At 51.7% G+C, this 67624-nt stretch overlaps 3 protein-coding genes across 3 annotated transcripts; 1 reads left to right on the top strand and 2 right to left on the bottom strand.

Moving 5' to 3' along the window:
• The first annotated feature begins 26183 nt into the window (after positions 1–26183).
• Positions 26184–38009, top strand: LOC135533497 (rho guanine nucleotide exchange factor 18-like). Its single transcript, XM_064960796.1, has 7 exons — positions 26184–26254; positions 29195–29323; positions 29433–29469; positions 29598–29959; positions 31821–32022; positions 32550–32648; positions 33091–38009. The coding sequence occupies exons 2-7, from the start codon at positions 29219–29221 to the stop codon at positions 33222–33224; spliced, it is 939 nt and encodes a 312-aa protein (XP_064816868.1). The 5' UTR covers positions 26184–26254; positions 29195–29218; the 3' UTR covers positions 33225–38009.
• Positions 38010–43995: 5986 nt separating this feature from the next.
• Positions 43996–48585, bottom strand: LOC135533495 (signal peptide peptidase-like 2B). Its single transcript, XM_064960795.1, has 3 exons — positions 47771–48585; positions 46463–46623; positions 43996–45536 (listed from the first exon to the last, which is right to left on the bottom strand). Exons 1-3 carry the CDS (start codon positions 47808–47810, stop codon positions 45384–45386), a joined length of 354 nt encoding a protein of 117 aa, XP_064816867.1. The 5' UTR covers positions 47811–48585; the 3' UTR covers positions 43996–45383.
• A 4505-nt stretch (positions 48586–53090) lies between these two features.
• On the bottom strand, positions 53091–57085 carry LOC135533494 (signal peptide peptidase-like 2B). The gene is made up of 3 exons (XM_064960794.1): positions 56975–57085; positions 55593–55753; positions 53091–54666 (listed from the first exon to the last, which is right to left on the bottom strand). The coding sequence occupies exons 1-3, from the start codon at positions 57012–57014 to the stop codon at positions 54514–54516; spliced, it is 354 nt and encodes a 117-aa protein (XP_064816866.1). The 5' UTR covers positions 57015–57085; the 3' UTR covers positions 53091–54513.
• Positions 57086–67624: the final 10539 nt, after the last annotated feature.

The raw sequence follows: 67624 nt of genomic DNA, 5'->3' as shown, positions 1-67624 counted from the left end.
CCGCTGTCGCTCAGTCGGTCTGCCTGTCTCAGTCGGTCTGCCTGTCTGCCGCTCAGTCGGTCTGCCTGTCTGCCGTCTGCCGCTCAGTCGGTCTGCCTGTCTGCCGCTCAGTCGGTCTGCCGCTCAGTCGGTCTGCCGCTCAGTCGGTCTGCCGCTCAGTCGGTCTGTCGGTCTGCCGCTCATACAGATGGACTATTATGTCCATATCTGGTCCTGTCGTTCCTCTACCACTGTCCATATCTGGCCCTGTCGTTCCTCTATCACTGTCCATATCTGGCCCTGTCGTTCCTCTACCACTGTCCATATCTGGCCCTGTCGTTCCTCTACCACTGTCCATATCTGGCCCTGTCGTTCCTCTACCACTGTCCATATCTGGTCCTGTCGTTCCTCTACCACTGTCCATATCTGGTCCTGTCGTTCCTCTACCACTGTCCATATCTGGTCCTGTCGTTCCTCTACCACTGTCCATATCTGGTCCTGTCGTTCCTCTACCACTGTCCATATCTGGTCCTGTCGTTCCTCTACCACTGTCCATATCTGGTCCTGTCGTTCCTCTACCACTGTCCATATCTGGTCCTATCGTTCCTCTACCACTGTCCATATCTGGTCCTGTCGTTCCTCTACCACTGTCCATATCTGGTCCTGTCGTTCCTCTACCACTGTCCATATCTGGTCCTGTCGTTCCTCTACCACTGTCCATATCTGGTCCTATCGTTCCTCTACCACTGTCCATATCTGGTCCTGTCGTTCCTCTACCACTGTCCATATCTGGTCCTGTCGTTCCTCTACCACTGTCCATATCTGGTCCTGTCGTTCCTCTACCACTGTCCATATCTGGTCCTGTCGTTCCTCTACCACTGTCCATATCTGGTCCTGTCGTTCCTCTACCACTGTCCATATCTGGCCCTGTCGTTCCTCTACCACTGTCCATATCTGGCCCTGTCGTTCCTCTACCACTGTCCATATCTGGTCCTGTCGTTCCTCTACCACTGTCCATATCTGGTCCTGTCGTTCCTCTACCACTGTCCATATCTGGTCCTATCTTTTGAACACAGTTTAACATAATGTTTTCCAGGTGTGGAGGGACGACCTCAACGTTCAAAATCTGACCCCCAGCTACAGGACCTTGACCAATCAGAGAGCCTGGAACTGTCGGTGAGTGACCGGCTATCCCAATCTCCTCGCAAGTGTGCTCTTGTTTTCTCCTCAGAGAGGAAGGGAGGTGTGGACTAGTTTTTAGATTGTCTGATTCATGGTTTAGTGATTACAAGCTGATGAGGCAACAGAATCATACTGTAGTTCTCCATCCCCAAATCCATCCTTCCCTGAAGCCAAGTTAGGTGTTACTCGATTACTCTCAACCTGAACATACAATATCTTGATGTGAATATCTGAAGTCAATTGGTTTTCTTGTCTCAACCTTATTTCTCGATCTCCCCAGTTCTTTTACGCCGTGCTGACGCTCTCACATAGGCTCTACGGTCTGCAGGTAAGACATACACCGACTGTACAAAACATTAAGAACACCTGATCATTCCTTGACATAGACGGACCAGGTGAATCCAGGTGAAATCTATGCTCCCTTATTGATGTCACCTGTTAAATACACTTCAAATCAGTGTAGATGAAGGGGAGGAGACGGGTTAAAGAAGGATTTTGAAGCCTTGAGGAAATGTTGACATAGATTATGTATGTGTGCCATTCAGAGGATGAATAGGCAAGACAAAATATTAGTGTCTTTGAACAGGGTATGGTATTAGCTGCCAGGCGCACCAGTTTGTGTCAAGAACTGCAATGCTGCTGTGTTTTTCCACGAGCAACAGTTTCCAGTGTGTATCAAGAATGGTCCACCACCCAAAGGACATCCAGCCAACTTGCCTCAACATGGGCCAGCATCCCTGTGGAATGCTTTCGACACCCTTGTAGAGGCCATAACCCTGACGAATTGAGGCTGTTCTGAGGGCAAAGGGGATGGGCGGGTGCGCAACTCAATATTAGGAAGGTGTTTCAAATGTTTGGTATACTCAGTGCATATATTCTTTACATGCTACAGACACAGTTGTAGGTTCATCCTGTCTTATCTTACCATTCGATTCAGTCTGAAGTGTGTCTCCCTGCCTCTCCCTAGTCTGAAGTGTGTCTCCCTGCCTCTCCCTATGTCTCACTGCCTCTCCCTATGTCTCCCTGCCTCTCCCTATGTCTCCCTGCCTCTCCCTATGTCTCCCTAGTCTGAAGTGTGTCTCCCTGCCTCTCTCTATGTCTTACTGCCTCTCCCTATGTCTCCCTGCCTCTCCCTATGTCTCCCTGCCTCTCCCTATGTCTCCCTGCCTCTCCCTAGTCTGAAGTGTGTCCCCCTGCCTCTCCCTAGTCTGAAGTGTGTCTCCCTGCCTCTCCCTATGTCTCCCTGCCTCTCCCTATGTCTCCCTGCCTCTCTCTCTGTCTCCCTGCCTCTCTCTATGTCTCCCTGCCTCTCTCTGTCTCCCTGCCTCTCTCTGTCTCCCTGCCTCTCTCTGTCTCCCTGCCTCTCTCTATGTCTCCCTGCCTCTCTCTGTCTCCCTGCCTCTCCCTAGTCTGAAGTGTCTCCCTGCCTCTCCCTAGTCTGAAATGTGTCCCCTGCCTCTCCCTATGTCTCCCTGCCTCTCCCTATGTCTCCCTGCCTCTCCCTATGTCTCCCTGCCTCTCCCTATGTCTCCCTGCCTCTCCCTAGTCTGAAATGTGTCCCCTGCCTCTCCCTATGTCTCCCTGCCTCTCCCTATGTCTCCCTGCCTCTCCCTAGTCTGAAGTGTGTCCCCTGCCTCTCCCTAGTCTGAAGTATGTCTCCCTGCCTCTACCTAGTCTGAAGTATGTCTCCCTGCCTCTACCTAGTCTGAAGTATGTCTCCCTGCCTCTCCCTAGTCTGAAGTGTGTCTCCCTGCCTCTCCCTATGTCTCCCTGCCTCTCCCTAGTCTGAAGTGTGTCTCCCTGCCTCTCCCTAGTCTGAAGTGTGTCTCCCTGCCTCTCCCTATGTCTCCCTGCCTCTCCCTAGTCTGAAGTGTGTCTCCCTGCCTCTCCCTAGTCTGAAGTATGTCTCCCTGCCTCTACCTAGTCTGAAGTATGTCTCCCTGCCTCTCCCTAGTCTGAAGTGTGTCTCCCTGCCTCTCCCTAGTCTGAAGTGTGTCTCCCTGCCTCTCCCTATGTCTCCCTGTCTCTCCCTATGTCTCCCTGCCTCTCCCTATGTCTCCCTGCCTCTTCCTGTCTCTCCCTACGTCTCCCTGCCTCTCCCTACGTCTCCCTGCCTCTCCCTACGTCTCCCTGCCTCTCCCTACGTCTCCCTGCCTCTCCCTACGTCTCCCTGCCTCTCCCTACGTCTCCCTGCCTCTCCCTATGTCTCCCTGCCTCTCCCTATGTCTCCCTGCCTCTCCCTATGTCTCCCTGCCTCTCCCTATGTCTCCCTGCCTCTTCCTGTCTCTCCCTACGTCTCCCTGCCTCTCCCTACGTCTCCCTGCCTCTCCCTACGTCTCCCTGCCTCTCCCTACGTCTCCCTGCCTCTCCCTACGTCTCCCTGCCTCTCCCTATGTCTCCCTGCCTCTCCCTATGTCTCCCTGCCTCTCCCTAGTCTGAAGTGTCTCCCTGCCTCTCCCTAGTCTGAAGTGTGTCCCTGCCTCTCCCTAGTCTGAAGTGTGTCCCTGCCTCTCCCTAGTCTGAAGTGTGTCCCTGCCTCTCCCTAGTCTGAAGTGTGTCCCTGCCTCTCCCTAGTCTGAAGTATGTCTCCCTGCCTCTCCCTATGTCTCCCTGCCTCTCCCTAGTCTGAAGTGTGTCTCCCTGCCTCTCCCTAGTCTGAAGTGTGTCTCCCTGCCTCTCCCTAGTCTGAAGTGTGTCTCCCTGCCTCTCCCTATGTCTCCCTGCCTCTCCCTAGTCTGAAGTGTGTCTCCCTGCCTCTCCCTAGTCTGAAGTATGTCTCCCTGCCTCTACCTAGTCTGAAGTATGTCTCCCTGCCTCTCCCTAGTCTGAAGTGTGTCTCCTGCCTCTCCCTAGTCTGAAGTGTGTCTCCTGCCTCTCCCTATGTCTCCCTGTCTCTCCCTCTGTCTCCCTGCCTCTCCCTATGTCTCCCTGCCTCTTCCTGTCTCTCCCTACGTCTCCCTGCCTCTCCCTACGTCTCCCTGCCTCTCCCTACGTCTCCCTGCCTCTCCCTACGTCTCCCTGCCTCTCCCTACGTCTCCCTGCCTCTCCCTATGTCTCCCTGCCTCTCCCTATGTCTCCCTGCCTCTCCTATGTCTCCCTGCCTCTCCCTATGTCTCCCTGCCTCTTCCTGTCTCTCCCTACGTCTCCCTGCCTCTCCCTACGTCTCCCTGCCTCTCCCTACGTCTCCCTGCCTCCTCCCTACGTCTCCCTGCCTCTCCCTACGTCTCCCTGCCTCTCCCTACGTCTCCCTGCCTCTCCCTACGTCTCCCTGCCTCTCCCTACGTCTCCCTGCCTCTCCCTACGTCTCCCTGCCTCTCCCTATGTCTCCCTGCCTCTCCCTACGTCTCCCTGCCTCTCCCTAGTCTGAAGTGTCTCCCTGCCTCTCCCTACGTCTCCCTGCCTCTCCCTACGTCTCCCTGCCTCTCCCTACGTCTCCCTGCCTCTCCCTACGTCTCCCTGCCTCTCCCTACGTCTCCCTGCCTCTCCCTATGTCTCCCTGCCTCTCCCTACGTCTCCCTGCCTCTCCCTAGTCTGAAGTGTCTCCCTGCCTCTCCCTAGTCTGAAGTGTCTCCCTGCCTCTCCCTAGTCTGAAGTGTGTCCCTGCCTCTCCCTAGTCTGAAGTGTGTCCCCTGCCTCTCCCTAGTCTGAAGTGTCTCCCTGCCTCTACCTAGTCTGAAGTATGTCTCCCTGCCTCTCCCTAGTCTGAAGTGTCTCCCTGCCTCTCCCTAGTCTGAAGTGTGTCTCCCTGCCTCTCCCTAGTCTGAAGTGTGTCCCCTGCCTCTCCCTAGTCTGAAGTGTCTCCCTGTCTCTCCCTAGTCTGAAGTGTCTCCCTGCCTCTCCCTAGTCTGAAGTGTGTCCCTGCCTCTCCCTAGTCTGAAGTGTGTCCCTGCCTCTCCCTAGTCTGAAGTGTGTGTGTCCCTGCCTCTCCCTAGTCAAATAAAATCAAATCAAATTTTATTTGTCACATACACATGGTTAGCAGATGTTAATGCAAGTGTAGCGAAATGCTTGTGCTTCCAGTTCCGACAATGCAGTAATAACCAACAAGTAATTTAACTAACAATTCCAAAACTAATTTCTTATACACAGTGTAAGGGGATAAGGAATATGTACATAAAGATATGAATGAGTGATGGTGCAGAGCAGCATAGGCAAGATACAGTAGATGGTATCGAGTACAGTATATACATATGAGATGAGTATGTAAACAAAGTGGCATAGTTAAAGTGGCTAGTGATACATGTATTACATAAGGATAGAGTACAGTATATACGTATACATATGAGATGAATAATGTAGGGTATGTAAACATTATATTAGGTAGCATTGTTTAAAGTGGCTAGTGATATATTTTACATCCTTTCCCATCAATTCCCATTATTGAAGTGGCTGGAGTTGAGTCAGTGTGTTGGCAGCAGCCACTCAATGTTAGTGGTGGCTGTTTAACAGTCTGATGGCCTTGAGATAGAAGCTGTTTTTCAGTCTCTCAGTCTGAAGTCTGAAGTGTGTCTCCCTGCCTCTCCCTAGTCTGAAGTGTGTCCCCTGCCTCTCCCTAGTCTGAAGTGTCTCCCTGCCTCTCCCTAGTCTGAAGTGTCTCCCTGCCTCTCCCTAGTCTGAAGTGTCTCCCTGCCTCTCCCTAGTCTGAAGTGTGTCTCCCTGCCTCTCCCTAGTCTGAAGTGTCTCCCTGCCTCTCCCTAGTCTGAAGTGTCTCCCTGCCTCTCCCTAGTCTGAAGTGTGTCCCCCTGCCTCTCCCTAGTCTGAAGTGTCTCCCTGCCTCTCCCTAGTCTGAAGTATGTCTCCCTGCCTCTCCCTAGTCTGAAGTGTGTCCCCCTGCCTCTCCCTATGTCTCCCTGCCTCTACCTAGTCTGAAGTGTCTCCCTGCCTCTCCCTAGTCTGAAGTGTGTCTCCCTGCCTCTCCCTAGTCTGAAGTGTGTCCCCTGCCTCTCCCTAGTCTGAAGTGTGTCCCCTGCCTCTCCCTAGTCTGAAGTGTGTCCCCTGCCTCTCCCTAGTCTGAAGTGTGTCCCCTGCCTCTCCCTATGTCTCCTAGTCTGAAGTGTGTCCCCTGCCTCTCCCTATGTCTCCCTAGTCTGAAGTGTGTCTCCCTGCCTCTCCCTAGTCTGAAGTGTGTCTCCCTGTCTCTCCTAGTCTGAAGTGTGCCCCCTGTCTCTCCCTAGTCTGAAGTGTCTCCCTGCCTCTCCCTAGTCTGAAGTGTGTCTCCCTGCCTCTCCCTAGTCTGAAGTGTGTCTCCCTGTCTCTCCCTAGTCTGAAGTGTGCCCCCTGTCTCTCCCTAGTCTGAAGTGTCTCCCTGTCTCTCCCTAGTCTGAAGTGTGCCCCCTGTCTCTCCCTAGTCTGAAGTGTCTCCCTGTCTCTCCCTAGTCTGAAGTGTCTCCCTGCCTCTCCCTAGTCTGAAGTGTGCCCCCTGTCTCTCCCTAGTCTGAAGTGTGTCTCCTGCCTCTCCCTAGTCTGAAGTGTGTCTCCCTGTCTCTCCCTAGTCTGAAGTGTGTCTCCCTGTCTCTCCCTAGTCTGAAGTGTGCCCCCTGTCTCTCCCTAGTCTGAAGTGTGCCCCCTGTCTCTCCCTAGTCTGAAGTATGTCTCCCTGCCTCTCCCTAGTCTGAAGTATGTCTCCCTGCCTCTCCCTAGTCTGAAGTGTGTCCCCTGCCTCTCCCTAGTCTGAAGTATGTCTCCCTGCCTCTCCCTAGTCTGAAGTGTGTCTCCCTGTCTCTCCCTAGTCTGAAGTGTGTCTCCCTGCCTCTCCCTAGTCTGAAGTGTGTCCCCTGCCTCTCCCTAGTCTGAAGTATGTCTCCCTGCCTCTCCCTAGTCTGAAGTATGTCTCCCTGCCTCTCCCTAGTCTGAAGTGTGTCCCCTGCCTCTCCCTAGTCTGAAGTATGTCTCCCTGCCTCTCCCTATGTCTCCCTGCCTCTCCCTATGTCTCCCTGCCTCTCCCTAGTCTGAAGTGTGTCCCCTGCCTCTCCCTAGTCTGAAGTATGTCTCCCTGCCTCTCCCTAGTCTGAAGTGTGTCCCCCTGCCTCTCCCTAGTCTGAAGTGTGTCCCCTGCCTCTCCCTAGTCTGAAGTATGTCTCCTGCCTCTCCCTAGTCTGAAGTGTGTCCCCTGCCTCTCCCTAGTCTGAAGTATGTCTCCCTGCCTCTCCCTAGCCTGAAGTATGTCTCCTGCCTCTCCTAGTCTGAAGTGTGTCCCCTGCCTCTCCCTAGTCTGAAGTATGTCTCCCTGCCTCTCCCTAGTCTGAAGTGTGTCCCCTGCCTCTCCCTAGTCTGAAGTATGTCTCCCTGCCTCTCCCTAGCCTGAAGTGTGTCTCCCTGCCTCTCCCTAGTCTGAAGTATGTCTCCCTGCCTCTCCCTAGTCTGAAGTGTCTCCCTGCCTCTCCCTAGTCTGAAGTGTGTCCCCTGCCTCTCCCTAGTCTGAAGTATGTCTCCCTGCCTCTCCCTAGTCTGAAGTATGTCTCCTGCCTCTCCCTAGTCTGAAGTGTCTCCCTGCCTCTCCCTAGTCTGAAGTGTGTCTCCCTGCCTCTCCCTATGTCTCCCTGCCTCTCCCTAGTCTGAAGTGTGTCCCCTGCCTCTCCCTAGTCTGAAGTGTGTCCCCTGCCTCTCCCTAGTCTGAAGTGTGTCCCCCTGCCTCTCCCTAGTCTGAAGTATGTCTCCCTGCCTCTCCCTAGTCTGAAGTGTCTCCCTGCCTCTCCCTAGTCTGAAGTGTGTCCCCTGCCTCTCCCTAGTCTGAAGTATGTCTCCCTGCCTCTCCCTAGTCTGAAGTGTCTCCCTGCCTCTCCCTAGTCTGAAGTGTGTCTCCCTGCCTCTCCCTATGTCTCCCTGCCTCTCCCTAGTCTGAAGTGTGTCCCCTGCCTCTCCCTAGTCTGAAGTGTCTCCCTGCCTCTCCCTAGTCTGAAGTGTCTCCCTGCCTCTCCCTAGTCTGAAGTGTGTCTCCCTGCCTCTCCCTATGTCTCCCTGCCTCTCCCTAGTCTGAAGTGTGTCCCTGCCTCTCCCTAGTCTGAAGTATGTCTCCCTGCCTCTCCCTAGTCTGAAGTGTCTCCCTGCCTCTCCCTAGTCTGAAGTGTCTCCTGCCTCTCCCTAGTCTGAAGTGTGTCCCCTGCCTCTCCCTAGTCTGAAGTGTGTCCCCTGCCTCTCCCTAGTCTGAAGTGTCTCCCTGCCTCTCCCTAGTCTGAAGTGTGTCCCCTGCCTCTCCCTATGTCCCCTGCCTCTCCCTAGTCTGAAGTGTGTCCCCTGCCTCTCCCTATGTCTCCCTGCCTCTCCCTATGTCTCCCTGCCTCTCCCTATGTCTCCCTGCCTCTCCCTATGTCTCCCTGCCTCTCCCTAGTCTGAAGTGTCTCCCTGCCTCTCCCTAGTCTGAAGTGTGTCCCCTGCCTCTCCCTATGTCTCCCTGCCTCTCCCTATGTCTCCCTGCCTCTCCCTATGTCTCCCTGCCTCTCCCTATGTCTCCCTGCCTCTCCCTAGTCTGAAGTGTCTCCCTGCCTCTCCCTAGTCTGAAGTGTGTCCCCTGCCTCTCCTATGTCTCCCTGCCTCTCCCTAGTCTGAAGTGTCTCCCTGCCTCTCCCTAGTCTGAAGTATGTCTCCCTGCCTCTCCCTAGTCTGAAGTATGTCCCCCTGCCTCTCCCTAGTCTGAAGTATGTCCCCCTGCCTCTCCCTAGTCTGAAGTATGTCTCCCTGCCTCTACCTAGTCTGAAGTATGTCTCCCTGCCTCTCCCTAGTCTGAAGTGTGTCCCCCTGCCTCTCCCTATGTCTCCCTGCCTCTCCCTATGTCTCCCTGCCTCTCCCTAGTCTGAAGTGTCTCCTGCCTCTCCCTAGTCTGAAGTGTGTCCCCTGCCTCTCCCTATGTCTCCCTGCCTCTCCCTATGTCCCCCTGCCTCTCCCTAGTCTGAAGTGTGTCCCCCTGCCTCTCCCTATGTCTCCCTGCCTCTCCCTATGTCTCCCTGCCTCTCCCTATGTCTCCCTGCCTCTCCCTATGTCTCCCTGCCTCTCCCTAGTCTGAAGTGTCTCCCTGCCTCTCCCTAGTCTGAAGTGTGTCCCCTGCCTCTCCCTATGTCTCCCTGCCTCTCCCTATGTCTCCCTGCCTCTCCCTATGTCTCCCTGCCTCTCCCTATGTCTCCCTGCCTCTCCCTATGTCTCCCTGCCTCTCCCTAGTCTGAAGTATGTCTCCCTGCCTCTCCCTAGTCTGAAGTGTGTCCCCTGCCTCTCCCTAGTCTGAAGTATGTCCCCCTGCCTCTCCGTATGTCTCCCTGTCTCTCCCTAGTCTGAAGTATGTCTCCCTGCCTCTCCCTATGTCTCCCTGCCTCTCCCTAGTCTGAAGTGTGTCCCCTGCCTCTCCCTAGTCTGAAGTGTGTCCCCCTGCCTCTCCCTAGTCTGAAGTGTGTCCCCCTGCCTCTCCCTAGTCTGAAGTGTGTCCCCTGCCTCTCCCTAGTCTGAAGTATGTCTCCCTGCCTCTCCCTAGTCTGAAGTGTGTCTCCCTGCCTCTCCCTAGTCTGAAGTATGTCTCCCTGCCTCTCCCTAGTCTGAAGTATGTCTCCCTGCCTCTCCCTAGTCTGAAGTGTGTCCCCTGCCTCTCCCTAGTCTGAAGTGTGTCCCCCTGCCTCTCCCTAGTCTGAAGTATGTCTCCCTGCCTCTCCCTAGTCTGAAGTATGTCTCCTGCCTCTCCCTAGTCTGAAGTATGTCTCCCTGCCTCTCCCTAGTCTGAAGTGTGTCTCCCTGCCTCTCCCTAGTCTGAAGTATGTCTCCCTGCCTCTCCCTAGTCTGAAGTGTGTCCCCTGCCTCTCCCTAGTCTGAAGTGTGTCCCCTGCCTCTCCCTAGTCTGAAGTATGTCCCCCTGCCTCTCCCTAGTCTGAAGTGTGTCCCCCTGCCTCTCCCTAGTCTGAAGTATGTCTCCCTGCCTCTCCCTATGTCTCCCTGCCTCTCCCTAGTCTGAAGTGTGTCCCCCTGCCTCTCCCTAGTCTGAAGTGTGTCCCCCTGCCTCTCCCTAGTCTGAAGTATGTCTCCCTGTCTCTCTCTAGTCTGAAGTATGTCTCCCTGCCTCTCCCTATGTCTCCCTGCCTCTCCCTAGTCTGAAGTGTGTCCCCTGCCTCTCCCTATGTCTCCCTGCCTCTCCCTATGTCTCCCTGCCTCTCCCTATGTCTCCCTGCCTCTCCCTAGTCTGAAGTGTCTCCCTGCCTCTCCCTAGTCTGAAGTGTGTCCCCTGCCTCTCCCTATGTCTCCCTGCCTCTCCCTATGTCTCCCTGCCTCTCCCTATGTCTCCCTGCCTCTCCCTATGTCTCCCTGCCTCTCCCTAGTCTGAAGTGTGTCCCCTGCCTCTCCCTAGTCTGAAGTATGTCTCCCTGCCTCTCCCTAGTCTGAAGTGTGTCCCCCTGCCTCTCCCTAGTCTGAAGTATGTCTCCCTGCCTCTCCCTAGTCTGAAGTGTGTCCCTGCCTCTCCCTAGTCTGAAGTGTGTCCCCTGCCTCTCCCTAGTCTGAAGTGTGTCCCCCTGCCTCTCCCTAGTCTGAAGTATGTCTCCCTGCCTCTCCCTAGTCTGAAGTGTGTCCCCCTGCCTCTCCCTATGTCTCCCTGCCTCTCCCTATGTCTCCCTGCCTCTCCCTATGTCTCCCTGCCTCTCCCTATGTCTCCCTGCTTCTCCCTAGTCTGAAGTGTCTCCCTGCCTCTCCCTAGTCTGAAGTGTGTCCCCTGCCTCTCCCTATGTCTCGCTGCCTCTCCCTATGTCTCCCTGCCTCTCCCTATGTCTCCCTGCCTCTCCCTATGTCTCCCTGCCTCTCCCTAGTCTGAAGTGTCTCCCTGCCTCTCCCTAGTCTGAAGTGTGTCCCCTGCCTCTCCCTATGTCCCCTGCCTCTCCCTATGTCTCCCTGCCTCTCCCTATGTCTCCCCTGCCTCTCCCTATGTCTCCCTGCCTCTCCCTATGTCTCCCTGCCTCTCCCTATGTCTCCCTGCCTCTCCTAGTCTGAAGTATGTCTCCCTGCCTCTCCCTAGTCTGAAGTATGTCTCCCTGCCTCTCCCTATGTCTCCTGCCTCTCCCTATGTCTCCCTGCCTCTCCCTAGTCTGAAGTATGTCTCCCTGCCTCTCCCTAGTCTGAAGTGTGTCCCCTGCCTCTCCCTATGTCTCCCTGCCTCTCCCTATGTCTCCCTGCCTCTCCCTAGTCTGAAGTATGTCTCCCTGCCTCTCCCTAGTCTGAAGTGTGTCCCCCTGCCTCTCTCTATGTCTCCCTGCCTCTCCCTAGTCTGAAGTGTCTCCCTGCCTCTCCCTAGTCTGAAGTGTGTCCCCTGCCTCTCCCTATGTCTCCCTGCCTCTCCCTATGTCTCCCTGCCTCTCCCTATGTCTCCCTGCCTCTCCCTATGTCTCCCTGCCTCTCCCTAGTCTGAAGTATGTCTCCCTGCCTCTCCCTAGTCTGAAGTGTGTCTCCTGCCTCTCCCTATGTCTCCCTGCCTCTCCCTATGTCTCCCTGCCTCTCCCTATGTCTCCCTGCCTCTCCCTAGTCTGAAGTGTGTCCCTGCCTCTCCCTAGTCTGAAGTGTGTCCCCTGCCTCTCCCTAGTCTGAAGTGTGTCCCCTGCCTCTCCCTAGTCTGAAGTGTGTCCCCTGCCTCTCCCTACGTCTCCCTGCCTCTCCCTATGTCCCCCTGCCTCTCCCTATGTCCCCCTGCCTCTCCCTATGTCTCCCTGCCTCTCCCTATGTCTCCCTGCCTCTCCCTATGTCTCCCTGCCTCTCCCTAGTCTGAAGTATGTCTCCCTGCCTCTCCCTAGTCTGAAGTGTCTCCCTGCCTCTCCCTAGTCTGAAGTGTGTCCCCTGCCTCTCCCTATGTCTCCCTGCCTCTCCCTATGTCTCCCTGCCTCTCCTATGTCTCCCTGTCTCTCCCTATGTCTCCCTGCCTCTCCCTATGTCTCCCTGCCTCTTCCTGTCTCTCCCTACGTCTCCCTGCCTCTCCCTACGTCTCCCTGCCTCTCCCTACGTCTCCCTGCCTCTCCCTACGTCTCCCTGCCTCTCCCTACGTCTCCCTGCCTCTCCCTATGTCTCCCTGCCTCTCCCTATGTCTCCCTGCCTCTCCTATGTCTCCCTGCCTCTCCCTATGTCTCCCTGCCTCTTCCTGTCTCTCCCTACGTCTCCCTGCCTCCCCTACGTCTCCCTGCCTCTCCCTACGTCTCCCTGCCTCTCCCTACGTCTCCCTGCCTCTCCCTACGTCTCCCTGCCTCTCCCTACGTCTCCCTGCCTCTCCCTACGTCTCCCTGCCTCTCCCTACGTCTCCCTGCCTCTCCTACGTCTCCCTGCCTCTCCCTATGTCTCCCTGCCTCTCCCTACGTCTCCCTGCCTCTCCCTAGTCTGAAGTGTCTCCCTGCCTCTCCCTACGTCTCCCTGCCTCTCCCTACGTCTCCCTGCCTCTCCCTACGTCTCCCTGCCTCTCCCTACGTCTCCCTGCCTCTCCCTACGTCTCCTGCCTCTCCCTATGTCTCCCTGCCTCCCCCTACGTCTCCCTGCCTCTCCCTAGTCTGAAGTGTCTCCCTGCCTCTCCCTAGTCTGAAGTGTCTCCCTGCCTCTCCCTAGTCTGAAGTGTGTCCCTGCCTCTCCCTAGTCTGAAGTGTGTCCCCTGCCTCTCCCTAGTCTGAAGTGTCTCCCTGCCTCTACCTAGTCTGAAGTATGTCTCCCTGCCTCTCCCTAGTCTGAAGTGTCTCCCTGCCTCTCCCTAGTCTGAAGTGTGTCTCCCTGCCTCTCCCTAGTCTGAAGTGTGTCCCCTGCCTCTCCCTAGTCTGAAGTGTCTCCCTGTCTCTCCCTAGTCTGAAGTGTCTCCTGCCTCTCCCTAGTCTGAAGTGTGTCCCTGCCTCTCCCTAGTCTGAAGTGTGTCCCTGCCTCTCCCTAGTCTGAAGTGTGTGTGTCCCTGCCTCTCCCTAGTCAAATAAAATCAAATCAAATTTTATTTGTCACATACACATGGTTAGCAGATGTTAATGCAAGTGTAGCGAAATGCTTGTGCTTCCAGTTCCGACAATGCAGTAATAACCAACAAGTAATTTAACTAACAATTCCAAAACTAATTTCTTATACACAGTGTAAGGGGATAAGGAATATGTACATAAAGATATGAATGAGTGATGGTGCAGAGCAGCATAGGCAAGATACAGTAGATGGTATCGAGTACAGTATATACATATGAGATGAGTATGTAAACAAAGTGGCATAGTTAAAGTGGCTAGTGATACATGTATTACATAAGGATAGAGTACAGTATATACGTATACATATGAGATGAATAATGTAGGGTATGTAAACATTATATTAGGTAGCATTGTTTAAAGTGGCTAGTGATATATTTTACATCCTTTCCCATCAATTCCCATTATTGAAGTGGCTGGAGTTGAGTCAGTGTGTTGGCAGCAGCCACTCAATGTTAGTGGTGGCTGTTTAACAGTCTGATGGCCTTGAGATAGAAGCTGTTTTTCAGTCTCTCAGTCTGAAGTCTGAAGTGTGTCTCCCTGCCTCTCCCTAGTCTGAAGTGTGTCCCCTGCCTCTCCCTAGTCTGAAGTGTCTCCCTGCCTCTCCCTAGTCTGAAGTGTCTCCCTGCCTCTCCCTAGTCTGAAGTGTCTCCCTGCCTCTCCCTAGTCTGAAGTGTGTCTCCCTGCCTCTCCCTAGTCTGAAGTGTCTCCCTGCCTCTCCCTAGTCTGAAGTGTCTCCTGCCTCTCCCTAGTCTGAAGTGTGTCCCCTGCCTCTCCCTAGTCTGAAGTGTCTCCCTGCCTCTCCCTAGTCTGAAGTATGTCTCCCTGCCTCTCCCTAGTCTGAAGTGTGTCCCCCTGCCTCTCCCTATGTCTCCCTGCCTCTACCTAGTCTGAAGTGTCTCCCTGCCTCTCCCTAGTCTGAAGTGTGTCTCCCTGCCTCTCCCTAGTCTGAAGTGTGTCCCCTGCCTCTCCCTAGTCTGAAGTGTGTCCCCTGCCTCTCCCTAGTCTGAAGTGTGTCCCCTGCCTCTCCCTAGTCTGAAGTGTGTCCCCTGCCTCTCCCTATGTCTCCCTAGTCTGAAGTGTGTCCCCTGCCTCTCCCTATGTCTCCCTAGTCTGAAGTGTGTCTCCCTGCCTCTCCCTAGTCTGAAGTGTGTCTCCCTGTCTCTCCCTAGTCTGAAGTGTGCCCCCTGTCTCTCCCTAGTCTGAAGTGTCTCCCTGCCTCTCCCTAGTCTGAAGTGTGTCTCCCTGCCTCTCCCTAGTCTGAAGTGTGTCTCCCTGTCTCTCCCTAGTCTGAAGTGTGCCCCCTGTCTCTCCCTAGTCTGAAGTGTCTCCCTGTCTCTCCCTAGTCTGAAGTGTGCCCCCTGTCTCTCCCTAGTCTGAAGTGTCTCCCTGTCTCTCCCTAGTCTGAAGTGTCTCCCTGCCTCTCCCTAGTCTGAAGTGTGCCCCCTGTCTCTCCCTAGTCTGAAGTGTGTCTCCCTGCCTCTCCCTAGTCTGAAGTGTGTCTCCCTGTCTCTCCCTAGTCTGAAGTGTGTCTCCCTGTCTCTCCCTAGTCTGAAGTGTGCCCCTGTCTCTCCCTAGTCTGAAGTGTGCCCCTGTCTCTCCCTAGTCTGAAGTATGTCTCCCTGCCTCTCCCTAGTCTGAAGTATGTCTCCCTGCCTCTCCCTAGTCTGAAGTGTGTCCCCTGCCTCTCCCTAGTCTGAAGTATGTCTCCCTGCCTCTCCCTAGTCTGAAGTGTGTCTCCCTGTCTCTCCCTAGTCTGAAGTGTGTCTCCCTGCCTCTCCCTAGTCTGAAGTGTGTCCCCTGCCTCTCCCTAGTCTGAAGTATGTCTCCCTGCCTCTCCCTAGTCTGAAGTATGTCTCCCTGCCTCTCCCTAGTCTGAAGTGTGTCCCCTGCCTCTCCCTAGTCTGAAGTATGTCTCCCTGCCTCTCCCTATGTCTCCCTGCCTCTCCCTATGTCTCCCTGCCTCTCCCTAGTCTGAAGTGTGTCCCCTGCCTCTCCCTAGTCTGAAGTATGTCTCCCTGCCTCTCCCTAGTCTGAAGTGTGTCCCCCTGCCTCTCCCTAGTCTGAAGTGTGTCCCCTGCCTCTCCCTAGTCTGAAGTATGTCTCCCTGCCTCTCCCTAGTCTGAAGTGTGTCCCCTGCCTCTCCCTAGTCTGAAGTATGTCTCCCTGCCTCTCCCTAGCCTGAAGTATGTCTCCCTGCCTCTCCCTAGTCTGAAGTGTGTCCCCTGCCTCTCCCTAGTCTGAAGTATGTCTCCCTGCCTCTCCCTAGTCTGAAGTGTGTCCCCTGCCTCTCCCTAGTCTGAAGTATGTCTCCCTGCCTCTCCCTAGCCTGAAGTGTGTCTCCCTGCCTCTCCCTAGTCTGAAGTATGTCTCCCTGCCTCTCCCTAGTCTGAAGTGTCTCCCTGCCTCTCCCTAGTCTGAAGTGTGTCCCCTGCCTCTCCCTAGTCTGAAGTATGTCTCCCTGCCTCTCCCTAGTCTGAAGTATGTCTCCCTGCCTCTCCCTAGTCTGAAGTGTCTCCCTGCCTCTCCCTAGTCTGAAGTGTGTCTCCCTGCCTCTCCCTATGTCTCCCTGCCTCTCCCTAGTCTGAAGTGTGTCCCCTGCCTCTCCCTAGTCTGAAGTGTGTCCCCTGCCTCTCCCTAGTCTGAAGTGTGTCCCCCTGCCTCTCCCTAGTCTGAAGTATGTCTCCCTGCCTCTCCCTAGTCTGATGTGTCTCCCTGCCTCTCCCTAGTCTGAAGTGTGTCCCCTGCCTCTCCCTAGTCTGAAGTATGTCTCCCTGCCTCTCCCTAGTCTGAAGTGTCTCCCTGCCTCTCCCTAGTCTGAAGTGTGTCTCCCTGCCTCTCCCTATGTCTCCCTGCCTCTCCCTAGTCTGAAGTGTGTCCCCTGCCTCTCCCTAGTCTGAAGTGTCTCCCTGCCTCTCCCTAGTCTGAAGTGTCTCCTGCCTCTCCCTAGTCTGAAGTGTGTCTCCCTGCCTCTCCCTATGTCTCCCTGCCTCTCCCTAGTCTGAAGTGTGTCCCTGCCTCTCCCTAGTCTGAAGTATGTCTCCCTGCCTCTCCCTAGTCTGAAGTGTCTCCCTGCCTCTCCCTAGTCTGAAGTGTCTCCCTGCCTCTCCCTAGTCTGAAGTGTGTCCCCTGCCTCTCCCTAGTCTGAAGTGTGTCCCCCTGCCTCTCCCTAGTCTGAAGTGTCTCCCTGCCTCTCCCTAGTCTGAAGTGTGTCCCCTGCCTCTCCCTATGTCCCCCTGCCTCTCCCTAGTCTGAAGTGTGTCCCCCTGCCTCTCCCTATGTCTCCCTGCCTCTCCCTATGTCTCCTGCCTCTCCCTATGTCTCCCTGCCTCTCCCTATGTCTCCCTGCCTCTCCCTAGTCTGAAGTGTCTCCCTGCCTCTCCCTAGTCTGAAGTGTGTCCCCTGCCTCTCCCTATGTCTCCCTGCCTCTCCCTATGTCTCCCTGCCTCTCCCTATGTCTCCCTGCCTCTCCCTATGTCTCCCTGCCTCTCCCTAGTCTGAAGTGTCTCCCTGCCTCTCCCTAGTCTGAAGTGTGTCCCCTGCCTCTCCCTATGTCTCCCTGCCTCTCCCTAGTCTGAAGTGTCTCCCTGCCTCTCCCTAGTCTGAAGTATGTCTCCCTGCCTCTCCCTAGTCTGAAGTATGTCCCCCTGCCTCTCCCTAGTCTGAAGTATGTCCCCCTGCCTCTCCCTAGTCTGAAGTATGTCTCCCTGCCTCTACCTAGTCTGAAGTATGTCTCCCTGCCTCTCCCTAGTCTGAAGTGTGTCCCCTGCCTCTCCCTATGTCTCCCTGCCTCTCCCTATGTCTCCCTGCCTCTCCCTAGTCTGAAGTGTCTCCCTGCCTCTCCCTAGTCTGAAGTGTGTCCCCTGCCTCTCCCTATGTCTCCCTGCCTCTCCCTATGTCCCCCTGCCTCTCCCTAGTCTGAAGTGTGTCCCCCTGCCTCTCCCTATGTCTCCCTGCCTCTCCCTATGTCTCCCTGCCTCTCCCTATGTCTCCCTGCCTCTCCCTATGTCTCCCTGCCTCTCCCTAGTCTGAAGTGTCTCCCTGCCTCTCCCTAGTCTGAAGTGTGTCCCCTGCCTCTCCCTATGTCTCCCTGCCTCTCCCTATGTCTCCCTGCCTCTCCCTATGTCTCCCTGCCTCTCCTATGTCTCCCTGCCTCTCCCTATGTCTCCCTGCCTCTCCCTAGTCTGAAGTATGTCTCCCTGCCTCTCCCTAGTCTGAAGTGTGTCCCCTGCCTCTCCCTAGTCTGAAGTATGTCCCCCTGCCTCTCCGTATGTCTCCCTGTCTCTCCCTAGTCTGAAGTATGTCTCCCTGCCTCTCCCTATGTCTCCCTGCCTCTCCCTAGTCTGAAGTGTGTCCCCTGCCTCTCCCTAGTCTGAAGTGTGTCCCCCTGCCTCTCCCTAGTCTGAAGTGTGTCCCCTGCCTCTCCCTAGTCTGAAGTGTGTCCCCTGCCTCTCCCTAGTCTGAAGTATGTCTCCCTGCCTCTCCCTAGTCTGAAGTGTGTCTCCCTGCCTCTCCCTAGTCTGAAGTATGTCTCCCTGCCTCTCCCTAGTCTGAAGTATGTCTCCTGCCTCTCCCTAGTCTGAAGTGTGTCCCCTGCCTCTCCCTAGTCTGAAGTGTGTCCCCCTGCCTCTCCCTAGTCTGAAGTATGTCTCCCTGCCTCTCCCTAGTCTGAAGTATGTCTCCCTGCCTCTCCCTAGTCTGAAGTATGTCTCCCTGCCTCTCCCTAGTCTGAAGTGTGTCTCCCTGCCTCTCCCTAGTCTGAAGTATGTCTCCCTGCCTCTCCCTAGTCTGAAGTGTGTCCCCTGCCTCTCCCTAGTCTGAAGTGTGTCCCCTGCCTCTCCCTAGTCTGAAGTATGTCCCCCTGCCTCTCCCTAGTCTGAAGTGTGTCCCCCTGCCTCTCCCTAGTCTGAAGTATGTCTCCCTGCCTCCCCTATGTCTCCCTGCCTCTCCCTAGTCTGAAGTGTGTCCCCCTGCCTCTCCCTAGTCTGAAGTGTGTCCCCCTGCCTCTCCCTAGTCTGAAGTATGTCTCCCTGTCTCTCTCTAGTCTGAAGTATGTCTCCCTGCCTCTCCCTATGTCTCCCTGCCTCTCCCTAGTCTGAAGTGTGTCCCCTGCCTCTCCCTATGTCTCCCTGCCTCTCCCTATGTCTCCCTGCCTCTCCCTATGTCTCCCTGCCTCTCCCTAGTCTGAAGTGTCTCCCTGCCTCTCCCTAGTCTGAAGTGTGTCCCCTGCCTCTCCCTATGTCTCCCTGCCTCTCCCTATGTCTCCCTGCCTCTCCCTATGTCTCCCTGCCTCTCCCTATGTCTCCCTGCCTCTCCCTAGTCTGAAGTGTGTCCCCTGCCTCTCCCTAGTCTGAAGTATGTCTCCCTGCCTCTCCCTAGTCTGAAGTGTGTCCCCTGCCTCTCCCTAGTCTGAAGTATGTCTCCCTGCCTCTCCCTAGTCTGAAGTGTGTCCCTGCCTCTCCCTAGTCTGAAGTGTGTCCCCTGCCTCTCCCTAGTCTGAAGTGTGTCCCCCTGCCTCTCCCTAGTCTGAAGTATGTCTCCCTGCCTCTCCCTAGTCTGAAGTGTGTCCCCTGCCTCTCCCTATGTCTCCCTGCCTCTCCTATGTCTCCCTGCCTCTCCCTATGTCTCCCTGCCTCTCCCTATGTCTCCCTGCTTCTCCCTAGTCTGAAGTGTCTCCCTGCCTCTCCCTAGTCTGAAGTGTGTCCCCTGCCTCTCCCTATGTCTCGCTGCCTCTCCCTATGTCTCCCTGCCTCTCCCTATGTCTCCCTGCCTCTCCCTATGTCTCCCTGCCTCTCCCTAGTCTGAAGTGTCTCCCTGCCTCTCCCTAGTCTGAAGTGTGTCCCCTGCCTCTCCCTATGTCCCCCTGCCTCTCCCTATGTCTCCCTGCCTCTCCCTATGTCTCCCTGCCTCTCCCTATGTCTCCCTGCCTCTCCCTATGTCTCCCTGCCTCTCCCTATGTCTCCCTGCCTCTCCCTAGTCTGAAGTATGTCTCCCTGCCTCTCCCTAGTCTGAAGTATGTCTCCCTGCCTCTCCCTATGTCTCCCTGCCTCTCCCTATGTCTCCCTGCCTCTCCCTAGTCTGAAGTATGTCTCCCTGCCTCTCCCTAGTCTGAAGTGTGTCCCCTGCCTCTCCCTATGTCTCCCTGCCTCTCCCTATGTCTCCCTGCCTCTCCCTAGTCTGAAGTATGTCTCCCTGCCTCTCCCTAGTCTGAAGTGTGTCCCCCTGCCTCTCTCTATGTCTCCCTGCCTCTCCCTAGTCTGAAGTGTCTCCCTGCCTCTCCCTAGTCTGAAGTGTGTCCCCTGCCTCTCCCTATGTCTCCTGCCTCCCTATGTCTCCCTGCCTCTCCCTATGTCTCCCTGCCTCTCCCTATGTCTCCCTGCCTCTCCCTAGTCTGAAGTATGTCTCCTGCCTCTCCCTAGTCTGAAGTGTGTCTCCCTGCCTCTCCCTATGTCTCCCTGCCTCTCCCTATGTCTCCCTGCCTCTCCATATGTCTCCCTGCCTCTCCCTAGTCTGAAGTGTGTCCCTGCCTCTCCCTAGTCTGAAGTGTGTCCCCTGCCTCTCCCTAGTCTGAAGTGTGTCCCCTGCCTCTCCCTAGTCTGAAGTGTGTCCCCTGCCTCTCCCTACGTCTCCTGCCTCTCCCTATGTCCCCCTGCCTCTCCCTATGTCCCCCTGCCTCTCCCTATGTCTCCCTGCCTCTCCCTATGTCTCCCTGCCTCTCCCTATGTCTCCCTGCCTCTCCCTAGTCTGAAGTATGTCTCCCTGCCTCTCCCTAGTCTGAAGTGTCTCCCTGCCTCTCCCTAGTCTGAAGTGTGTCCCCTGCCTCTCCCTATGTCTCCCTGCCTCTCCCTGTCTCCCTGCCTCTCCCTATGTCTCCCTGCCTCTCCCTATGTCTCCCTGCCTCTCCCTATGTCTCCCTGCCTCTCCCTAGTCTGAAGTATGTCTCCCTGCCTCTCCTAGTCTGAAGTGTGTCTCCCTGCCTCTCCCTAGTCTGAAGTGTGTCTCCCTGCCTCTCCCTATGTCTCCCTGCCTCTCCCTATGTCTCCCTGCCTCTCCCTATGTCTCCCTGCCTCTCCCTAGTCTGAAGTATGTCTCCCTGCCTCTCCCTAGTCTGAAGTGTGTCCCTGCCTCTCCCTAGTCTGAAGTGTGTCCCCCTGCCTCTCCCTAGTCTGAAGTGTGTCCCCCTGCCTCTCCCTAGTCTGAAGTGTGTCTCCCTGCCTCTCCCTATGTCTCCCTGCCTCTCCCTATGTCTCCCTGCCTCTCCCTGTGTCCCCCTGCCTCTCCCTAGTCTGAAGTGTGTCTCCCTGCCTCTCCCTAGTCTGAAGTGTGTCCCCCTGCCTCTCCCTAGTCTGAAGTGTGTCCCCTGTCTCTCCCTAGTCTGAAGTGTCTCCCCTGCCTCTCCCTAGTCTGAAGTGTGTCTCCCTGCCTCTCCCTAGTCTGAAGTGTCTCCCCTGCCTCTCCCTAGTCTGAAGTATGTCCCCCTGCCTCTCCCTAGTCTGAAGTATGTCTCCCTGCCTCTCCCTGTGTCCCCCTGCCTCTCCCTAGTCTGAAGTGTGTCCCCCTGCCTCTCCCTAGTCTGAAGTGTCTCCCCCTGCCTCTCCCTAGTCTGAAGTGTCTCCCTGCCTCTACCTAGTCTGAAGTGTGTCTCCCTGCCTCTCCCTAGTCTGAAGTGTGTCCCCCTGCCTCTCCCTAGTCTGAAGTGTGTCCCCTGCCTCTCCCTAGTCTGAAGTGTGTCTCCCTGCCTCTCCCTAGTCTGAAGTGTGTCCCCCTGCCTCTCCCTAGTCTGAAGTGTGTCTCCCTGCCTCTCCCTAGTCTGAAGTGTGTCCCCCTGCCTCTCCCTAGTCTGAAGTATGTCTCCCTGCCTCTCCCTAGTCTGAAGTGTGTCCCCCTGCCTCTCCCTAGTCTGAAGTGTGTCCCCCTGCCTCTCCCTAGTCTGAAGTGTGTCTCCCTGCCTCTCCCTAGTCTGAAGTGTGTGTCCCTGCCTCTCCCTAGTCTGAAGTGTGTCCCCCTGCCTCTCCCTAGTCTGAAGTGTCTCCCTGCCTCTCCCTAGTCTGAAGTATGTCTCCCTGCCTCTCCCTAGTCTGAAGTGTCTCTCCCTGCCTCTCCCTAGTCTGAAGTGTCTCCCCCTGCCTCTCCCTAGTCTGAAGTGTGTCCCCTGCCTCTCCCTATGTCTCCCTGCCTCTCCCTATGTCTCCCTGCCTCTCCCTAGTCTGAAGTATGTCTCCCTGCCTCTCCCTAGTCTGAAGTGTGTCCCCCTGCCTCTCTATGTCTCCCTGCCTCTCCCTAGTCTGAAGTGTCTCCCTGCCTCTCCCTAGTCTGAAGTGTGTCCCCTGCCTCTCCCTATGTCTCCCTGCCTCTCCCTATGTCTCCCTGCCTCTCCCTATGTCTCCCTGCCTCTCCCTATGTCTCCCTGCCTCTCCCTAGTCTGAAGTATGTCTCCCTGCCTCTCCCTAGTCTGAAGTGTGTCTCCCTGCCTCTCCCTATGTCTCCCTGCCTCTCCCTATGTCTCCCTGCCTCTCCCTATGTCTCCCTGCCTCTCCCTAGTCTGAAGTGTGTCCCTGCCTCTCCCTAGTCTGAAGTGTGTCCCCTGCCTCTCCCTAGTCTGAAGTGTGTCCCCTGCCTCTCCCTAGTCTGAAGTGTGTCCCCTGCCTCTCCCTACGTCTCCCTGCCTCTCCCTATGTCCCCCTGCCTCTCCCTATGTCCCCTGCCTCTCCCTATGTCTCCCTGCCTCTCCCTATGTCTCCCTGCCTCTCCCTATGTCTCCCTGCCTCTCCCTAGTCTGAAGTATGTCTCCCTGCCTCTCCCTAGTCTGAAGTGTCTCCCTGCCTCTCCCTAGTCTGAAGTGTGTCCCCTGCCTCTCCCTATGTCTCCCTGCCTCTCCCTATGTCTCCCTGCCTCTCCCTATGTCTCCCTGCCTCTCCCTATGTCTCCCTGCCTCTCCCTATGTCTCCCTGCCTCTCCCTAGTCTGAAGTATGTCTCCCTGCCTCTCCCTAGTCTGAAGTGTGTCTCCCTGCCTCTCCCTAGTCTGAAGTGTGTCTCCCTGCCTCTCCCTATGTCTCCCTGCCTCTCCCTATGTCTCCCTGCCTCTCCCTAGTCTGAAGTATGTCTCCCTGCCTCTCCCTAGTCTGAAGTGTGTCCCTGCCTCTCCCTAGTCTGAAGTGTGTCCCCCTGCCTCTCCCTAGTCTGAAGTGTGTCTCCCTGCCTCTCCCTAGTCTGAAGTGTGTCTCCCTGCCTCTCCCTATGTCTCCCTGCCTCTCCCTATGTCTCCCTGCCTCTCCCTGTGTCCCCCTGCCTCTCCCTAGTCTGAAGTGTGTCTCCCTGCCTCTCCCTAGTCTGAAGTGTGTCCCCCTGCCTCTCCCTAGTCTGAAGTGTGTCCCCCTGTCTCTCCCTAGTCTGAAGTGTCTCCCCCTGCCTCTCCCTAGTCTGAAGTGTGTCTCCCTGCCTCTCCCTAGTCTGAAGTGTCTCCCCCTGCCTCTCCCTAGTCTGAAGTATGTCCCCCTGCCTCTCCCTAGTCTGAAGTATGTCTCCCTGCCTCTCCCTGTGTCCCCCTGCCTCTCCCTAGTCTGAAGTGTGTCCCCCTGCCTCTCCCTAGTCTGAAGTGTCTCCCCCTGCCTCTCCCTAGTCTGAAGTGTCTCCCTGCCTCTACCTAGTCTGAAGTGTGTCCCCTGCCTCTCCCTAGTCTGAAGTGTGTCTCCCTGCCTCTCCCTAGTCTGAAGTATGTCTCCCTGCCTCTCCCTAGTCTGAAGTGTCTCTCCCTGCCTCTCCCTAGTCTGAAGTGTCTCCCCCTGCCTCTCCCTAGTCTGAAGTGTGTCTCCCTGCCTCTCCCTAGTCTGAAGTGTGTCCCCCTGTCTCTCCCTAGTCTGAAGTATGTCTCCCTGCCTCTCCCTAGTCTGAAGTATGTCTCCCTGCCTCTCCCTATGTCTCCCTGCCTCTCCCTAGTCTGAAGTGTCTCCCTGCCTCTCCCTAGTCTGAAGTGTGTCCCCCTGTCTCTCCCTAGTCTGAAGTATGTCTCCCTGCCTCTCCCTAGTCTGAAGTGTCTCCCTGCCTCTCCCTATGTCTCCCTGCCTCTCCCTAGTCTGAAGTGTGTCCCCCTGTCTCTCCCTAGTCTGAAGTGTCTCCCTGCCTCTCCCTATGTCTCCCTGCCTCTCCCTAGTCTGAAGTGTGTCTCCCTGTCTCTCCCTAGTCTGAAGTGTGTCTCCCTGCCTCTCCCTAGTCTGAAGTGTGTCTCCCTGCCTCTCCCTAGTCTGAAGTATGTCCCCCTGCCTCTCCCTAGTCTGAAGTATGTCCCCCTGCCTCTCCCTAGTCTGAAGTATGTCCCCTGCCTCTCCCTAGTCTGAAGTATGTCTCCCTGCCTCTCCCTGTGTCCCCCTGCCTCTCCCTAGTCTGAAGTGTGTCCCCCTGCCTCTCCCTAGTCTGAAGTGTCTCCCCTGCCTCTCCCTAGTCTGAAGTGTCTCCCTGCCTCTACCTAGTCTGAAGTGTGTCTCCCTGCCTCTCCCTAGTCTGAAGTGTGTCCCCCTGCCTCTCCCTAGTCTGAAGTGTGTCCCCCTGCCTCTCCCTAGTCTGAAGTGTGTCTCCCTGCCTCTCCCTAGTCTGAAGTGTGTCTCCCTGCCTCTCCCTATGTCTCCCTGCCTCTCCCTATGTCTCCCTGCCTCTCCCTAGTCTGAAGTGTGTCCCCCTGCCTCTCCCTAGTCTGAAGTGTGTCCCCCTGCCTCTCCCTAGTCTGAAGTGTGTCCCCCTGCCTCTCCCTAGTCTGAAGTATGTCTCCCTGCCTCTCCCTAGTCTGAAGTGTGTCCCCTGCCTCTCCCTAGTCTGAAGTGTGTCCCCTGCCTCTCCCTAGTCTGAAGTGTGTCCCCCTGCCTCTCCCTAGTCTGAAGTGTGTCCCCTGCCTCTCCCTAGTCTGAAGTATGTCTCCCTGCCTCTCCCTAGTCTGAAGTATGTCCCCCTGCCTCTCCCTAGTCTGAAGTATGTCCCCCTGCCTCTCCCTAGTCTGAAGTATGTCTCCCTGCCTCTCCCTAGTCTGAAGTGTGTCCCCCTGCCTCTCCCTATGTCTCCTGCCTCTCCCTACGTCTGAAGTGTGTCTCCCTGCCTCTCCCTGTGTCCCCCTGCCTCTCCCTAGTCTGAAGTGTCTCCCCCTGCCTCTCCCTAGTCTGAAGTGTGTCCCCCTGCCTCTCCCTATGCCTCCCTGCCTCTCCCTACGTCTGAAGTGTGTCTCCCTGCCTCTCCCTGTGTCCCCCTGCCTCTCCCTAGTCTGAAGTGTGTCCCCCTGCCACTCCCTGTGTGTTAAGTATGTCCACTGTCCCTCTCCATAGGCCATCATATGCCCTCTGCCTCCTGGTGTTAAGTATGTCCACTGTCCCTCTCCGTAGGCCATCATATGCCCTCTGCCTCCTGGTGTTAAATATGTCCACTGTCCCTCTCCGTAGGCCATCATATGCCCTCTGCCTCCTGGTTTTAAGTATGTCCACTGTCCCTCTCTGTAGGCCATCATATGCCCTCTGCCTCCTGGTGTTAAGTATGCCCACTGTCCCTCTCCGTAGGCCATCATATGCCCTCTGCCTCCTGGTGTTAAATATGTCCACTGTCCCTCTCTGTAGGCCATCATATGCCCTCTGCCTCCTGGTGTTAAATATGTCCACTGTCCCTCTCCGTAGGCCATCGTCTCCCAGCAGGACAGCCACATTGAGCTCCAGCGTGCCTCTAATTTGGTGCATGAGCGTCCGGGTCGTAACCGAGGCAACATGCTCCTGGAGCAGGAGAAACAACGTAACCTGGAGAAACAGAGAGAAGAGGTGGCCAACTTCCACAAGCTGCAGACACAGCACCGTCAAAACCAGGTACAATACAGTTTATTGTGTTAGGGAAACGGAGGTAGGGAAATTCAAATTCAACTCTGGACCTCGAAGTCAGATCCACTGTTTTTTTTCATGGTTCCCCTTTAATCAGGGACTGATTTATCCCTTGGGACACCAGGTGGGTGATTCCTCTCTAATCAGGGACTGATTTAGCCCTAGGACACCAGGTGGGTGATTCCTCTCTAATCAGGGACTGATTTAGCCCTGGGACACCTGGTGGGTGATTCCCCTTTAATCAGGGACTGATTTAGCCCTTGGGACACCAGGTGGGTGATTCCTCTCTAATCAGGGATTGATTTAGCCCTTGGGACACCAGGTGGGTGATTCCTCTCTAATCAGGGACTGATTTAGACCTGGGACACCAGGTGGGTGATTCCTCTCTAATCAGGGACTGGTTTAGCCCTGAGACACCAGGTGGGTGATTCCTCTCTAATCAGGGACTGGTTTAGCCCTGGGACACCAGGTGGGTGATTCCTCTCTAATCAGGGACTGATTTAGACCTGGGACACCAGGTGGGTGATTCCCCTTTAATCAAGAACTGATTTAGCCCTGGGACACCAGGTGGGTGATTCCCCTTTAGTCAGGGACTGATTTAGCCCTAGGACACCAGGTGGGTGATTCCTCTCTAATCAGGGACTGATTTAGCCCTGGGACACCTGGTGGGTGATTCCCCTTTAATCAGGGACTGATTTAGCCCTGGGACACCAGGTGGGTGCAATTCATTATCTGGTAGAACAGAAATCCAGCAGGCTCCGGGCCTCATAAGTTAAGAGTTGAATACCCCTGATGTAGTGGATCTGTCTCATCTCTCTCTCTCCATCTCTCTCTCTCTCTCCATCTCTCTCTCTCCATCTCTCTCTCTCTCCATCTCTCTCTCTCTCCATCTCTCTCTCTCTCCATCTCTCTCTCTCTCCATCTCTCTCTCTCCATCTCTCTCTCTCCATCTCTCTCTCTCCTTCTCCCATCTCTCTCTCTCCTTCTCTCCATCTCTCTCTCTCCATCTCATCTCTCTCTCTCCATCTCATCTCTCTCTCTCCATCTCATCTCTCCATCTCATCTCTCCATCTCATCTCTCCATCTCATCTTTCATCCATCTCTCTCTCTCTCTCCCTCTCTCTCCCTCTCTCCCCCTCTCTCCATCTCTCTCTATCTCTATCCCCAGGCTCGCTGGGAGAAGGAGCGGGAGCGTCACCGGCTGCAGGCGGAGGTCCTGGAGGCGGAGCTAAGACAGAGAGAGGAGGAGTGTAGGAGACTGGAGAAGAAACTAGAGATGGAGAGAGAGGAGCTGGAGAGACAGAGAGACATACCAACAGGTTGCTGCTTCCTTACAATATAATAATATACAGGAGAAAATCTGACCTCTCTGAAATGAAAATGGATGGCCCTCCTTCAGTGAAAATATATTTTTACCCTCCCTGAACGCTTGAAAAAGTGATCCTCCCCTATACCCCAAATAATAATTAAAACATAAAATGGATAGCATAGAACATGCCAATCATTTACCCTCATTCCCAGGACAAACCAGAGTCTTAGATATTCAGTTTTAGAAACTGTTCTTCGTTTTGTAAGCATTACATGGCAAAGTACCCAGAAGGTTGTCAATTCAGACTACCGCGGACAAGAGTAGGGGTGAAGAAAGTTCTGTTGTAATAAAAGCACTAAATTCATCTATCATATTTTTGCAGGCCAAGAAAAATGTGCCTTTTTATGAACGCATTTCATGCAATTCTATGTCATTTCTACGTGACTGTAGACGAGCAGAATCTATTTTAATACCACAACAGAGCATGACAACGAATGTGCACATACTGCAGTGCCAAATACCTTTTAATTTCTATACAGGCTATTGTTTAAAAAAAGAGGACAGTCTACCAGTGGTAAAGTTGTCTATCGAGTGTAAAAATATATCAGAACAGAACCAGTTATGACTGAAGTATCTGATCATCAATGAATTTCAACAGAAACCCTTCATTGTTTAACACAGCAGCCGCATATCATCAGGTAGGCCAATATACACTTGTAACTTTTTTTCATATGCAAAACTAGCATTTTGTAATTCATTCCATGATACTGTTGTTACAAAATAGATTTGTGTTGGCTGTGATTAGGGCACGGAAATATAAGAGCCTCTGCTAGGCTAAATTTAACAAACTAGGCATGCATAGCTCACCACATGATCCTCAAACCAGAGACTGGCCAAACTCGTGTTTTTAAAAGTCAATTCAAAAGGCACTGTAGAATGACTGACCGTATAGTCTAATAAGACATTTTTCATTTAATTATTATTTAATTCAAAGTATTTTTTAAATGTAGTATTTCATCATAGTAAATACATGCATAGGCATGTTGTTGAAATGCTAAGCGCTCCTGCTAGCTTCTTGCATGTCTCAAATGCTTCATAATGGATTTCCTAAATGGCCTTGAAATAATAATAATAATAATATAGCCTAAATAATACATTTGTTTGTTCCTTCTTAGGCTACCTGGCTGGCTCCTGACTGATTTAGAGTTAATATGTTGTTTAATAGCGTGTTGAAATATTGAATGTCAATTGAAAGTGACAGAATCACACATTACTTCCCAAGCAAAGTACATGTTTTGTCTCCTCAGCAACAGAAGGTTGTAGCGAAGACTCTGAATGTGATAGAGACAAACCAAAGATATCTGAATGTGATAGAGACAAACCAAAGATATCTGAATGTGATAGAGACAAACCAAAGATATCTGAATGTGATAGAGACAAACCAAAGATATCTGAATGTGATAGAGACAAACCAAAGATATCTGAATGTGATAGAGACAAACCAAAGATATCTGAATGTGATAGAGACAAACCAAAGATATCTGAATGTGATAGAGACAAACCAAAGATATCTGAATGTGATAGAGACAAACCAAAGATATCTGAATGTGATAGAGACAAACCAAAGATATCTGAATGTGATAGAGACAAACCAAAGATATCTGAATGTGATAGAGACAAACCAAAGATATCCCTTATGCATCGGAGTCACGTCTTTCACAGCATTGTTCAGCTTGTTTCTAGCATGAAAAGCATTTGAAAAAAAAAAACTATATATATATATAACCTTTATTTAACCTTTATTTAACTAGGCAAGTCAGTTAAGAACAAATTCTTATTTACAATGACGGCCTACACCGGACAAACCCGGATGCTGGGCCAATTGTGCGCCGCCCTATGGGACTCCCAGTCACGGCCGGTTGTGATACAGGCTAGATTCAAACCAGGGTATCTGTGGTGTCTTAGACCACTGTGATACAGCCTGGATGGGACCAGGGTGTTAGACCGCTGTGATACAGCCTGGATGGAACCAGGGTGTTAGACCACTGTGATACAGCCTGGTTGGAACCAGGGTGTTAGACCACTGTGATACAGCCTGGATGGAACCAGGGTCTTAGACCACTGTGATACAGCCTGGATGGAACCAGGGTGTTAGACCGCTGTGATACAGCCTGGATGGGACCAGGGTGTTAGACCGCTGTGATACAGCCTGGATGGGACCAGGGTCTTAGACCGCTGTGATACAGCCTGGATGGGACCAGGGTCTTAGACCGCTGTGATACAGCCTGGATGGGACCAGGGTCTTAGACCGCTGTGATACAGCCTGGATGGGACCAGGGTCTTAGACCGCAGGATACAGCCTGGATGGGACCAGGGTGTTAGACCACTTGCGCCGCTCTGGAAAATTGTGGACTAAAGCGTTGTTATATAATCAGTTCTCTAAAAAATACCTCTTAGGCTAACAAAGGGGTAGTCCAATGCTTTCAGCCATTTCCTTAAACAACAGCCACAATACCCTCACACAGTGCACGGTGACTGACAACATGTATGGATAGTAGCCTAGAAGACCAGAGGGAAGAGTGGCCCCTACCTGCCCTCCAACACCACTTCCAGCAGCATCTGGTCTCCCATCCAGGGACCGACCAGGACCAACCCTGCATAGCTTCAGAGGCAAGCCAGTAGTCAGATGTAGTGTGGTATGTTGCTGACAGCGGAAGGTAGCCTAGCAGTCAGAGCAGTGGACCAGTAACCGAAAGGTTGCTAGTTCGAATACTCGAGTCGACATGGTGAAAAATCTGCCAGTGCCCTTGAGCAAGGCACTTATCCCTAATTTGCTTCAGGGTCACCGTGCTACTATGGCTGACCCTGTAAAACAACACACCTATCCGGTGTATGTGACAAAATCTGTTTATTCAAAGTAATTTCCCTTTGTCATGTAACGTACCAACAGGATCTGGAAAGGCTGAGGGAGTCAATGAGGACGGTGGAAAAACAGAAGGAACACCTCAATACACAGATGAAGTTGAAGCTGAACAAGACCGTCACCAACCCTGGGAGTTTTAACTTCAAAGCTCAGCAGGTGGGGATGTGGTGTGGTCGTTAAGAACTGAGGACCAATAGTGTGAGGAGCTGTTGTTGATGTATTTGTAGGTGTTTACATCATCCGGACATTCTATTCTTCTCCTCAGGCTCCCCTCTCCCAGTCCTTCCGAGGGGATCCTCCCCTCCTCTCCCAGTCCTTCCGAGGGATCCTCCCCAACTCTCCCAGTCCTTCCGAGGGATCCTCCCCAACTGTCCCAGTCCTTCCGAGGATCCTCCCCAACTGTCCCAGTCCTTCCGAGGGGATCCTCCCCAACTGTCCCAGTCCTTCCGAGGGGATCCTCCCCAACTGTCCCAGTCCTTCCGAGGGGATCCTCCCCAACTGTCCCAGTCCTTCCGAGGGGATCCTCCCCTCCTCTCCCAGTCCTTCCGAGGGGATCCTCCCCTCCTCTCCCAGTCCTTCCGAGGGGATCCTCCCCTCCTCTCCCAGTCCTTTCGAGGGGATCTTCCACTCTCCCAGTCCTTCCGAGGGGATCCTCCCCTCCTCTCCCAGTCCTTCCGAGGGGACCTGACAGCTGATTGGAGGAAGGGAAGAGAGGTGATCCAGATCCCCAAGGTCCTTGTCTCCCCCAGCCTCTCTGTAGCCACCAACATTTTCCTGGAGCAGCCCCCGGAGGTGAGCCACATAGGACGTAATAGGACAGTGCATTCAGAAAGTATTCAGACCCCCTTACTACTTCCACATTTTTTTTTTTACATTACAGCCTTATTCTAAAATTGAATACATCGTTTTTTCCCTCATCAATCTACACACATTACCCCATAATGACAAAGTAAGAATAGGTTTTTAGAAATTTTTGCAAATTTTATAAAAAAATTCAACTGAAATATCACATTTACATAAGTGTTGAGACCCTGTACTCAGTACTTTATTGGCACACCTGCATTTGTGGAGTTTCTCCCATTCTTCTCTGCAGATCCTCTCAAACTCTGTCAGGTTGGGTGGGGAGTGTCGCTACACAGCTATTTTCAGGTCTCTCCAGAGATGTTTAATCGGGTTCAAGTCCGGGCTCTGGCTGGGCCACTCAAGGACATTCAGAGACTTGCCCCAACCCACTCTTGCGTTGTTTTGGCTGTGTACTTAGGGTCGTTGTCCTGTTAAAAGGTGAACCTTTGCCCAGACTGATGTCCTGAGAGCTCTGGAGCAGGTTTTCATCAAGGATCTTTGTTCAGCTTTCCCTTGATCCTGACTAGTCTCCCAGTACCTGCTGCTGAAAAACATCCCCACAGCATGATGCTGCCATCACCATGCTTCACCGTAGGGTTGGTGCCAGGTTTCCTCCTATAGTTCAATCTTGGTTTCATCAGACCAGAGAATCTTGTTTCCTATTGTATGAGAATCCATTAGGTGGGCTGTGGGCTGTCATGTGCCTTTTACTGAGGAGTGGCTTCCATCTGGCCACTCTACCATAAAGGCCTAATTGGTGGAGTGCTGCAACTCTAGGAAGAGTCTTGGTGGTTCCAAACTTCTTCCATTTAATGATGAAGGCCACTGTGTTCTTGGGGACCTACAACCTTCAACAATTCCTTCGACCTCATGGCTTGGTTTTTACTCTGACATGCACCGTCCACTGTGGGACCTTATATAGACAGGTGTGTGCCTTTTTATAAATCATGTCCAATCAATTGAATTTACCACGTATGGATTCCAATCAAGTTGTAGAATCATCTCAAGGAGGATCAATGGAACAGGATGGACCTGAGCTCAATTTTCGAGTATCATAGTAAAGGTAGCAAAGGTACTTATGTATATAAGGTATTTCAGTTTTTTATTTGTTAAAAATTTGCACAAATTTTAAAAACCTGTTTTTGCTTTGTCATTATGGGGTATTGTGTGTAGATTTACGAGGGGAAAAAATGATTGAATCCATTTTAGAATAAGGCTGTAACGTAACAAAATGTGGAAAAGGTTGAGGGGTCTGAATACTTTCCAAATGCACTGTACCGACCATGGTTTTCTAGAAATCCCAGTTAGAGGATTCCTGGAATCAGGAAATAGTACTTTGTCAAGTTACCAGTATTTTTCAACCCTAACCAACTATGTGAATATGTGCTCACTTCCCAGTGTTTTTCTATTGTAACGTGTTGTTCAATAGTGTATTGATATTGTGTATTTTGCATGCTGAATTTCCATGTACATTTTTTATTTTTTTTATTTTACCTTTATTTTACTAGGCAAGTCAGTTAAGAACAAATTCTTATTTACAATGACGGCCTAGGAACAGTGGGTTAACTGCCTGTTCAGGGGCAGAACGACAGATTTGTACCTTGTCAGCTCGGGGGTTTGAACTTGCAACCTTCCGGTTACTCGTCCAACGCTCTAACCACTAGGCTACTCTGCCGCCCCTGGATAGTAATGTTCCCATTCGGTGCACTCGGTACAACACTGTTGCCAATTAGATCTCCATAGCTGTGTGTTGTAACTCATTTTCCAGTAGTTCATTCACAGTTCATAACTTTACGTTATCGTATCTTAGGTGCCCCCTCGCAGGGAGAGCATCAGCCCCGGGCCCTCTAAACCAGAATTCCCCATCCACCTGATCAGCACAACCAACCAGGTGGTTCACAAACCAGGGGCCGTGCAACAGCAGATACCCACCAAGCTGGCTGTCCTTGGTAACAAGGGCAAGGAGAAGAGCAGTAAGAAGAGGTCCCACCACAAGCGCAATCACAGCGCAGGTAAGAACCCGGCTCAGTAGAACCCGGCTCAGGTCAGAACACGGCGCGGGTCGGAACAGAACACGGCGCGGGTCGGAACAGAACACGGCGCGGGTCGGAACAGAACACGGCGCGGGTCGGAACAGAACACGGCGCGGGTCGGAACAGAACACGGCGCGGGTCGGAACAGAACACGGCGCGGGTCGGAACAGAACACGGCGCGGGTCGGAACTGTACACGGCACTCCTATAATCTCAAACCTTCCGTTTATTAGTCATGTACTGGGGCACTTGTTTTGAAGTCCTACTCTTTCCTCTTGACCTCAGCTGTGCTAGGGAAATCATAACATTTACCCCATATTGATATTTTCTATGATCTGTTAAAGCAGTGGGCATATATCTCCATTACAGGAGGCTTGTGGCTGGAGTGGAATCACTGGAATGGTATCATACACATGGTTTCTATGCATTTGATGCCATTCCATTTGCTCTGTTCCATCCTCCACTGATCTCCATAGTTCTGATGCAGTGTTGTCTTTCCTCCTGCAGCGTCCATAGAAATGTCTCAGGTGGTGCCGATCAGAGTGACAGGAAATCAGAGTCTGAGAGGGAAGAAGACTGTGAGCCCACAGAGAAACTACCAATTAGGTAAGAGCCCTCACAGGTAAAAACCCGTTACTAATTCTACCAATCAGGTAAGAGCCCTCACTGATGCTACCAATCGGGTAAGAGCCCTCACTGATGCTACCAATCGGGTAAGAGCCCTCACTGATGCTACCAATCGGGTAAGAGCCCTCACTGATGCTACCAATCGGGTAAGAGCCCTCACTGATGCTACCAATCGGGTAAGAGCCCTCACTGATGCTACCAATCGGGTAAGAGCCCTCACTGATGCTACCAATCGGGCCCTCAAGAGCCCCTCACTGATGCTACCAATCAGGTAAGAGCCCTCACTGGACCTACCAATCATCTAAGACGAAACCTTGGGAGTTCCAGATACATATTGTCTGATTTTTACTGTTTTAATATCTCGGAAGTAAATTAACACACACAATAATTAAGTTAACCGTACGCTGTTATGCCTCTTCAGATGATTTCTTCAGTCCTCCAGAGCCCCTGTCCAGCGTTAAGCCCTCCCAGACCCTGTCGTCCAGCAGCAGCATGAGGACCAATAACCAGAGCCACGTCCCTCCACCTCCCCTCCACCCTTCCCCAAAGACATAGTAAGCAAACCAACCAAGGAGCACGTTATCTACCTGTAAGGACACAGGCGACACCAAAACCCTAAGCCAGGGCTCTGAAACTGGCGGCCCATGTGCCAAAACCGGCCCACGAGTGATTTATATTTGGCCCGCCAAAGCTCTGTTCACAGTAAAGATGTGATTATATATATTTTTACTGATTGGGCTTTCTAATTGCTGGTACTGTTCCTGTTGAATTTCCACATTTCCAAAATTCATTTCTATTGTTTGGATGAGTGCTTGTCTCTAAACTCTCTCTGCACTCAAGTCTTTATGTTTTTAAGCCTTTTTAAAGATGATATAAATTCATGTTAGGAAGCTGGTTATTACTTTGAATTGTTTACAGGTCTGAGGTGCCAAGCACGTTACCTCAGAGCGCATTAGAAACTCTTTTAAATCTGAATTGACCTGTTCCTCGTTTTGTATTTCTTCATGTCATATAATGTATGGAAGTAAATGTTCATTTAGCTGTGAGGTGTAAAACTGACCAGTTTACCAGATGCAGATTAAGTTTAGTCCAGCACTAAAAAAAGATTCTCAATTGAGATTCTCCCAGTTTTTAATTTTTTTGTTGTCCAAGACTAGGCTTAATCTGTGTCTGGGAAATGGGCCCTTATGGTATGGGAATTATGGTGTATTATAACACTGAATAATAATGACTACTGTACTAAATTATGCCAATTCTCCTGTGGTTTATGCCATTTTGTGATTTTTGTTATGAAGTTTACAGGAGAGGGTTTCATGACATTTTGTCAGCATTTTGTCAGACAGCTTCTCCACACCCATATCAACATGGATTGTTGTCAAGTTTTAGTTTAGTTATAACGACAGGAAAGTTTGTGTGCGAGAGTGAAATGTTAGAACTATCTTATGTGTGTACTTTGAACAAGAGGCAAAGCGTTTTGCCAGATGGTTTTCTTCATTGTGTAACTGTCAAAAGGTTCTGTTCTGGGAACCAAGGAACTTATTGAACAATGTTCTATCGGGGAGATGTTTGGAAGGATGTTGCTCATGGTTACAGTTTCCAGTGAACACAGTCTGGGAATAGAATTAGAACACGTGTGACAAAACATTTGTTTTTACTGCTCTAATTACGTCGTTAATTATCTTCAAAATGGAATCTCCCTATAACACATGTTCTATTGTTTCTACTATGCTGTTGTTACTTATAACCTGGGTGGTTCCAACCCTGAATGCTGATTGGCTGATATAGCCGTGGTATATCACACTGTATGCCACGGGTATGACGAAACATTTGTTTTTACTGCTCTAATTAAGTTGCTAACCAGTTTATTATAGCAATAAGGCACCTCTGGGGTTTGTGGTACATGGCCATGATACCGCGGTTAAGGACTGTGTCCAGGCACTCTGTGTAACGTCGTCTGTAAGAACAGCTCTTAGCCGTGGTATATTGGCCATATACCACATGTCCTCTGACCTTATTGCGTATATATATATATATATATATGGTCTGGACATTCTGCTGTGATGTTGATGTCCTGGTAAACTGTTGTGGTTCCCATCCACAGCCGATGGAAGGAATAAAAAATCATTCTGCTGCCTGTAATCAGCCTGTTTGTTTCTAGAAGGAGAGCTCAGTCAAGTCAGGCCGGGGTTCAATCCAATAGTTTCCTTTAAAATCTGCATTGGCGTAATCGGATTGAATCCCCGGCCTCAATGTCACCTCCGAATGACTCACTTCCTCCCATCCCATGTCCAGTCTGAAATAGCAGTGAAGCAGCGCAAGGACAAAGCAGTTCTGTTGTTCCCCAACAGAATAGAACAGTGGCCTGTAATTGTTAGTCGTGTATGTTTTGCTTCCAGTTCAGCTCCTCAATGGGTGAATCTCAATTGTATTTCCTTGGTTCCTTTCATCCTCTCGCTTCAAAACACTTGGATGAGGTCAGAGGTCACAACCCCTCTGACCGGCAACCTCAGAATTATAGTCACCATTCTTCTTCTGTTGCTAATATAGAACATTCAGTTGGTGGTATATGACCTGGCAGTAGCTTGAGTTCTGAATGGAGAGTCTGTCTGACTGGGTGAGTCACTCCGGGAGCCGGTGGAGATTTGATGCCCTGTCACTACCTGGGTGCCTGGTCCTGCCCGTTAGCGCTGATGAAGTCTCCTCTGGCTCCCGGAGTGACTCTCCCAGTCAGACAGACTCTCCATTCAGAACTTAACATTAACACAGCAGTGACTCTCCCAGTCAGACAGACTCTCCATTCAGAACTTAACATTCACACAGCAGTGCAGCGCCTCCCTTGGCTCTCGTCTCATCGGCAAGGCAGGCACACATTGTGGAGAGAAGGCTAGAGAGTCTGACTGCCGTGAGAGTGTAATTTGAGACGGGGCCAGAATGAAGAGGGTCATTCATATTCAGTTGCAGTACAACTCTTGCTACTGCCAGGTCATATACCACCAACTTAATGTTCTATATTAGCAACAGAAGAAGAATGGTGACTATATATTTCTGAGGTTGGCAATGACGAAGCCATGCAGAGGATGAAATGCTTTTGTTTATTTATTTTGGCGTATTCCTCCTCAGATGTTTTAAAAACCATCTGGTGACGTCATCAAATAACCCTGGTGAATATCTCATCTCATTGGCTGCAAAATAGTGTGCAGATGAATCTGATAGGGCACTCTCCCTAACCAACCAGCTTCTTCCGTCATGACTTGACTTCTTATCTCTAACCCCTATCCTTTGACCTCTAGCAGACTGTTAAAATAGTGGTGTTCCTCTGCTAATATGTTGGTGACACATCAGATCTTAGGTATAGGTATTTTACGCATCAGCTAACCACATGTTATAGCAATCTGATGCCCGAAGGAACAGTCGATGATGTGGCACGCAACCATTGGTTGATGCAGGGGAACATCCACCTATATTTCCAGTACTGACCAGGTCCTTCCTGTGTTTATGGACTCGTGGCTGTGATGAAATGAACGGGAACAACAAAAAACTAAAATCTACTCTGTTTAGCTACAGAATATACAGTGGGGTCAGGAATTATTGGCACCCTTGATAAAGATTAGCAAAAAAGACAGCTCAGTATTTGCATTATTTATTTTACTATGTTGTATGCTCAAACTATCCTGAACAAAAATATAAACGCAACATGCAAACATTTCTAAGATTTTACTGAGTTACAGTTCATATAAGGAAATCAGTCAATTGAAATGAATTAATTTGGCCCTAATCTATAGATTTCACCTGACTGGGTGGGGGTGCAGCCATGGGTGGGCCTGGGCCCAGCCAATCAGAATGGCCCGCAAAAGGGTTTTATTACAGACAGAAATACTCCTCAGTTTCATCAGCTGTCCGGGTGGCTGGTCTCAGACGATCTCGCAGGTGAAGAAGCCGGATGTGGAGGTCCTGGGTTGGCGTGGTTACACGTGGTCTTTGGTTGTGTGGCCGGTTAGATGTACTGCAAAATTCTCTACAAATGACGTTGGAGGCGGCTTATGGTTAACATTCTGGCAACAGCTCTGGCGGACAGTCCTGCAGTCAGCATGCCAATTGCACGCTCCCTCAACTTGATCTGTGGCATTGCGTTGTGTGTCAGAACTGCACATTTTTCATGATTACTGATCAATTTCTTCATACATTTATAATTAGTAGGTTTTATGTTTTAACAAATATTTGTTATTTTGTACATATGTATTGTATATCGTGGTGTGGTTTTCATAACATCTGCACACTTTTATTTCATTAGTTTTTTTGTATTTATCACTTGTTTTCTTTGCTGCAAATTATTTTTTTTGACTGGCCTTTTATTGTCCACAGCACAAGGTGCACCCCTGTAATGATCATGCTGTTTAATCAACATATTGATATGCCACACCTGTCGGGTGGATGGATTATCTTGGCAAAGGAAAAATGCTCACGAACAGGGATGTAAACAAATTTTGTGCACAACTTTTTTTGAGAAATAAGCATTTTGTGTGTATGAAATATTTCTGGTTTCTTTTATTTCAACTAATGAAACATGGGACCAACACTTTAAATATTGCGTTTTATATATATTTTTTGTTTAGTATAGGTGCCGGCACTGTTTATATTTAGGTGCTGGAACTCAACAATACTTTTAACCTAATTTTCTATCAGAGGTTCAGGAACTGTTTATATTGAAGTGCAGGAACTGAAACAGTAGAAACTTCTGAGGTGCCGATATTCAGTTCCGGAGAGCTCCTGCCCAAGTCAAGCACGGCTTGAGTCCCAAATGGACCCTGGTTCAAAAGTAGTGCACTATGAAGGAAACAGGGTGCCATTTGGGATGCACCCCACAAATATTTAGCAAATGTATTAAGTAAAAATAAAAAAAAATGTAACGACGTTCTTCGTTTGTCGAAAGAGAGTCGGACCGAAATGCAGCGTGTTTGTTACTCATGTTTATTAGTGAAAACAAATAACGAAACTATACATGAAATAACGAATAAATACAAAACAACAAAACGGAACGTGAAACCTATTACAGCCTGACTGGTGAAACTACCACAGAGACAGGAACAATCACCCACGAAATACAAAGCGAAACCCAGGCTACCTAAATACGGTTCCCAATCAGAGACAACGAGAATCACCTGACTGATTGAGAACCGCCTCAGGCAGCCAAACCTATGAAACACACACCCCTAATCAGCTGCAATCCCAAGAACTAAAAACCCCCACTAAATACAACAAACAATAAACCCATGTAACACCCTGGCCTGACCAACTAATAAACTAAAACACAAAATACTAAGACCAAGGCGTGACAGAACCCCCTCCCTAAGGTGCGGACTCCCGAACGCACCTCAAAACCATAGGGAGGGTCCGGGTGGGCGTCTGTCCATGGTGGCGGTTCCGGCTCCGGACGTGGACCCCACTTCATAAATGTCATTGTTCTTCCCCTTCGCGTCCTGGGATGATCCACCCTAACCGCCGACCATGGCCGAATAGTCCTCACCCAGAAACCTACATAACAGAGGAGCAGCTCGTGACTGAGGAGCAGCTCGGGACTGAGGGGCAGCTCGGGACTGAGGGGCAGCTCGGGACTGAGGGGCAGCTCGGGACTGAGGGGCAGCTCGGGACTGAGGGGCAGCTCGGGACTGAGGGGCAGCCCGGGACTGAGGGGCAGCCCAGTACCGAGAAGAAGCCCAGTACCGAGAAGAAGCCCAGTACCGAGATGAAGCCCAGCCAGGCAGTTGAATCCGGCAGATCCTGGCCGACTGGCGGATCCTGGCCGACTGGCGGATCCGGAAGAGTCCGGCCGACTGGCGGATCCGGAAGAGTCCGGCCGACTGGCGGATCCGGAAGAGTCCGGCCGACTGGCGGATCCGGAAGAGTCCGGCCGACTGGCGGATCCGGAAGAGTCTGGCGGATCCGGAAGAGTCTGGCGGATCCGGAAGAGTCTGGCGGATCCGGAAGAGTCTGGCGGATCCTGAAGAGTCTGGCGGATCCGGAAGAGTCTGGCGGATCCGGAAGCGTCTGGCTGACTGGCGGATCCGGAAGCGTCTGGCTGACTGGCGGATCCGGAAGCGTCTGGCTGACTGGCGGATCCGGAAGAGTCTGGCTGACTGGCGGATCCGGAAGAGACTGGCGGATCCGGAAGAGACTGGCGGATCCGGAAGAGACTGGCGGATCCGGAAGAGACTGGCGGATCTGGAAGAGTCTGGCTGACTGGCGGACCTGGAAGAGTCTGGCTGACTGGCGGATCTGGAAGAGTCTGGCGGATCTGGAAGAGTCTGGCTGTCTGGCGGATCTGGAAGAGTCTGGCAGATCTGGAAGAGTCTGGCTGACTGGCGGATCTGGAAGAGTCTGGCAGATCTGGAAGAGTCTGGCAGAGTCTGGCAGATCTGGAAGAGTCTGGCAGATCTGGAAGAGTCTGGCAGATCTGGAAGAGTCTGGCAGAGTCTGGCAGATCTGGAAGAGTCTGGCAGATCTGGAAGAGTCTGGCAGATCTGGAAGAGTCTGGCAGATCTGGAAGAGTCTGGCGGATCTGGAAGAGTCTGGCTGTCTGGCGGATCTGGAAGAGTCTGGCTGACTGGCGGATCTGGAAGAGTCTGGCTGACTGGCGGATCTGGAAGAGTCTGGCTGACTGGCGGATCTGGAAGAGTCTGGCTGACTGGCGGATCTGGAAGAGTCTGGCTGACTGGCGGATCTGGAAGAGTCTGGCTGACTGGCGGATCTGGAAGAGTCTGGCTGACTGGCGGATCTGGAAGAGTCTGGCTGACTGGCGGATCTGGAAGAGTCTGGCTGACTGGCGGATCTGGAAGAGTCTGGCTGACTGGCGGATCTGGAAGAGTCTGGCTGACTGGCGGATCTGGAAGAGTCTGGCTGACTGGCGGATCTGGAAGAGTCTGGCTGACTGGCGGATCTGGAAGAGTCTGGCTGACTGGCGGATCTGGAAGAGTCTGGCTGACTGGCGGATCTGGAAGAGTCTGGCTGACTGGCGGATCTGGAAGAGTCTGGCTGACTGGCGGATCTGGAAGAGTCTGGCTGACTGGCGGATCTGGAAGAGTCTGGCTGACTGGCGGATCTGGAAGAGTCTGGCTGACTGGCGGATCTGGAAGAGTCTGGCTGACTGGCGGATCTGGAAGAGTCTGGCTGACTGGCGGATCTGGAAGAGTCTGGCTGACTGGCGGATCTGGAAGAGTCTGGCTGACTGGCGGATCTGGAAGAGTCTGGCTGACTGGCGGATCTGGAAGAGTCTGGCTGACTGGCGGATCTGGAAGAGTCTGGCTGATCTGGCGGATCTGGAAGAGTCTGGCTGATCTGGCGGATCTGGAAGAGTCTGGCGGATCTGGAAGAGTCTGGCGGATCTGGAAGAGTCTGGCGGATCTGGAAGAGTCTGGCGGATCTGGAAGAGTCTGGCGGATCTGGAAGAGTCTGGCGGATCTGGAAGAGTCTGGCGGATCTGGAAGAGTCTGGCGGATCTGGAAGAGTCTGGCGGATCTGGAAGAGTCTGGCGGATCTGGAAGAGTCTGGCTGTCTGGCGGATCTGGAAGAGTCTGGCTGACTGGCGGATCTGGAAGAGTCTGGCTGACTGGCAGATCCTGGCAGACTGACGGCTCTGGCTGCTCCATGCTGACTGGCGGCTCTGGCTGCACCATGCAGACTGGCGGCTCTGGCTGCTCCATGCAGACTGGCAGCTCCTTGCAGACTGGCACTTCTAGCTGCTCCATGTAGACTGGCAGCTCCTTGCAGACTGGCAGCTCTAGCTGCTCCAGGCAGACTGGCAGCTCTGGTTGCTTCATGCAGACTGGCAGCTCCTTGCAGACTGGCAGCTCTAGCTGCTCCATGCAGACTGGCAGCTCCTTGCAGATTGGCAGCTCCTTGCAGACTGGCAGCTCTAGCTGCTCCATGCAGACTGGCAGCTCTAGCTGCTCCATGCAGACTGGCAGCTCCTTGCAGACTGGCAACACTGGATGCTCCATGTAGACTGGCAGCTCTGGCTGCTCCATGCAGACTGACAGCTCTGGCTGCTCTAAGCAGACTGACAGCTCTGGCTGCCCCATGCAGACTGGCAGCTCTGGCTGCTCTATGCAGACTGACAGCTCTGGCTGCTCCATGCAAACTGGCAGCTCTAGCTGCTCCGGCAGCGCTGTAGAGGAGGAAGGCTCTAGAACCGCTGAACAGGCGGGGGACTCCAACAGTGCAGGAGAGGGAGAAAGCGCTGGCTGCGCTGAACAGGCGAGGCGCACTGAAGGCCTGATGCGTGGTGCTGGCACTGGTGGTATTTGGCCGAGGACACGCACAGGAAGCCTAGTGCGGGGAACTGCTACCGGAGGGCTGGGGTGTGGAGGTGGTACTGGATAGAGGACAGGCACAGGAAGCCTGGTGCGGGAGCTACCATCGGAGGACTAGTGTGTGAAGGTGGCACAGGATGGACTGGACCGTGAAGGTGTACTGGAGAGCCTGAGAGCAGGACTGGCACAGGACATGCAAGGCTAGGTAGGTACACAGGAGGCTTAGTGCGTGAGGCTGGCACATTTTTCACCAGCCGACTAACACGCACCTCAGGACTAGTATGGAGCGCTGACCCAGGTGCCATTAAATCCCCGACACGCTCCGTCGGACGAATATTGTACCTAAAGCACCAAACTAGCAACTCCCTCATTAATTTCTCCTCCAATTTCCCCATTAACTCCTTCACAGTCTCTGCTTCGCTCACCTCCAACACCGATTCTGGTCTCCTCCTTGGCTCTTCACGATAAACAGGGAGAGTTGGCTCAGGTCTGTCTCCTGACTCAGCCACTCCCCCTCTGAGCCCCCCAAGAAATTTTTGGGGCTTCGCTCTGCGCCGCCGTGTCTTTTTTTTTTCGACTCCATTCTCCTATAGCCCTCTTCGCACTGCTCCAGCGAATCCCAGGCGGGCTCCGGCACTCTCTGGGTCGGCCGCCCACCTGTCTATTTCTTCCCACGTCGTAATATCCATACTGTACTCCATTCTGGGCTGCTCCTGTTTCCATCCACGTCGCCGTGCTGCCTCCTCATACCAGCACCTCTCCGCTTCAGCCGCTTCTAGTTCCTCCTTAGGACGGCGATATTCACCAGGCTGAGCCCAGGGTCCTTTTCCTTCCAGCTCCTGTTTCCTCTTCGCCTGCTGCACCTTTGGGCGGCTACACTCCCCTGGTTTAGCCCAGGGTCCTCTCCCGTCAAGGATTTCCTCCCATGTCCAGAAATCCTTAATACACGGCTCCTCTTTGGGCTGCTCCTCTTTGGGCTGCTCCTGCCTGTTGACACGCTGCTCAGTCCGTGTGTGGTGGGTGATTCTGTAACGACGTTCTTCATTTGTCGAAAGAGAGTCGGACCGAAATGCAGCGTGTTTGTTACATGTTTATTAGTGAAAACAAATAACGAAACTATACATGAAATAACGAATAAATACAAAACAACAAAATGGAACGTGAAACCTATTACAGCCTGACTGGTGAAACTAACACAGAGACAGGAACAATCACCCACGAAATACAAAGCGAAACCCAGGCTACCTAAATACGGTTCCCAATCAGAGACAACGAGAATCACCTGACTGATTGAGAACCGCCTCAGGCAGCCAAACCTATGAAACACACACCCCTAATCAGCTACAATCCCAAGAACTAAAAAACCCCACTAAATACAACAAACAATAAACCCATGTCACACCCTGGCCTGACCAACTAATTAACTAAAACACAAAATACTAAGACCAAGGCGTGACAAAAAAGTCACTGGAGAATTGAGACAATTGATTATAAGCTCCAAAAAAAAAAAGAAACGTCCCTTTTTCAGGTCCCTGTCTTTCAAAGATAAACATCCAAATAACTTCAAATCTTCATTGTAAGGGGTTTAAACACGGTTTCCCATGCTTGTTCAATGAACAATTAATGAACATGCACCTGTGGAACGGTCGTTAAGACACTAACAGCTCACAGACGGTAGGCAATTAAGGTCACAGGTATGGACACTAAAGAGGCATCTCTACTGATTCTGAAAAACACCAAAATAAAGATGGCCAGGGTCCCTGCTCATCTGCGTGGACATGCCTTAGGTATGCTGCAAGGAGGCATGGGGACTGCAGGTGTGGCCAGGGAAATAAATTGCAATGTCTGTACTGTGAGACGCCTAAGACAGCGCTACAGGGAGACAGGACGGACAACTGATCGTCCTCGCAGTGGCAGACAACGTGTAACAACACCTGCACAGGATCGGTACATCCGAACATCACACCTGCGGGACAGGTACAGGATGGCAACAACAACTGCCTGAGTTACACCAGGAATGCACAATCCCTCCATCAGTGCTCAGACTGTCCGCAATAGGCTGAGAGATGCTGGACTGAGGGCTGGTAGGCCTGTTGTATGGCAGGTCCTCACCAGACATCACTGGCAACAACGTCGCCTATGGGCACAAACCCATCGTCGCTGGACCAAACAGGACTGGCAAAATGTGCTCTTCACTGACGAGTCGCAGTTTTGTCTCACCAGGGGTGATGGTCCGATTCACGTTTATCGTCGAAGAAATGAGCGTTACACCGAGGCCTGTACTCTGGAGCGGGATCGATTTGGAGGTGGAGGGTCCGTCATGGTCTGGGGCCATGTGTCACAACATCATCGGACTGAGCATGTTGTCATGGCAGGCAATCTCAACGCTGTGCATTACAGGGAAGACATCCTCCTCCCTCATGTGGTACCCTTCCTGCAGGCTCATCCTGACATGACCCTCCCGCATGACAATGCCACTAGCCATACTGCTCGTTCTGTGTGTGATTTCCTGCAAGACAGGAATGTCAGTGTTCTGCCATGGCCAGCGAAGAGCCCGGATCCCAATCCCATTGAGCACGTCTGGGACCTGTTGGATCGGAGGGTGAGAACTAGGGCCATTCCCCCCAGACATGTCTGGGACCTGTTGGATCGGAGGGTGAGAACTAGGACCATTCCCCCCAGACATGTCTGGGAACATGCAGGTGCCTTGGTGGAAAAGTGGGGTAACATCTCACAGCAAGAACTGGCAAATCTGGTGCAGTCCTTGAGGAGATGCACTGCAGTATTTAATGCTGTTGGTGGCCACACCAGTTTCTTTTGATTTTGACCCCCCCCCCCCTTTGTTCAGGGACACATTATTCAATTTCTATTAATCACATGTCTGTGGAAGTTGTTCAGTTTGTCTCAGTTGTTGAATATTTACACATGTTAAGTTTGCTGAAAATAAACACAGTTGACAGTGAGAGAATTTTTTTTTTGTTGCTGAGTTTATTATCATGAGACAACCTCCCCCTCCCCCCACACAACATAAAGTATCACTTATCAGTTTAAGAAACATAATAAGCTAACACATGAATACAGAACTCTGTCTTCATAAAGCACTATGCACAGAGACATTCCAATTGTAACCATGGACACCAGTAAGGCCAAAACCCATTAAGACAATATGAATTATATAACCAAAATTGGTCGCTCTACATTAGGTCTCCTTATAACCCATGTGTTCACATGGTAGCTACATACCAGTAAGTAGTTAGTGTAATTAGTTACAACTTTAAAAACTGTTAAACACGTTTAAGTACTATTTGAACCTAGCTGCCTACAATGTAATTACACCTATATACTACTGTATGTATCTACCACATAAATACATGGGTTTTTACACCTAATGGAAAATGGGACCACAAAATCTACTAGAGAAACGGTGTGGACAACATTAACTGTTGCACCCTTAGTATTATATAAAGACAGTGTGTAAGCTACTATATAAACCACACACTATTGTTGACAGCCTGGTCTAAACCAAACCCATAGCATGCAAAAACAATAAAAGGTCAAAAGTTCAGATTTAAACCAAATCAAAAAACTATTGGAGAAGGTTTCCCGGGCACGGATTAAGCCTTATCCAGGATTTATAACAATTTACAAGGAGATTCTCCATTAAGCTTGCTTTTTTAGTTCACTAGGAAACCGCCCCTTGACCCCCTAAATCGATAATCATTCTATACCGTTTCGGTCGTTGAGAATCCATGATAGCACCACATGATATCGGGTATGTAGTACGGTAGACACTTCCTCTTTCATAAACAGAGAGACAAGCCGTAGTGTGGTTCTTCTTCTTCAAAGTACTTAATAAAGGAGATTGGAAAAATTGGGAACAAGCTAACCGACAGAGCTTCTGATGGTCGGACTGCAACACATTGACCTTCTAGTTGTGGAGATTGTTGACTACTATTTTGCATAGGACTGGTGGGATAAATGGTGAACTGGAGGACAGGAGAGTTTGGAGACAAAACGTCTATTTTATGTGACAGGATGATAAAACTCATGAGAGGGGCGTTAAGTCAGCGTAGGTCGCAGTCGGGGCTGTGTATGTTGTGCTCTTTGACCTGGGTCGACAGCGCATCATCCAGGACTCTCAGCCAGTGCTGATCCCTGCTGACCCCGAGGTGTTTCGCACGTTGAAGAACTGCCACTGGAGGTTGAGTGCCCTCCCTCTCTCCCGTCAGTCCTTTTCCTACCCTTTTTCACACCAAGTGCACTGAAATGTTTATCATTTGTTTAAGAACTTATAGTGTTCCATTGAGATCCTATGTGTCATTTGTTTAAGAACTTATAGTGTTCCATTGAGATCCTATGTGTCAAAAATAAAATGAAATGAATAAGAAATTGGCATCCTAGAAGTCCTTTACTCTGATTTGCTGGCTTCTTTCTCTGGAAGGGGAGTGTCCTCACTCTGATTGGTTGCATCAGGACCTTGTGGCTCAGGATTGGTGAGGGGGTCATCTGTGGGTGGTCCTGGGGTTTGCATACAGTTGATTGGTTGCAGAGCTATGGGAGGCTGAGAGGGATATACAGAGTGGAGACATCAGACCACTGTGGAGCAAATCTGGGAGACAGACTATTGCCAACAATAGGCACACAGATAAGATTGTTTATGCAGGATGCCAACAAAATATACAGCCATTCCTCTCAACAAGTGGATCAATCGGCTTGATGGTTTTTCTACCATGAGGTTGTTGTCCTTCACTAGAATCACCACTGACTGGAGGAGTGTGTTAGCCAGCCTGGTAGACCGTTAGCAGAGGTATGGCTGTACATTGAGCTTGAAAACACCTCAGATAAAACTGGTGCCCTGGGTTGGCCTTACAGCACAAACACATTTGGGGACCAGGCTACCTCAGACACACAGAGGGGAAAAGCATTCTCAGGAAGGAAAGTTGCTTCAGAGCACCTCGTTTCACACCACATTCAAACCCAGTAGCTTATAGAAGCATCTTCACAATTTGCAGGTCAGAGAAAATGGGTGAGAGACAGTTCAGGACACTCCCTTGTCATCACCAGATACAATTCATGTTGTCAATGTGTGAATTCATCACGACTCTACCTACCAATAGCGTTTAATGACCCTAGAAGTATCTATTCTAAACACCACAGGACAATCTATTAAGACAATATGACACTTATCTAGGAGCAGAGGAATACAATGGGAGAATCCAGGCGGGTGGCAGACACAGACCCTGGAGCCCTCAGCAGCAAAGCAGAGAACCCACAGTAAAATGACAGTAGAGAACAGGAAGGGGCGAAGCAGAGCAGGAGGAACAGCAAACAGAAACAGCATGTTGGAACGAAGAAGCGTATTATATCTAGTTTGTTTTCGGGGTTACGGTACTCAACTTTAAATTCTAGGTTTACTTTGTGGTACAAAACACTAGAAATGTTTCTTTCCGTAGAAGAAGAAGGCACTCAAATCAAACTGGTAATCACCACAAATCCACTTCCTGTCCAGAATAATGGCAGCTCTTTGCGCCACAGCGCCACCGCCAGGCTGGAGAGGAGGGTGCAAGGCACCAGGTATAACAGGGCCGGCTGACCCATCTGCATCAGGGCCAGAGCTACGAAGGTGATGAGCAGCCCGATACCATACCCTTCATGGGGGAGAGAGAGGAGGGAGAGGAGAGTGGGTGAAGGGGGAGGGAGATGAGAGTGGGTGGGTGGAGGGGGAGGGAGAGTGGGTGGAGGGGGAGGGAGAGGAGAGTGGGTGGAGGGGGAGAGAGAGGAGGGAGAGGAGAGTGGGTGGAGGGGGAGGGAGAGGAGAGTGGGTGAAGGGGGAGGGAGAGGAGAGTGGGTGAAGGGGGAGGGAGAGGAGAGTGGGTGGAGGGGGAAGGGGTGGAGGGGGAGGGAGAGGGAGAGGGGTGGAGGGGGAGGGAGAGGAGAGTGGGTGAAGGGGAGGGAGTGGGTGGGGGGAGGGAGAGGAGAGTGGGTGGAGGGGGAGGGAGAGGAGAGTGGGTGAAGGGGGAGGAGAGGAGAGTGGGAGGAGGGGGAGGGAGAGGAGAGTGGGTGGGTGGAGGAGGAGGGAGAGGAGAGTGGGTGAAGGGGGAGGGAGAGTGGGTGAAGGGGGAGGGAGAGGAGAGTGGGTGAAGGAGGAGGGAGAGGAGAGTGGGTGGAGGGGGAGAGAGAGGAGAGTGGGTGAAGGGGGAGGGAGAGGGAGAGTGGGTGGAGGGGGAGGGAGAGGAGAGTGGGTGGGTGGAGGGAGGGAGAGGAGAGTGGGTGGAGGGGGAGGGAGAGGAGAGTGGGTGGAGGGGGAGGGAGAGGAGAGGGGTGAAGGAGGAGGGAGAGGAGAGTGGGTGGAGGGGGAGAGAGAGGAGAGTGGGTGAAGGGGGAGGGAGAGTGGGTGGAGGGGGAGGGAGAGTGGGTGGAGGGGGGAGGGAGAGTGGGTGGAGGGGGAGAGGAGAGTGGGTGGAGGGGGAGGGAGAGGGAGAGGAGAGGGGTGGAGGGGGAGGGAGAGGAGAGTGGGTGGAGGGGGAGGGAGAGGAGAGTGGGTGGAGGGGGAGGGAAGAGAGTGGGTGGAGGGGGAGGGAGAGGAGAGTGGGTGGAGGGAGAGGAGAGTGGGTGGAGGGGGAGGGAGAGGAGAGTGGGTGGAGGGGGAGGGAGAGGAGAGTAGGTGGAGGGGGAGGGAGAATGAAGCAGGTATGTTACTGCTTGTTTGGAACAAATACTAGTTGTTAAAAAAGACTCTACACACAAATGGCGTTTTTGACTATCAAAAAGACAATGGAAATGTGTCGGTCTTACCGATAGTGCAGGCCAGGAAATAGAACCGTGAGGACTGCATTAGGATGTCAAACCTGTGACAGTAGGCTATCAGCAGACCTGAGAAAGAAAGAACATGGTCAGCTCAACAGGGACGAGTACAGATATCTCGCCACAGAAAGATACGATAACAAGAGTTAGATATTATACGACAACAAGAGTTAGATATTATACGATAACAAGAGCAGAGCAGAGTACAGTACAGTAGGATACTACAGGAGTATAGTACAGTAGTGGAGTACACAGTACAGTAGTAAAATACAGTACAGTAGTAGACTATAGTACAGTGGTAGACTATAGTACAGTAGTAGAGTACAGTACAGTAGTAGACTATAGTACAGTAGTAGACTATAGTACAGTAGTAGAGTACAGTACAGTAGTAGAGTACAGTAGTAGAGTACAGTAGTAGACTACAGTACAGTAGGAGAGTACAGTAGTAGACTACAGTACAGTAGTAGACTATAGTACAGTAGTAGAGTACAGTACAGTAGTAGAGTACAGTACAGTAGTAGACTACAGTACAGTAGTAGACTATAGTACAGTAGGAGAGTACAGTAGTAGACTACAGTACAGTAGTAGACTATAGTACAGAAGTAGAGTACAGTAGTATACTACAGTACAGTGGTAGAGTACAGTAGTAGACTATAGTACAGTAGTAGAGTACAGTAGTAGACTATAGTACAGTAGTAGACCAGAGTACAGTAGTATACTACAGTACAGTAGTAGAGTACAGTACAGCAGTATACTACAGTACAGTGGTAGAGTACAGTAGTAGACTATAGTACAGTAGTAGAGTACAGTAGTAGACCATAGTCTGGAAGAGTCTGGCTGACTGGCGGATCTGGAAGAGTCTGGCTGACTGGCGGATCTGGAAGAGTCTGGCTGACTGGCGGATCTGGAAGAGTCTGGCTGACTGGCGGATCTGGAAGAGTCTGGCTGTCTGGCGGATCTGGAAGAGTCTGGCTGTCTGGCGGATCTGGAAGAGTCTGGCGGATCTGGAAGAGTCTGGCTGACTGGCGGATCTGGAAGAGTCTGGCGGATCTGGAAGAGTCTGGCGGATCTGGAAGAGTCTGGCTGACTGGCGGATCTGGAAGAGTCTGGCTGACTGGCGGATCTGGAAGAGTCTGGCTGACTGGCGGATCTGGAAGAGTCTGGCTGACTGGCGGATCTGGAAGAGTCTGGCTGACTGGCGGATCTGGAAGAGTCTGGCTGACTGGCGGATCTGGAAGAGTCTGGCTGACTGGCGGATCTGGAAGAGTCTGGCTGACTGGCGGATCTGGAAGAGTCTGGCTGATCTGGCGGATCTGGAAGAGTCTGGCGGATCTGGAAGAGTCTGGCGGATCTGGAAGAGTCTGGCGGATCTGGAAGAGTCTGGCGGATCTGGAAGAGTCTGGCGGATCTGGAAGAGTCTGGCGGATCTGGAAGAGTCTGGCGGATCTGGAAGAGTCTGGCGGATCTGGAAGAGTCTGGCGGATCTGGAAGAGTCTGGCGGATCTGGAAGAGTCTGGCGGATCTGGAAGAGTCTGGCTGTCTGGCGGATCTGGAAGAGTCTGGCTGTCTGGCGGATCTGGAAGAGTCTGGCTGACTGGCGGATCTGGAAGAGTCTGGCTGACTGGCAGATCCTGGCAGACTGACGGCTCTGGCTGCTCCATGCTGACTGGCGGCTCTGGCTGCACCATGCAGACTGGCGGCTCTGGCTGCTCCATGCAGACTGGCAGCTCCTTGCAGACTGGCACTTCTAGCTGCTCCATGTAGACTGGCAGCTCCTTGCAGACTGGCAGCTCTAGCTGCTCCAGGCAGACTGGCAGCTCTGGTTGCTTCATGCAGACTGGCAGCTCCTTGCAGACTGGCAGCTCTAGCTGCTCCATGCAGACTGGCAGCTCCTTGCAGATTGGCAGCTCCTTGCAGACTGGCAGCTCTAGCTGCTCCATGCAGACTGGCAGCTCTAGCTGCTCCATGCAGACTGGCAGCTCCTTGCAGACTGGCAACACTGGATGCTCCATGTAGACTGGCAGCTCTGGCTGCTCCATGCAGACTGACAGCTCTGGCTGCTCTAAGCAGACTGACAGCTCTGGCTGCCCCATGCAGACTGGCAGCTCTGGCTGCTCTATGCAGACTGACAGCTCTGGCTGCTCCATGCAAACTGGCAGCTCTAGCTGCTCCGGCAGCGCTGTAGAGGAGGAAGGCTCTAGAACCGCTGAACAGGCGGGGACTCCAACAGTGCAGGAGAGGGAGAAAGCGCTGGCTGCGCTGAACAGGCGAGGCGCACTGAAGGCCTGATGCGTGGTGCTGGCACTGGTGGTATTTGGCCGAGGACACGCACAGGAAGCCTAGTGCGGGGAACTGCTACCGGAGGGCTGGGGTGTGGAGGTGGTACTGGATAGAGGACAGGCACAGGAAGCCTGGTGCGGGGAGCTACCATCGGAGGACTAGTGTGTGAAGGTGGCACAGGATGGACTGGACCGTGAAGGTGTACTGGAGAGCCTGAGAGCAGGACTGGCACAGGACATGCAAGGCTAGGTAGGTACACAGGAGGCTTAGTGCGTGAGGCTGGCACATTTTTCACCAGCCGACTAACACGCACCTCAGGACTAGTATGGAGCGCTGACCCAGGTGCCATTAAATCCCCGACACGCTCCGTCGGACGAATATTGTACCTAAAGCACCAAACTAGCAACTCCCTCATTAATTTCTCCTCCAATTTCCCCATTAACTCCTTCACAGTCTCTGCTTCGCTCACCTCCAACACCGATTCTGGTCTCCTCCTTGGCACTTCACGATAAACAGGAGAGTTGGCTCAGGTCTGTCTCCTGACTCAGCCACTCCCCCTCTGAGCCCCCCCCCCAAGAAATTTTTGGGGCTTCGCTCTGCGCCCGCCGTGTCTTTTTTTTCGACTCCATTCTCCTATAGCCCTCTTCGCACTGCTCCAGCGAATCCCAGGCGGGCTCCGGCACTCTCTCTGGGTCGGCCGCCCACCTGTCTATTTCTTCCCACGTCGTAATATCCATACTGTACTCCATTCTGGGCTGCTCCTGTTTCCATCCACGTCGCCGTGCTGCCTCCTCATACCAGCACCTCTCCGCTTCAGCCGCTTCTAGTTCCTCCTTAGGACGGCGATATTCACCAGGCTGAGCCCAGGGTCCTTTTCCTTCCAGCTCCTGTTTCCTCTTCGCCTGCTGCACCTTTGGGCGGCTACACTCCCCTGGTTTAGCCCAGGGTCCTCTCCCGTCAAGGATTTCCTCCCATGTCCAGAAATCCTTAATACACGGCTCCTCTTTGGGCTGCTCCTCTTTGGGCTGCTCCTGCCTGTTGACACGCTGCTCAGTCCGTGTGTGGTGGGTGATTCTGTAACGACGTTCTTCATTTGTCGAAAGAGAGTCGGACCGAAATGCAGCGTGTTTGTTACATGTTTATTAGTGAAAACAAATAACGAAACTATACATGAAATAACGAATAAATACAAAACAACAAAATGGAACGTGAAACCTATTACAGCCTGACTGGTGAAACTAACACAGAGACAGGAACAATCACCCACGAAATACAAAAGCGAAACCCAGGCTACCTAAATACGGTTCCCAATCAGAGACAACGAGAATCACCTGACTGATTGAGAACCGCCTCAGGCAGCCAAACCTATGAAACACACACCCCTAATCAGCTACAATCCCAAGAACTAAAAAACCCCACTAAATACAACAAACAATAAACCCATGTCACACCCTGGCCTGACCAACTAATTAACTAAAACACAAAATACTAAGACCAAGGCGTGACAAAAAAGTCACTGGAGAATTGAGACAATTGATTATAAGCTCCAAAAAAAAAAATAAACGTCCCTTTTTCAGGTCCCTGTCTTTCAAAGATAAACATCCAAATAACTTCAAATCTTCATTGTAAGGGGTTTAAACACGGTTTCCCATGCTTGTTCAATGAACAATTAATGAACATGCACCTGTGGAACGGTCGTTAAGACACTAACAGCTCACAGACGGTAGGCAATTAAGGTCACAGGTATGGACACTAAAGAGGCATCTCTACTGATTCTGAAAAACACCAAAATAAAGATGGCCAGGGTCCCTGCTCATCTGCGTGGACATGCCTTAGGTATGCTGCAAGGAGGCATGGGGACTGCAGGTGTGGCCAGGGAAATAAATTGCAATGTCTGTACTGTGAGACGCCTAAGACAGCGCTACAGGGAGACAGGACGGACAACTGATCGTCCTCGCAGTGGCAGACAACGTGTAACAACACCTGCACAGGATCGGTACATCCGAACATCACACCTGCGGGACAGGTACAGGATGGCAACAACAACTGCCTGAGTTACACCAGGAATGCACAATCCCTCCATCAGTGCTCAGACTGTCCGCAATAGGCTGAGAGATGCTGGACTGAGGGCTGGTAGGCCTGTTGTATGGCAGGTCCTCACCAGACATCACTGGCAACAACGTCGCCTATGGGCACAAACCCATCGTCGCTGGACCAAACAGGACTGGCAAAATGTGCTCTTCACTGACGAGTCGCAGTTTTGTCTCACCAGGGGTGATGGTCCGATTCACGTTTATCGTCGAAGAAATGAGCGTTACACCGAGGCCTGTACTCTGGAGCGGGATCGATTTGGAGGTGGAGGGTCCGTCATGGTCTGGGGCCATGTGTCACAACATCATCGGACTGAGCATGTTGTCATGGCAGGCAATCTCAACGCTGTGCATTACAGGGAAGACATCCTCCTCCCTCATGTGGTACCCTTCCTGCAGGCTCATCCTGACATGACCCTCCCGCATGACAATGCCACTAGCCATACTGCTCGTTCTGTGTGTGATTTCCTGCAAGACAGGAATGTCAGTGTTCTGCCATGGCCAGCGAAGAGCCCGGATCCCAATCCCATTGAGCACGTCTGGGACCTGTTGGATCGGAGGGTGAGAACTAGGGCCATTCCCCCCAGACATGTCTGGGACCTGTTGGATCGGAGGGTGAGAACTAGGACCATTCCCCCAGACATGTCTGGGAACATGCAGGTGCCTTGGTGGAAAAGTGGGGTAACATCTCACAGCAAGAACTGGCAAATCTGGTGCAGTCCTTGAGGAGATGCACTGCAGTATTTAATGCTGTTGGTGGCCACACCAGTTTCTTTTGATTTTGACCCCCCCCCTTTGTTCAGGGACACATTATTCAATTTCTATTAATCACATGTCTGTGGAAGTTGTTCAGTTTGTCTCAGTTGTTGAATATTTACACATGTTAAGTTTGCTGAAAATAAACACAGTTGACAGTGAGAGAATTTTTTTTTTGTTGCTGAGTTTATTATCATGAGACAACCTCCCCCCTCCCCCCCACACAACATAAAGTATCACTTATCAGTTTAAGAAACATAATAAGCTAACACATGAATACAGAACTCTGTCTTCATAAAGCACTATGCACAGAGACATTCCAATTGTAACCATGGACACCAGTAAGGCCAAAACCCATTAAGACAATATGAATTATATAACCAAAATTGGTCGCTCTACATTAGGTCTCCTTATAACCCATGTGTTCACATGGTAGCTACATACCAGTAAGTAGTTAGTGTAATTAGTTACAACTTTAAAAACTGTTAAACACGTTTAAGTACTATTTGAACCTAGCTGCCTACAATGTAATTACACCTATATACTACTGTATGTATCTACCACATAAATACATGGGTTTTTACACCTAATGGAAAATGGGACCACAAAATCTACTAGAGAAACGGTGTGGACAACATTAACTGTTGCACCCTTAGTATTATATAAAGACAGTGTGTAAGCTACTATATAAACCACACACTATTGTTGACAGCCTGGTCTAAACCAAACCCATAGCATGCAAAAACAATAAAAGGTCAAAAGTTCAGATTTAAACCAAATCAAAAAACTATTGGAGAAGGTTTCCCGGGCACGGATTAAGCCTTATCCAGGATTTATAACAATTTACAAGGAGATTCTCCATTAAGCTTGCTTTTTTAGTTCACTAGGAAACCGCCCCTTGACCCCTAAATCGATAATCATTCTATACCGTTTCGGTCGTTGAGAATCCATGATAGCACCACATGATATCGGGTATGTAGTACGGTAGACACTTCCTCTTTCATAAACAGAGAGACAAGCCGTAGTGTGGTTCTTCTTCTTCAAAGTACTTAATAAAGGAGATTGGAAAAATTGGGAACAAGCTAACCGACAGAGCTTCTGATGGTCGGACTGCAACACATTGACCTTCTAGTTGTGGAGATTGTTGACTACTATTTTGCATAGGACTGGTGGGATAAATGGTGAACTGGAGGACAGGAGAGTTTGGAGACAAAACGTCTATTTTTTCTGACAGGATGATAAAACTCATGAGAGGGGCGTTAAGTCAGCGTAGGTCGCAGTCGGGGCTGTGTATGTTGTGCTCTTTGACCTGGGTCGACAGCGCATCATCCAGGACTCTCAGCCAGTGCTGATCCCTGCTGACCCCGAGGTGTTTCGCACGTTGAAGAACTGCCACTGGAGGTTGAGTGCCCTCCCTCTCTCCCGTCAGTCCTTTTCCTACCCTTTTTCACACCAAGTGCACTGAAATGTTTATCATTTGTTTAAGAACTTATAGTGTTCCATTGAGATCCTATGTGTCATTTGTTTAAGAACTTATAGTGTTCCAATGAGATCCTATGTGTCAAAAATAAAATGAAATGAATAAGAAATTGGCATCCTAGAAGTCCTTTACTCTGATTTGCTGGCTTCTTTCTCTGGAAGGGGAGTGTCCTCACTCTGATTGGTTGCATCAGGACCTTGTGGCTCAGGATTGGTGAGGGGGTCATCTGTGGGTGGTCCTGGGGTTTGCATACAGTTGATTGGTTGCAGAGCTATGGGAGGCTGAGAGGGATATACAGAGTGGAGACATCAGACCACTGTGGAGCAAATCTGGGAGACAGACTATTGCCAACAATAGGCACACAGATAAGATTGTTTATGCAGGATGCCAACAAAATATACAGCCATTCCTCTCAACAAGTGGATCAATCGGCTTGATGGTTTTTCTACCATGAGGTTGTTGTCCTTCACTAGAATCACCACTGACTGGAGGAGTGTGTTAGCCAGCCTGGTAGACCGTTAGCAGAGGTATGGCTGTACATTGAGCTTGAAAACACCTCAGATAAAACTGGTGCCCTGGGTTGGCCTTACAGCACAAACACATTTGGGGACCAGGCTACCTCAGACACACAGAGGGGAAAAGCATTCTCAGGAAGGAAAGTTGCTTCAGAGCACCTGGTTTCACACCACATTCAAACCCAGTAGCTTATAGAAGCATCTTCACAATTTGCAGGTCAGAGAAAATGGGTGAGAGACAGTTCAGGACACTCCCTTGTCATCACCAGATACAATTCATGTTGTCAATGTGTGAATTCATCACGACTCTACCTACCAATAGCGTTTAATGACCCTAGAAGTATCTATTCTAAACACCACAGGACAATCTATTAAGACAATATGACACTTATCTAGGAGCAGAGGAATACAATGGGAGAATCCAGGCGGGTGGCAGACACAGACCCTGGAGCCCTCAGCAGCAAAGCAGAGAACCCACAGTAAAATGACAGTAGAGAACAGGAAGGGGCGAAGCAGAGCAGGAGGAACAGCAAACAGAAACAGCATGTTGGAACGAAGAAGCGTATTATATCTAGTTTGTTTTCGGGGTTACGGTACTCAACTTTAAATTCTAGGTTTACTTTGTGGTACAAAACACTAGAAATGTTTCTTTCCGTAGAAGAAGAAGGCACTCAAATCAAACTGGTAATCACCACAAATCCACTTCCTGTCCAGAATAATGGCAGCTCTTTGCGCCACAGCGCCACCGCCAGGCTGGAGAGGAGGGTGCAAGGCACCAGGTATAACAGGGCCGGCTGACCCATCTGCATCAGGGCCAGAGCTACGAAGGTGATGAGCAGCCCGATACCATACCCTTCATGGGGGAGAGAGAGGAGAGGGAGAGGGGTGAGAGTGGGTGAAGGGGGGAGGGAGATGAGAGTGGGTGGGTGGAGGGGGGAGGGAGAGTGGGTGGAGGGGGAGGGAGAGGAGAGTGGGTGGAGGGGGAGAGAGAGGAGGGAGAGGGAGAGTGGGTGGAGGGGGAGGGAGAGGAGAGTGGGTGAAGGGGGAGGGAGAGGAGAGAGTGGGTGAAGGGGGAGGGAGAGGAGAGTGGGTGGAGGGGGAAGGGGTGGAGGGGGAGGGAGAGGGAGAGTGGGTGGAGGGGGAGGGAGAGGAGAGTGGGTGAAGGGGGAGGAGAGTGGGTGGGGGGAGGGAGAGGGAGAGTGGGTGGAGGGGGAGGGAGAGGAGAGTGGGTGAAGGGGGAGGAGAGGAGAGGGGGGAGGGGGAGGGAGAGGGAGAGTGGGTGGGTGGAGGAGGAGGGAGAGGAGAGTGGGTGAAGGGGGAGGGAGAGTGGGTGAAGGGGGAGGGAGAGGAGAGTGGGTGAAGGAGGAGGGAGAGGAGAGTGGGTGGAGGGGGAGAGAGAGGAGAGTGGGTGAAGGGGGAGGGAGAGGAGAGTGGGTGGAGGGGGAGGGGAGAGGAGAGTGGGTGGGGAGAGGGTGGAGGGAGAGGGGGTGGAGGGAGGGAGAGGAGAGTGGGGGGGAGGAGAGTGGAGGGGGAGGGAGAGGAGAGTGGGTGGAGGGGGAGGGAGAGGAGAGTGGGTGAAGGAGGAGGGAGAGGGGAGAGAGTGGGTGGAGGGGGAGAGAGGGGGAGGGAGAGTGGGTGAAGGGGGAGGGAGAGTGGGTGGAGGGGGAGGGAGAGTGGGTGGAGGGGGGAGGGAGAGTGGGTGGAGGGGGAGAGGAGAGTGGGTGGAGGGGGAGGGAGAGGGAGAGGAGAGTGGGTGGAGGGGGAGGGAGAGGAGAGGGAGAGGAGAGTGGGTGGGGGGAGGGGGAGGGAGAGGAGAGTGGGTGGAGGGGGAGGGAAGAGAGTGGGTGGAGGGGGAGGGAGAGGAGAGTGGGTGGAGGGAGAGGAGAGTGGGTGGAGGGGGAGGGAGAGGAGAGTGGGTGGAGGGGGGAGGGAGAGGAGAGTAGGTGGAGGGGGAGGGAGAATGAAGCAGGTATGTTACTGCTTGTTTGGAACAAATACTAGTTGTTAAAAAAGACTCTACACACAAATGGCGTTTTTGACTATCAAAAAGACAATGGAAATGTGTCGGTCTTACCGATAGTGCAGGCCAGGAAATAGAACCGTGAGGACTGCATTAGGATGTCAAACCTGTGACAGTAGGCTATCAGCAGACCTGAGAAAGAAAGAACATGGTCAGCTCAACAGGGACGAGTGACAGATATCTCGCCACAGAAAGATACGATAACAAGAGTTAGATATTATACGACAACAAGAGTTAGATATTATACGATAACAAGAGCAGAGCAGAGTACAGTACAGTAGGATACTACAGGAGTATAGTACAGTAGTGGAGTACACAGTACAGTAGTAAAATACAGTACAGTAGTAGACTATAGTACAGTGGTAGACTATAGTACAGTAGTAGAGTACAGTACAGTAGTAGACTATAGTACAGTAGTAGACTATAGTACAGTAGTAGAGTACAGTACAGTAGTAGGAGTACAGTAGTAGAGTACAGTAGTAGACTACAGTACAGTAGGAGAGTACAGTAGTAGACTACAGTACAGTAGTAGACTATAGTACAGTAGTAGAGTACAGTACAGTAGTAGAGTACAGTACAGTAGTAGACTACAGTACAGTAGTAGACTATAGTACAGTAGGAGAGTACAGTAGTAGACTACAGTACAGTAGTAGACTATAGTACAGAAGTAGAGTACAGTAGTATACTACAGTACAGTGGTAGAGTACAGTAGTAGACTATAGTACAGTAGTAGAGTACAGTAGTAGACTATAGTACAGTAGTAGACCAGAGTACAGTAGTATACTACAGTACAGTAGTAGAGTACAGTACAGCAGTATACTACAGTACAGTGGTAGAGTACAGTAGTAGACTATAGTACAGTAGTAGAGTACAGTAGTAGACCATAGTCTGGAAGAGTCTGGCTGACTGGCGGATCTGGAAGAGTCTGGCTGACTGGCGGATCTGGAAGAGTCTGGCTGACTGGCGGATCTGGAAGAGTCTGACTGACTGGCGGATCTGGAAGAGTCTGGCTGTCTGGCGGATCTGGAAGAGTCTGGCTGTCTGGCGGATCTGGAAGAGTCTGGCGGATCTGGAAGAGTCTGGCTGACTGGCGGATCTGGAAGAGTCTGGCGGATCTGGAAGAGTCTGGCGGATCTGGAAGAGTCTGGCTGACTGGCGGATCTGGAAGAGTCTGGCTGACTGGCGGATCTGGAAGAGTCTGGCTGACTGGCGGATCTGGAAGAGTCTGGCTGACTGGCGGATCTGGAAGAGTCTGGCTGACTGGCGGATCTGGAAGAGTCTGGCTGACTGGCGGATCTGGAAGAGTCTGGCTGACTGGCGGATCTGGAAGAGTCTGGCTGACTGGCGGATCTGGAAGAGTCTGGCTGATCTGGCGGATCTGGAAGAGTCTGCGGATCTGGAAGAGTCTGGCGGATCTGGAAGAGTCTGGCGGATCTGGAAGAGTCTGGCGGATCTGGAAGAGTCTGGCGGATCTGGAAGAGTCTGGCGGATCTGGAAGAGTCTGGCGGATCTGGAAGAGTCTGGCGGATCTGGAAGAGTCTGGCGGATCTGGAAGAGTCTGGCGGATCTGGAAGAGTCTGGCGGATCTGGAAGAGTCTGGCTGTCTGGCGGATCTGGAAGAGTCTGGCTGTCTGGCGGATCTGGAAGAGTCTGGCTGACTGGCGGATCTGGAAGAGTCTGGCTGACTGGCAGATCCTGGCAGACTGACGGCTCTGGCTGCTCCATGCTGACTGGCGGCTCTGGCTGCACCATGCAGACTGGCGGCTCTGGCTGCTCCATGCAGACTGGCAGCTCCTTGCAGACTGGCACTTCTAGCTGCTCCATGTAGACTGGCAGCTCCTTGCAGACTGGCAGCTCTAGCTGCTCCAGGCAGACTGGCAGCTCTGGTTGCTTCATGCAGACTGGCAGCTCCTTGCAGACTGGCAGCTCTAGCTGCTCCATGCAGACTGGCAGCTCCTTGCAGATTGGCAGCTCCTTGCAGACTGGCAGCTCTAGCTGCTCCATGCAGACTGGCAGCTCTAGCTGCTCCATGCAGACTGGCAGCTCCTTGCAGACTGGCAACACTGGATGCTCCATGTAGACTGGCAGCTCTGGCTGCTCCATGCAGACTGACAGCTCTGGCTGCTCTAAGCAGACTGACAGCTCTGGCTGCCCCATGCAGACTGGCAGCTCTGGCTGCTCTATGCAGACTGACAGCTCTGGCTGCTCCATGCAAACTGGCAGCTCTAGCTGCTCCGGCAGCGCTGTAGAGGAGGAAGGCTCTAGAACCGCTGAACAGGCGGGGACTCCAACAGTGCAGGAGAGGGAGAAAGCGCTGGCTGCGCTGAACAGGCGAGGCGCACTGAAGGCCTGATGCGTGGTGCTGGCACTGGTGGTATTTGGCCGAGGACACGCACAGGAAGCCTAGTGCGGGGAACTGCTACCGGAGGGCTGGGGTGTGGAGGTGGTACTGGATAGAGGACAGGCACAGGAAGCCTGGTGCGGGGAGCTACCATCGGAGGACTAGTGTGTGAAGGTGGCACAGGATGGACTGGACCGTGAAGGTGTACTGGAGAGCCTGAGAGCAGGACTGGCACAGGACATGCAAGGCTAGGTAGGTACACAGGAGGCTTAGTGCGTGAGGCTGGCACATTTTTCACCAGCCGACTAACACGCACCTCAGGACTAGTATGGAGCGCTGACCCAGGTGCCATTAAATCCCCGACACGCTCCGTCGGACGAATATTGTACCTAAAGCACCAAACTAGCAACTCCCTCATTAATTTCTCCTCCAATTTCCCCATTAACTCCTTCACAGTCTCTGCTTCGCTCACCTCCAACACCGATTCTGGTCTCCTCCTTGGCTCTTCACGATAAACAGGAGAGTTGGCTCAGGTCTGTCTCCTGACTCAGCCACTCCCCTCTGAGCCCCCCCCCCAAGAAATTTTTGGGGCTTCGCTCTGCGCCCGCCGTGTCTTTTTTTTTCGACTCCATTCTCCTATAGCCCTCTTCGCACTGCTCCAGCGAATCCCAGGCGGGCTCCGGCACTCTCTCTGGGTCGGCCGCCCACCTGTCTATTTCTTCCCACGTCGTAATATCCATACTGTACTCCATTCTGGGCTGCTCCTGTTTCCATCCACGCGCCGTGCTGCCTCCTCATACCAGCACCTCTCCGCTTCAGCCGCTTCTAGTTCCTCCTTAGGACGGCGATATTCACCAGGCTGAGCCCAGGTCCTTTTCCTTCCAGCTCCTGTTTCCTCTTCGCCTGCTGCACCTTTGGGCGGCTACACTCCCTGGTTTAGCCCAGGGTCCTCTCCCGTCAAGGATTTCCTCCCATGTCCAGAAATCCTTAATACACGGCTCCTCTTTGGGCTGCTCCTCTTTGGGCTGCTCCTGCCTGTTGACACGCTGCTCAGTCCGTGTGTGGTGGGTGATTCTGTAACGACGTTCTTCATTTGTCGAAAGAGAGTCGGACCGAAATGCAGCGTGTTTGTTACATGTTTATTAGTGAAAACAAATAACGAAACTATACATGAAATAACGAATAAATACAAAACAACAAAATGGAACGTGAAACCTATTACAGCCTGACTGGTGAAACTAACACAGAGACAGGAACAATCACCCACGAAATACAAAGCGAAACCCAGGCTACCTAAATACGGTTCCCAATCAGAGACAACGAGAATCACCTGACTGATTGAGAACCGCCTCAGGCAGCCAAACCTATGAAACACACACCCCTAATCAGCTACAATCCCAAGAACTAAAAAACCCCACTAAATACAACAAACAATAAACCCATGTCACACCCTGGCCTGACCAACTAATTAACTAAAACACAAAATACTAAGACCAAGGCGTGACAAAAAAGTCACTGGAGAATTGAGACAATTGATTATAAGCTCCAAAAAAAAAAAGAAACGTCCCTTTTTCAGGTCCCTGTCTTTCAAAGATAAACATCCAAATAACTTCAAATCTTCATTGTAAGGGGTTTAAACACGGTTTCCCATGCTTGTTCAATGAACAATTAATGAACATGCACCTGTGGAACGGTCGTTAAGACACTAACAGCTCACAGACGGTAGGCAATTAAGGTCACAGGTATGGACACTAAAGAGGCATCTCTACTGATTCTGAAAAACACCAAAATAAAGATGGGGGGTCCCTGCTCATCTGCGTGGACATGCCTTAGGTATGCTGCAAGGAGGCATGGGGACTGCAGGTGTGGCCAGGGAAATAAATTGCAATGTCTGTACTGTGAGACGCCTAAGACAGCGCTACAGGGAGACAGGACGGACAACTGATCGTCCGCAGTGGCAGACAACGTGTAACAACACCTGCACAGGATCGGTACATCCGAACATCACACCTGCGGGACAGGTACAGGATGGCAACAACAACTGCCTGAGTTACACCAGGAATGCACAATCCCTCCATCAGTGCTCAGACTGTCCGCAATAGGCTGAGAGATGCTGGACTGAGGGCTGGTAGGCCTGTTGTATGGCAGGTCCTCACCAGACATCACTGGCAACAACGCCGCCTGGGCACAAACCCATCGTCGCTGGACCAAACAGGACTGGCAAATGTGCTCTTCACTGACGCAGTCGCAGTTTTGTCTCACCAGGGGTGATGGTCCGATTCACGTTTATCGTCGAAGAAATGAGCGTTACACCGAGGCCTGTACTCTGGAGCGGGATCGATTTGGAGGTGGAGGGTCCGTCATGGTCTGGGGCCATGTGTCACAACATCATCGGACTGAGCATGTTGTCATGGCAGGCAATCTCAACGCTGTGCATTACAGGGAAGACATCCTCCTCCCTCATGTGGTACCCTTCCTGCAGGCTCATCCTGACATGACCCTCCCGCATGACAATGCCACTAGCCATACTGCTCGTTCTGTGTGTGATTTCCTGCAAGACAGGAATGTCAGTGTTCTGCCATGGCCAGCGAAGAGCCCGGATCCCAATCCCATTGAGCACGTCTGGGACCTGTTGGATCGGAGGGTGAGAACTAGGGCCATTCCCCCAGACATGTCTGGGACCTGTTGATCGGAGGGTGAGAACTAGGACTATTCCCCCAGACATGTCTGGGAACATGCAGGTGCCTTGGTGGAAAAGTAACATCTCACAGCAAGAACTGGCAAATCTGGTGCAGTCCTTGAGGAGATGCACTGCAGTATTTAATGCTGTTGGTGGCCACACCAGTTTCTTTTGATTTTGACCCCCCCCTTTGTTCAGGGACACATTATTCAATTTCTATTAATCACATGTCTGTGGAAGTTGTTCAGTTTGTCTCAGTTGTTGAATATTTACACATGTTAAGTTTGCTGAAAATAAACACAGTTGACAGTGAGAGAATTTTTTTTTTTGCTGAGTTTATTATCATGAGACAACCTCCCCTCCCCCCACACAACATAAAGTATCACTTATCAGTTTAAGAAACATAATAAGCTAACACATGAATACAGAACTCTGTCTTCATAAAGCACTATGCACAGAGACATTCCAATTGTAACCATGGACACCAGTAAGGCCAAAACCCATTAAGACAATATGAATTATATAACCAAAATTGGTCGCTCTACATTAGGTCTCCTTATAACCCATGTGTTCACATGGTAGCTACATACCAGTAAGTAGTTAGTGTAATTAGTTACAACTTTAAAACTGTTAAACACGTTTAAGTACTATTTGAACCTAGCTGCCTACAATGTAATTACACCTATATACTACTGTATGTATCTACCACATAAATACATGGGTTTTTACACCTAATGGAAAATGGGACCACAAAATCTACTAGAGAAACGGTGTGGACAACATTAACTGTTGCACCCTTAGTATTATATAAAGACAGTGTAAGCTACTATATAAACCACACACTATTGTTGACAGCCTGGTCTAAACCAAACCCATAGCATGCAAAAACAATAAAAGGTCAAAAGTTCAGATTTAAACCAAATCAAAAAACTATTGGAGAAGGTTTCCCGGCACGGATTAAGCCTTATCCAGGATTTATAACAATTTACAAGGAGATTCTCCATTAAGCTTGCTTTTTTAGTTCACTAGGGAAACCGCCCTTGACCCCTAAATCGATAATCATTCTATACCTTTGGTCGTTGAGAATCCATGATAGCACCACATGATATCGGGTATGTAGTACGGTAGACACTTCCTCTTTCATAAACAGAGAGACAAGCCGTAGTGGTTCTTCTTCTTCAAAGTACTTAATAAAGGAGATTGGAAAAATTGGGAACAAGCTAACCGACAGAGCTTCTGATGGTCGGACTGCAACACATTGACCTTCTAGTTGTGGAGATTGTTGACTACTATTTTGCATAGGACTGGTGGGATAAATGGTGAACTGGAGGACAGGAGAGTTTGGAGACAAAACGTCTATTTTTTCTGACAGGATGATAAAACTCATGAGAGGGGGCGTTAAGTCAGCGTAGGTCGCAGTCGGGGCTGTGTATGTTGTGCTCTTTGACCTGGGTCGACAGCGCATCATCCAGGACTCTCAGCCAGTGCTGATCCCTGCTGACCCCGAGGTGTTTCGCACGTTGAAGAACTGCCACTGGAGGTTGAGTGCCCTCCTCTCTCCCGTCAGTCCTTTTCCTACCCTTTTTCACACCAAGTGCACTGAAATGTTTATCATTTGTTTAAGAACTTATAGTGTTCCATTGAGATCCTATGTGTCATTTGTTTAAGAACTTATAGTGTTCCATTGAGATCCTATGTGTCAAAAATAAAATGAAATGAATAAGAAATTGGCATCCTAGAAGTCCTTTACTCTGATTTGCTGGCTTCTTTCTCTGGAAGGGGGAGTGTCCTCACTCTGATTGGTTGCATCAGGACCTTGTGGCTCAGGATTGGTGAGGGGGTCATCTGTGGGTGGTCCTGGGGTTTGCATACAGTTGATTGGTTGCAGAGCTATGGGAGGCTGAGAGGGATATACAGAGTGGAGACATCAGACCACTGTGGAGCAAATCTGGGAGACAGACTATTGCCAACAATAGGCACACAGATAAGATTGTTTATGCAGGATGCCAACAAAATATACAGCCATTCCTCTCAACAAGTGGATCAATCGGCTTGATGGTTTTTCTACCATGAGGTTGTTGTCCTTCACTAGAATCACCACTGACTGGAGGAGTGTGTTAGCCAGCCTGGTAGACCGTTAGCAGAGGTATGGCTGTACATTGAGCTTGAAAACACCTCAGATAAAACTGGTGCCCTGGGTTGGCCTTACAGCACAAACACATTTGGGGACCAGGCTACCTCAGACACACGGAGGGAAAAGCATTCTCAGGGAGGAAAGTTGCTTCAGAGCACCTGGTTTCACACCACATTCAAACCCAGTAGCTTATAGAAGCATCTTCACAATTTGCAGGTCAGAGAAAATGGGTGAGAGACAGTTCAGGACACTCCCTTGTCATCACCAGATACAATTCATGTTGTCAATGTGAATTCATCACGACTCTACCTACCAATAGCGTTTAATGACCCTAGAAGTATCTATTCTAAACACCACAGGACAATCTATTAAGACAATATGACACTTATCTAGGAGCAGAGGAATACAATGGGAGAATCCAGGCGGGTGGCAGACACAGACCCTGGAGCCCTCAGCAGCAAAGCAGAGAACCCACAGTAAAATGACAGTAGAGAACAGGAAGGGGCGAAGCAGAGCAGGAGGAACAGCAAACAGAAACAGCATGTTGGAACGAAGAAGCGTATTATATCTAGTTTGTTTTCGGGGTTACGGTACTCAACTTTAAATTCTAGGTTTACTTTGTGGTACAAAACACTAGAAATGTTTCTTTCCGTAGAAGAAGAAGGCACTCAAATCAAACTGGTAATCACCACAAATCCACTTCCTGTCCAGAATAATGGCAGCTCTTTGCGCCACAGCGCCACCGCCAGGCTGGAGAGGAGGGTGCAAGGCACCAGGTATAACAGGGCCGGGCTGACCCATCTGCATCAGGGCCAGAGCTACGAAGGTGATGAGCAGCCCGATACCATAACCTTCATGGGGGAGAGAGAGGGAGGGAGAGGGAGGGTGAAGGGGGAGGGAGAGGGAGAGTGGGTGAGAGTGGATGGGTGGAGGGGGAGAGAGAGGGAGGGAGAGTGAGAGGGAGAGGAGAGTGGGTGAAGGGAGGGGATGAGTGGGAGATGGGTGGAGGGGGAGAGGAGGGAGGGAGGGAGAGTGGGTGGGGGGAGGGGAGAGGAGAGGAGAGTGGAGGGGTGGGGAGGGGGGGAGAGGGAGGTGGTGGAGGGGAGAGAGAGTGGGTGAAGGGGGAGGAGAGGAGAGTGGGGAGGGGGAGGGAGAGAGAGTGGGTGGAAGGGAGAGAAGAGTGGGTGGGTGGAGGGGGAGGGAGTGGGTGGGGTGGGAGGGGGAGAGAGAGAGGGAGAGGGAGTGGGGTGGGAGGGGGAGGGAGAGGGAGAGTGGGTGGAGGGGGAGAGAGTGGGTTGGGTGGAGGAAGAGTGGAGGGAGAGGGAGAGTGAAGGGGGAGAGAGAGGGAGAGGGGTGGTGGGAGAGAGGAGAGGGTGGAGGGGGAGGAGAGTGGGTGGGTGGAGGAGAGAGAGTGGGTGGAGGGGGAGAGAGAGGAGAGTGGGTGGAGGGAGAGGGAGTGGAGGGGGAGTGGAGGGGGGGAGGGAGAGAAAGAGGGTGAGGGAGAGTGGGTGGAGGGAGGGGGAGAGAGGAGGAGAGAGAGTGGGTGCGTGGAAGGGGGGAGGGAGAGGAGAGTGGGTGGGAGGGGGAGAGAGAGGGAGAGGGGGTGGAGGGGGAGAGAGAGGAGAGTGGGTGAAGGGGGGAGAGAGAGAGGAGAGTGGGTGAAGGGGGAGGGAGAGGAGAGTTGGTGAAGGGGGAGGGAGGGAGGAGAGTGGGTGGAGGGGGGAGGAGAGAGAGGTGGAGGGGGAGGGAGAGAGAGGCAGGTGAGGGGGTAGGGAGAGTGGAGAGAGTGAGGGAGGGGGAGGGAGAGTGAGAGTGTGGGTGGGAAGTGAAGGGGGAGGGAGAGGAGAGTGGGTGAAGGAGGAGGGAGAGGAGAGTGGGTGGAGGGGGAGAGAGAGGAGAGTGGGTGAAGGGGGAGGGAGAGGAGAGTGGGTGGAGGGGGAGGGAGAGGAGAGTGGGTGGGTGGAGGGAGGGAGAGGAGAGTGGGTGGAGGGGGAGGGAGAGGAGAGTGGGTGGAGGGGGAGGGAGAGGAGAGTGGGTGAAGGAGGAGGGAGAGGGAGAGTGGGTGGAGGGGGAGAGAGAGGGAGAGTGGGTGAAGGGGGAGGGAGAGTGGGTGGAGGGGGAGGGAGAGTGGGTGGAGGGGGGAGGGAGAGTGGGTGGAGGGGGAGAGGAGAGTGGGTGGAGGGGGAGGGAGAGGGAGAGGAGAGTGGGTGGAGGGGGAGGGAGAGGAGAGTGGGTGGAGGGGGAGGGAGAGGAGAGTGGGTGGAGGGGGAGGGAAGAGAGTGGGTGGAGGGGGAGGGAGAGGAGAGTGGGTGGAGGGAGAGGAGAGTGGGTGGAGGGGAGGAGAGGAGAGGAGAGTGGGTGGAGGGAGAGGAGAGGGTGGAGGGGGAGGGGAGAGGGGGTGGGAGGGGAGGGAGAGGAGGAGTGTGTGGAGGGGGAGGGAGAGGAGAGTGTGGAGGGGGAGGGAGAATGAAGCAGGTATGTTACTGCTTGTTTGGAACAAATACTAGTTGTTAAAAAAGACTCTACACACAAATGGCGTTTTTGACTATCAAAAAGACAATGGAAAATGTGTCGAAGCCCACTGATAGTGCAGGCCAGGAAATAGAACCGTGAGGACTGCATTAGGATGTCAAACCTGTGACAGTAGGCTATCAGCAGACCTGAGAAAGAAAGAACATGGTCAGGGCTCAATGTGGGACGAGTACAGATATTATCTCGCCACAGAAAGATACGATAACAAGAGTTAGATATTATACGATAACAAGAGCAGAGCAGAGTAGGATACTACAGGAGTATAGTACAGTAGTGGAGTACACAGTACAGTAGTAAAATACAGTACAGTAGTAGACTATAGTACAGTGGTAGACTATAGTACAGTAGTAGAGTACAGTACAGTAGTAGACTATAGTACAGTAGTAGAGTACAGTACAGTAGTGGAGTACAGTAGTAGAGTGGTTGCAGTAGACCACAGTAACATAGGAGAGTACAGCAGTACTGGCAGTACAGTAGTAGACTATAGTACAGTAGTAGAGTACAGTACAGTAGTAGATAGTACAGTAGTAGAGTACAGTACAGTAGTAGACTATAGTACAGTAGTAGACTATAGTACAGTAGTAGAGTACAGTACAGTAGTGGAGTACAGTAGTAGAGTACAGTAGTAGACTACAGTACAGTAGGAGAGTACAGTAGTAGACTACAGTACAGTAGTAGACTATAGTACAGTAGTAGAGTACAGTACAGTAGTAGAGTACAGTACAGTAGTAGACTACAGTACAGTAGTAGACTATAGTACAGTAGGAGAGTACAGTAGTAGACTACAGTACAGTAGTAGACTATAGTACAGAAGTAGAGTACAGTAGTATACTACAGTACAGTGGTAGAGTACAGTAGTAGACTATAGTACAGTAGTAGAGTACAGTAGTAGACTATAGTACAGTAGTAGACCAGAGTACAGTAGTATACTACAGTACAGTAGTAGAGTACAGTACAGCAGTATACTACAGTACAGTGGTAGAGTACAGTAGTAGACTATAGTACAGTAGTAGAGTA

Source organism: Oncorhynchus masou, unplaced genomic scaffold (assembly GCF_036934945.1).
Source record: "Oncorhynchus masou masou isolate Uvic2021 unplaced genomic scaffold, UVic_Omas_1.1 unplaced_scaffold_2406, whole genome shotgun sequence".
Lineage (NCBI taxonomy): Eukaryota > Metazoa > Chordata > Actinopteri > Salmoniformes > Salmonidae > Oncorhynchus > Oncorhynchus masou.
This window is presented reverse-complemented; position numbering and strand designations above follow the sequence as displayed.

Excerpts from the sequence above, each read along its gene's own strand:
- LOC135533495 (XM_064960795.1), bottom strand. The coding sequence starts at position 47,810 with ATGCAGTCCTCACGGTTCTATTTCCTGGCCTGCACTATCG. Across the intron at positions 46,624-47,770 it reads TTTCCTGGCCTGCACTATCG|GGTATGGTATCGGGCTGCTC; the intron begins GTAAGACCGACA and ends TCCCCCATGAAG. Across the intron at positions 45,537-46,462 it reads GGACAGGAAGTGGATTTGTG|CCTCCCATAGCTCTGCAACC; the intron begins GTGATTACCAGT and ends TATCCCTCTCAG.
- LOC135533497 (XM_064960796.1), top strand. The coding sequence starts at position 29,219 with ATGAGGACGGTGGAAAAACAGAAGGAACACCTCAATACACAGATGAAG. Across the intron at positions 29,960-31,820 it reads TCCTGGAGCAGCCCCCGGAG|GTGCCCCCTCGCAGGGAGAG; the intron begins GTGAGCCACATA and ends ATCGTATCTTAG. Across the intron at positions 32,649-33,090 it reads ACAGAGAAACTACCAATTAG|ATGATTTCTTCAGTCCTCCA; the intron begins GTAAGAGCCCTC and ends ATGCCTCTTCAG.
- LOC135533494 (XM_064960794.1), bottom strand. The coding sequence starts at position 57,014 with ATGCAGTCCTCACGGTTCTATTTCCTGGCCTGCACTATCG. Across the intron at positions 55,754-56,974 it reads TTTCCTGGCCTGCACTATCG|GGTATGGTATCGGGCTGCTC; the intron begins GTAAGACCGACA and ends TCCCCCATGAAG. Across the intron at positions 54,667-55,592 it reads GGACAGGAAGTGGATTTGTG|CCTCCCATAGCTCTGCAACC; the intron begins GTGATTACCAGT and ends TATCCCTCTCAG.